Here is a 67,236-nt window from a genome sequence, read left to right on the forward strand (position 1 = left end):
ACGTAAAATAATTATCTTCAATCTCTGTCAATTGCAGGTGGGTACATGCATTCCTACGGAGGCAACCCTGCCTATCCTCCAACGGGTAGGTTTCCCCCGCCGTTTAGACCTCATCTGCCGGGGAACATTGATGGGCCACCCCCCGCGGTATTTCCTCCGAACAATCCGCCACAATATCCCGGAATGCCACCTCCGGCCAGTTAATTGTGTTATGAATGAATGCTGTAGACGTGATGAGATTTTTGCTTTAAGCTCAGTTGATACAGTAAAGATAAAACCGGTGACGAAGTCAAAGTAACTAATGGTCCCCATAGTTTGAATTAACATCAAAATTTTTCTTATGAAGATCATTTTATATTTTAATACACATCAATCATTTTTGCCCAGTGATATGGGCTCAGTGCAGTGACGAGCTTGATTTATGTTATGTATAATCGTTAAAAAAAATGTAAAAAATTTAGATAACATTGATATTTTATGTATTTTCTGAAGCTAAAATTTCTATTGAAATGATGTTTCGCAATTTTGACGACCATTTAAGTTGCATAAGTACTTCACAACATTTGATAAACGTGTTTCAATTCAGATGGTGACCGAATTTTTTTTATTCATGATGTAAAGAAGGTACATGCAATAACAAATCAAATCCTTTTGAACATTCAGAAATGATATTTTTCTTAATAACTTCTTTCCAATTATTCATTTCATCATTTAAAGTTAAGATTACATGATCAATAATCACTGTTCAGAGTTTAATTCGCATTTTTTTTAACCGTAATTAAAGTTGTCAACTTCACTAAGTCATTTCAGTGGTTTCCTATAGTAGTATTCATTTTTCCCCCATAATTTATTAATGAATCCACTAATTTTCAATTACTGGTGCAAGCTTAAAACAATAGAGTATACGATTATATCATATAATCATTGAACATTAAGGCTATCGAAGTTTTATTGCAGTCAAGTTTGATTGTCTCAGTGTGTACATGCATGATACATTATAAACTGTATTCCATGTATACCACACTGTTAGCATTACTGTAAATCACCTTTTATTTGCGATCAACTTTATTTTTAGCGTGATTACGCGAAACAATGTGCTCGCGAAAATTTCATTCTCGCGTATAATAGTAATCCTTATGATTATATGGAGCAATAACCACAATTTGTGAAAATTTTGTCCCGCTAATAAGTAGACATTGAATATCTCGCGAAAATAAGATGTCGCGAAAATTTAGCGATCTACAGTATTTGAAATAAGAGAACTTTAATTATTTTGGATAAATCTGAAAGAGACAAGGATAAGGTTGATGTGTTAAAAAGCATTTTCTTCAGTCTTTATTAAAAATGGATGACTCAAAAATCCAGTTAACACACATATATAGGCGTCGAAAGCAAATTGAAAGGGGGATGGCTAAACCAACCAACCCCCCGAGAAATGTTTGGGGTCTTAGTCCCAATTTTCAATGCCTATATATTATGTCTATCTTTGCAAAAAAGTTGGGGAGGGGGTACATGTATATATAAGTTTAGCCCCCCCTGGTTCCGACACCTATGCCACATGTAATGATACACTGAGTGATACATTAGTTACTTAGCAAGAAATTATAATATCAATACTCCCTGTCAATAAAGCAATAGGTCCTGATGTTAACAGTCTCGAGATGCTAAAACCTACTATACAGTCGGTTTCAAAACTACTACCGAGTATGTTTATTGTTTAGTACGGTAAGTCGTTGTTAGAAAATGTATTTCAAGTAACCTACGTGTATGGTTGTAATAAATACCAGGGAAGAACCATTCAGAAACCTTGTATATCTTACTAAATTAAATATTAAATTAAATATTACCGATTGTCACCTTTCCTGTGGGATAGGAATCGCAAAATTTTGTAATCAATTTAATTTTCAAACGGTACAAAAAAATAAGAAATTCTGGTAGATTAATTAAATTATTACTCCCTAACACCAGATCGCATTTATAATTATGACGTTACGCACGGTGTTGGTGACGCTTTGAATTGATTTTCCTTCTAATGAGAATATCGGCATGCATTACTCTATAATTGTGTAAATAAATAATACCTCTTGAGTACTTTGCTTCAAAATAAATTAGAAAATCTTTTGAAACTCGGAAATATGTCATTATTTTTTATTTTATCTACATTAAGATATTAATACCTTTGATATTTATGCATAGACACACATGTAGACTGGTAACGTTTGAGGCATATACTCAAAATTGTAATACATGTATGAGCGATTTATAAAATTGTAATATTGATAGTTTTTATATCAGTCGGCGGGAAAAAGCATCGTCTTTATGACATCATAAGTAATTTGACGTAAAAATCGTTAGATCTGAGTGAATACGCCCTTTAACGCATGAAGATAGAAGGTAGACTTCGGAAAAAAAAGAGGGGATAAATTCAAAGTTTGATCAGGTAAGGGAGTTTATGGAGATGTGTTGTATATTTTTAAAGTACTGGAAATTTGATTTACACAAATATCTATCAAAAACAGATGCTTACAAGAGTTCTTGAAAAATTTCAGGTTCATTTTTAAATCCTTTTCAAACGTTTTAGCATTTATTTGAAACTCATATCATATAAAACCCCTATGTCACGGTATGTTTTTTTTTAAACATTGTGATTCCATATAACCCTTACTGTTTGATTTTTTTTAGTCCGTCGTATAAATTTCAGAAAAAATATGCAATTTAATTCTGAAAGGAGTGTATCAAGGATCTGCTTAAACATTATTTTATGAATTTCAATGCATAAAAATAGCTCATGTGGAATTTCGCATGTTTTTACTTGTCCGTCACAGGAAATCTTTCACGGTTTCATGGCGTCTCATAATATAAACTATAGCTCTATTTAGTCCAAGTTTATAAGACTTATTTATATTTCAATTCCTATTATTTTACTCATGGTCTATAATCTCCTACTATGCTTTTTATTAATTGGTTCCAAAACGTTTTTTGTCTCAAAATATGATACGAAATTCTAACTGAATCTCTGTCTACTCAAATGTCCTCGACAGTGTTTCTAATGTTTTTTCTGTGATTTTAAATGCTATGGTACCGAACTCGTACTCTTTGAAAACAATTATTTCAAACACTTGATAAGTTTTCAAAAAAACTCTTTATTCTCTAAAAATTATACCCATATTAGACTTTCCTGTTCCTTTGTTTTGCAACAGAAATGATATTCAATGAATTAATGAAGAAGTTTAATTGTTCTACTAATTTGTCTATCTACAGGATTTTGACGTGATCTGCACTTATGACGTCTCGCGACAAAAAAGCGCAGATGTTCACGGTTTAGATTCACCTTAATTAAGACACATCAACACATTCATTGTTAAACCCAGAAAATTGTAAATGGAGGGGATGCACAAAATGAAAGGGGGAGGGGGGGTAGAGGGAATTCACAACCTGACTGCTTAGACAGTTTTTACAGTCTACATCCCATTTACATTTCCTTTTCCTCTTTGGGAGACATGGGAAAGTTTTAAGACTTACAATTCATCAGTACATACTAATTTTTATGAAGGCTTTTGTTCATTTCTCAAGTGTAGTTTTGTCTGCAAAAAGATGGAGGTGGTGGTGGTGGGTGGGTGGGGGGTTCTGACCACTCCTCTGGATCCGCCCTTGGAATGACGCACATGTTACGTATACAGTATGATTATAAACAGATAACGATATGGGACAAACTTTAAATTTTAAAAAATCGGAACAATACGTGGTATGCATATTTTTTTTTTATATTGCCAATTACCGTCGGCAAATTGAATTCAAATACCGAAAATTTCTGCTATCTAAATCAAATATGAATTTGATTACATTAGATATAAATGTATGTTTTTGCTGAATTGTGGCAAATGAACAGTTTATAAGGGGTTATTGTATACAGTTGTCATAGACAATATGAAGGGAGAGAATCAAAGAAATACATGTATAGCTTTCATTAAAAGGTAATCAATTTAAAACAACAATATATTATGCATACCAGCGCAATTTTTCATGTCGACAAAACTAAGGCCTATATACTAATTCTTCAGTGTGTTTTAAGAAAAAGAAATGGTGTTATCAATGTTGAATTGCTAGCAACGCTCCCGTCCCGTTCGATTCAGTACGATATACAGAGATGCAGAATCGGCTTTAAAAAGTTTAGGGAGGGGGGTAAAAAGTATCAAATTAAGACAATTTTTAGGACAGAAAAATTCGACGAGAACAAAAAATGTTTTGGAAATAAAGTATATTATTATCATTCAAAAACATGCATTAGTAAAGGGAAGAAAATAGTTTCTCTCTCTCTTTTATTCAGTCTTTTACATTAAAATATTTCGGGGTGAAGTCTCCTCAGAGACCCCATTTTAATCCGCGACAGGTGTGCCTACGGCTCTTTGGATTGGATAGCATAGATATTATACATTAAAATTAAGGATTACATTTTTTTTTTTTTAAAGAATTAAAAAAAAAAGAATAAAAAAACCCTTATTTTTTTTCTAAAAATATTTGGTAAATTTAATCTTCTTGGCTCTAAACAAAATTGATCTAAAAGTATTCCTTATTTTTCCCCTTGTTGGGGGGGGGGGTAATCTTAAATGATATTGTTTCACATGTACCTAAAAGAGGACCCCCAGCCATTATGTTGTCTATGAAACATTCAATAATAAATTCAAATTTCATTCCTTATTGGATGACATATGTATAGATATATTGTATGATAACTATTTTTATCGTTCCTTAATATATTAGTTTACATATAAATTATAAAATTTGTATCATATATTGGTACAGGTATGTCAAATTGCTCAACGATCAAAGAAAAGAGAGAGGAAATACGCAGAGAACAAAAGAGAAAATGGAAACAAAAACAAAAATTATTGAGACCAGCAAAGGAGTTGTCTCAATCTATAGCTGCTGTAAAGAAGAGGCAGCAGAGAGAGAGGCTTGCTCGGAAAAAAGAGGAAGAACGTGAAAAAAGACAACAAGCTACAGAAAGAAAGCGGAAAAGTAGGGCAGTCCTTAAGAGTAAACAGATTCAAGAGAAATTAAAGAAGGAAGAAAAACGCAAGAAAAACACAGAGAAACAAAGACGATGGCGAGAAAAGAAAAAAATACTCAAGCAACACAATCTTCCGCTCACACAAGAGGAACAACAAATATTTCAAAATAAAATGAGCAAATCCCGTGCAATAAGAAAGTTAAAGGAAGCTCTTCCTAGGACACCTCTAAAACGTATTGCAACTGTAAAGGCGTACTTGTCCTCAAAGAAATCACCCACGGTTAAGGAACTACAGCGTAGAAAGGTTGTACCATCACCGGAAGAACGCAAAGAATTGGAAATGAATGAATCGGTTATACAGGATGTGAAATCTTTCTTGAATTCGGTGAAATTTAAGAGGAGTGGTAAGTCGCGGGAAGTCGTCGACATTCTAGCTGCATCTGTATCAGGACCATTAGTTCAAAAATCTAGGGCCAAAGTTGACCTTGCGAGAAAACTCGGAATGCCAGTTAGAAGGATCTCAAAGGGTGTTCGAATCCGACAACGAGTTTTGCATTCAGAACAATCATCCTTTGAGTTTACAAAAAGGAAAACAAGGTCAGATAAACTAACTGAAGAAGTTCAAAAAACAGTATATGATTTTTGGTGTCTACCTGAAAATTCGCGGCACACTGGAAATAAAACTGATGTCAAGCGTGTCCGAATAGGTCCAAAAACTTACTGTAGCCATGCTATTCAAATTCTAGAAAAAACACAGAGTGAACTGTTCATGTCTTTTAACCAACATTATCCTGAAATTCAGATTTCACAGAGAACATTTGAAAAATGTAAGCCATATTTTGTCCGATCTGCAAGGAAAAAGGATAGAACAACATGCTGCTGCAGGTATCATCTAGAGAGCAAGTTTTTGTTCAACGCTTTCAAGGCACGTAGAAATCAGTTGGCAAACGATGGGTTGCTGGACGAAAACACATTTAAGGTTTACAAAACAATTTCGGAATTATGTGAAGATACGATGTGCCATACGGAGGATGGAAATTTACATTTGAAAGACTGTTTAGAAAGAAGCTGTGAAAAATGCGGTGTTCATTTGCTGAAATTTTGTGACGCTGAATTAGATATGTGTGACGATTCGCCAGATGTAAACTGGAAAAAATTCGAGTATGTTGACATCAAAACAAAAAATGGCACCAAGAAGAAACTGACATTGGTAGACAAAATAACAAAGTCCGGTGAGATGATAAAGTATTTTAAGAAGGTGTTGGGGTTTTTCCCAGGTCATCATTTCAGGGCCAAATGGCAAACGGATCAGCTGAAAAATCTTGCCGAAAACTTACCGGAAAACGAATGTTTAACAGTTCGTGATTTCTCGGAAAACTACCGATGTAGTGAGCAGATTGAAATCCAGTCAAACTATTTTCAATGAACTGAGGTTTCCATTCACATTTCACTGATTTATAGACATGCTATTTTAGAAGTTGACGGTGTATCGAGCATCCCCGATGACCCTTATATTATTTGTGAACATTTTTTTCTTATTTCTCCTGACGAAAAGCACGACCATCATTTTGTTAAATGTGTTCAGAAATTGATATCTGAATATTTGCAGTCCATCAATTACCCGCTCTCTACAATGCATGAGTTTTGTGACGGATGTCAAAGCCAATATAAAAGCAGGAACTGTTTGGGAAATCTCGTTCATTCCGTTGACGAGCTTGGATATCAGAAAATGATACGAAATTATTTTGAAAGTAAAGGACCACAGGATGCAGCGGGAGGTTTACTTAAGAACCAAGCTGATATGGCTGTTATCCGCGGGAAAGCTCAAATAAGATCTGCGCTTGATTTATTTAATTTTGCAGAGGCTAATCTCAGGACACCGCGATCTCATGCCTGCAAAAGAAGAATATTTCGATATATTGAAGAAATCCCGAGGTTTGAAGAGAACTTTCAGCCAATTAAAGGAATTCGAGCCGTACATCGAGCAGAAACATCTAAAGACGGGAAAATCATATTACGTAATATGTCGTGTTACTGCGACAGTTGTTTAGAAGGGGAAAAGTGTGAAAATTTACCTCAAGTTGGACTTTCCAAAGAAATGAAAATGAAGTCGAATAGCGAATCTACACATCAGGATCCTGACATTTCTGAGGAAGAATATACCGAGGCAGAAACACTCTCAGATTTTATTACTGAAGGAACAGTGTTTGCTGTTCTGTGCACAGGGGATGACGACAATGACTTTTATCTTTTACAAGCCACATCAAAGAGCAAAACTCTACGGAAAGCCAAAACAGACAAGTGGGGTGGATCGTTTGTTGCAGGGTCAACAGTCATCCACGGAAAATATTTTGCTAAAAAGGAAAACTCAATCTTGGACTATAAGCTAATAAAACGCCCAGTAGCCATGGTTCCAAGTGCATCTGTACTGTTTATATGCCAAAATGTATCTATACAAAACGAAATTCTTCACCTAACCGAAGAGGAAAATGAAGATATCCTGGAATGCGTCGATTTGTGCGTGTTAACACACTAAATTGATATTAAATGGCATCTAAATATTTTTTAGAATTGATTTCAAACCTGTATTTTTAACAAATTTAAAGAAAGTTAATTAATACGGTAAAGAACAGTTTTGCCTGTTTTTGACATGAACGTTTTTCACGCTACATAATAAACATATTCACTCATTAAACTTCCAGTTTCTTTTCATTTTATTTTATTTTATTTTTTTACTTTTAACATAGAAATGGATTTAAGGGAACTCTAAATTCTAATGAAAACGTTTTTTTTTACTTTGAGATCTTTTATATAAACGTGTAGATACTTCAATTTCAACAAGGGTACTAGTACCTAGCTACAACATTCACCAAGAAAAAATATATAAAGATGTTTAAAGAAAATGAAGTATTCGCTCATGTTTACGAACATGCAATTAATGTATTCAGGGTTTTTTTTGGTCAATATTACTTTCATTTTATTTCAAATTGTGTCATTTACTGAAGATTTCCATTTATTCCAACTTACATAAAAGGGCAGATCACTTTAAATTCATAAAACATATGGATTAGAACTCTTCAGTATGCAGTTAAACCTTTATGAAAGTTTTACTAAGTGTTTAAACAGGTAATGTTAAACATTTAAAACAAACCTGCTTGTATTTCGAAGATATTTTTCAATAATGTAGACATCGACATTGTAATTATTCAAGGTGAGAACCTCGTAAGTTGTTATTAGAACTTGTGTACGAACCTTTAGTATAATATTCATCTGATAAAATATGTTCAAATCAAGAAAAGGAGTTATCTACCTTACCCCAGCACGAGGTAAGTAATGTAAAACGTGAAGATAACGAACAGTGATTAATCTCAAAAATCCAGTAAAAAAATCGAATTGTAAAAAAGGGGCAAAAATGCTGACCCCTGAAAAGAAACAGAGGTGCCTAGGTGGAGTTAGCATCCCTGTGGACCCCTCACGCCCACTGTGAGCTTTATTTAAGAACTGCCTAATAAATTGGTATGAAATAAATATCAGTCAAAATATGACTCAGTGATAGGATATAACTAACAAGGTCATTACATGTAAAAACGACCATAGAATTTACGAAATTCTGACTTTAATCGAGGTTGTTGAAATCCCTGTAACATCAACTTATCTGTCAGTAGCCTGTCTCGATTTAAAAATTGATCGTACTCAGAGCATGCACTTGAGTGTCGAATATGTTGCGAGACATAAACACCATATGCAGGTGATAGCGGAATATGTTACTACATACATATGGAAAGCTGACGATGGAAAAGCTGATGACATCTCGTTTGTCATAGAATTTAGTTGTCAACCGGTCTTCTAACATCTAAATATGAAATACATGGCAGACTCTGTGGTTCTTTTTCCGAGTTCACTGACGACATATGAGTGGGTATAACGTCGTCGATATTTCTGAATCGAGTTGAAGACCACAGCAAACATAAAGAAGTTCTTGAATAAATCTGCTTAATAGTAATATAAAAATAGCTAATCAAAGAGCACAATTAGAGTGCATAGGAATTCCAACAGTTTGTTGGAAGACCTGGTCTCCAAATGCTACATAGAAGATGTCAATGAGGAATTCCAGCATTCTTTTTAATATCAACTTTGAAGTACAATGTACTTGTGTATAGAGTCAGAAGGATTTTTAATGAAGTAAGTTTGTTGATAACCAATCACAAAATATGGAAATTTATGAGATCCATCTTTATTAAAGTAGCAGTTATCTATCATATTAAAAAGACTAGCTTTAAATTTATCGTGATGAATGGTTGCATTAAGTGTAGAAAAGTCTTATACGTTTTGAAATTTCTGACTTTTGAAAATTTCTGTGATTTTAGATTTTGTAAAAGTTCTTCAGAGATTTTGAGAATCCACATCTGATTTATAACACTTCTAGAATATGCTGTAGCACAAAACATCTGAAGTTTTCCCTTTACAGTCGTTAATGTTATTGTGAGGGGTAAAGATAGTGCTTGGTAGAGCTCTTGCTGGACCCGGCTTTGTATCTTTCTTTGTAAGGATTTTTATGAAGTTGAAAACCCGTACAGGTTGGGTAGAATTCATCTTTGTGGAATGTTAAAATTATTAACACTGAAATATGATTTTGAAGAATTTCATCCTTAGAAAGAGAACTTTAAATAAAGGCTGGATTTTCGGATGTAGAATTAAAACCAAGTTCTTCTAAAATACAGTTAAAATAATGAGTCTTGCAAACGAAGACTATATTGTTACAAACCTTTTTATATAAATTTTATAGAAGTCTTAATCACATATATTTTTAAAACTCTTTTAAAATAGTTAACACCCCAAAATGAGAATCTTAAAATTATTTAATCAAGACACATAAAAATTGTGACACGTGTAGGCAAGTCGCATTCAGTTGCTATTCAAACAATGATAACTTTTTAGCTCTACCCGGAGTACATTGCATTAATTTTGTTGTTTAATTAATGTCAAACACAGACATTCCATGCTGTTTAGCTCCCACGAGGCTAAATTTGATTGCGATTGGAATTATCTCACCTAAATATTGACATGTGTTTTTAATAAATTGACGTGTAAATAGTTACAATGGATTCTGGTTTTCAAATAATTGCAAAAAAGGCAATATAATATCGATATGTGGCGAGAAGAGGTATTTAGTAGTCGATATTCTATTCACTAAAAAACTTTTTTTTAAAAATCATATTTGCAAGAAAATCGTGGTTATGAAGTAAATTACCGGCGTGAGTATTGAAATTGATTTCCTGCAAAAGTAACAGGGCCTATATAATTCTGACTTAAGCTAATGGAACTCGGACTATGGCCTTCCTGTCTTTTTGACTGTGTTATTAATTAAAGGAAGTGAATTCAAGGACACAGTGACATATTTTTCGAACGTTATGGAGATGTAAAGTGCTTTATTAGGAAAATTACCTATAACAGGACGTGGGGGTAATGATCAGGCAATGTCTCAATCCTCAGTGTCTTTCGTTTAACGCCGTGTGCCTAAAATTACACAATCCTTAGTATACATATGATGTTTCTGGAACAAGATTACAATCCTTGCAAAAAATGGTGGTAGCACACCCACCCATCCACCCGGATTTTCACATATGGCTATATAAAGAAGTTCTCTTAAAGTCAGATGAACAGGAAGCTGACATTATAAAGTCACGAACAATCATTAATTCGTGTATGAAATACAGTTAAATACATTCATATTACATGTATAATTGGAAGGCAGGGGAAAGGGGTTCGGAGGTGGGAGAAGATAGGAAAGAAGTGGGAGAAAGGAGGGGGAGTGGGGTACAGGGGAAAGAAAAAGGGGACACAAAAAAGAAAGGAATGTCCTTATGTCCAACTCCCGCGTGTGGGCTTCTCTGTTTTGCAGAACGGATCCCGGATTCCTGTCTGAGAGCAGAGATCGCCTTTTAAAGCTGAACACGACTCATAAATAGGCATACGCCATATTCGATTATACTCTCTACGATATCAGCACCGGGATATACTCTTCGCATTTGTTAAACCTGACTGCTTTATTGTCACGGGTATCGGTGTGGAATGGCGACACGTGTTCGTGTTGGTTATCTTGCATTACCTTTGTTTACATTTTATTGCAGTTACGTGTATTTGTGTTAATTTGTTTCTATACTGCACTGACCCGTGCATTTGTCGTAAGTTTCTTTGGTATCTTACTCTCCTGCATTAGAAGAAATACACAGTTATTTTTTGTCGCTACCGAGTGCTGTAAAACATACGTCCGTCTACACCGGGACTAAGTGAGCGGCTTTTTATAGGGACCCTCAGATATAGCGAGTGACCAATCGAATATGGCTGACAAATTCCTTTTATGAATCGTGTTCAGCTTTAAAGAAGTTAAATGACAATGGAAACCCACAATATTAAAGACAAATTTCTTTTATCTTTCCTTCTACCCCCCCCCCCCCCCGAAATTATAATCGGATAGGGTGTGGTGAAGGGGGGGGGTTGCTTCCAATAAATCACCAATCTTTTGGATTTTCATTTTCTTTTATTCTTTATCAGAACATTTTTGCTTTGAGTTATTTATGCTGAAGCACAATTAGACCAATTAATAGATTATATACACATTGTAAAACACGTCAATATACGAAACCAAGTGCATCGTTTGCAACATGCTACGGCCTTATTTAAATAAAATCGTGACTACATATTAATACATGTACAAACATTTGCAATATTTTGCATTGTTTCTATCTCTGTATACGAATAACTTTACGGTTTGTTACAAACATTTTAATTTCCAGTGAGTTAATTTATATTGCATCATTTTAATTTTTGCCTTATCATGTGCCGATAGTCGATAAATGGGTGTAAATCTGTGCACCTGCAATTTCGACCGAATTGACGTTTTGTACAAATGTTTGAATTGCATTTCACTTCCTTTAAATAGAATGTAGTGATGAAAACTTTGTGTACAAGGTCTGGGCTGTTACATATTCTTTTTATTTATTGCAGATAATCTAAGTTCTTCCACACTGAGTTTCAATGATTATTGCAGTGATTAAGGTTTACAACCATGTATATAGTTCTCTAAAGTTGAACAAATGCTGTAAGTAAAATCTTCTATAGATTGTTGCTTTTACCCTTTCCCTCTATGTGGTAATTACACAGTAGATTATAAATTCATTGTGTTCCGTTCGTGTGTATAGAAAGTTTGAATTGATATCTCAAGCCACTTACAGGGGCATTCAATGTTTACCTCTGGCCTGTTTTTAATCAGCTTAAGTAAATTCTTATTTATGTATGTAGATCACACACATACAGAGAGAGAGAGAGAGAGAGAGAGAGAGAGAGACATATGACGTTTAACAACACGGGTATACCAGCTTAGCTAAACGCTCTGAATACGATAAATATAAGCTTGTAGTGTCCATGGTGTAGTTGGGGGGGGGGGGGGGGGGGTAGTCATAAGACATTTTTTCCATTCAAACAAGATTTCCACATTTCTGATCTATAGCTAAAATTAATGTGCCTCGGGAAATAGTAGTTGCTTTTCAGAGGGACAATAAACTTAATGGTCTTGACTTACCTGGGAGAAGTCATTATGTTGTCTCCAATTTTAATTAAAATAAGTCTATCGTGTTCAAAGGCGTGTTTAGCAGGGGATGGGGATCCACCCCCCCCCCCTTCCAATTAGATTTTAGATAAATTACCACCACTACCACCCTCGAAGTATTTTTAACTGGAAGATTGGGGATGTGGTGAGTGAGTGTGAATCCTTCTCCACAAGAAAAATCCTTGATCCTCCCAAAATGTTTCTATCCATGGTTACTACCCAAACAAAAATTTACTACAGTTAACTAAAATAAATACTTTAGTAGTTTGATTTACTATGAAACTTTACCGTAGATCTTTTCTCTGAGATTTAGAGCCTTCATATCTCTTTAATTACATGCCAATGATGTGAAGTTTGGATCAAAAATGTAAATACAGAAGTATTGTTACAGTACTTTCTTCATATAAGCAAATAAAATAAAACAATTTGAAATTCATAGTAAAAATCCTTTATTTTGTATAGAAACTGGTTGACCATATTAAAAACCTTGATGCTTCAGTAAACTAGTTTTATAGTTTGTTTTTTTTAACTAGGGTAGTCTGTGCTAAAAATAACGTTACTATAGTAGATTTCAAATACATAAAAAGAAAACATTAAGTGTATTCAATAAGGACACTCTGCACGTATACTAATGAAAATTATATCGCATAAAGGTGTAAATTATGAGCCTATACCTATACTTCCTTTGATTTTCAAGTTAGGGTACAATTTATTTACACCCAGGAAAAATGTTTAAAGACAATGAAGTATATTGATGAAAAGAAAGCTATGTTGCTTCCTTAACTGGAGGACAACACATGAAAGTAAAGTGTTTGATTACTTATAATGCTTATTCTTGTTAAGAATGTTTGAATTGTTGACAAATTGCAAAATATTCTGTATATTACAATTTATTTTATTTTAAATCTAAGGGCAGATAACTCTAACTGCATAAAATGCCACAAAAATTAGAACTCTTTAGTGTGTAATGTATACAGAAGGTCCTTAATTATCTTGAGTTTATTTCTCACAAATCGGTAATAAGCCATACAATACACTTTCTTAATTTAGATACATAAGGTGATACCACGTGACTAATCGTGGAGCACGTGTGATCCCCTCTGTTCATTTCTTTCAGTCGCCACTTCTTCATTAATATCCGTGGTTTATTACTTTGATTAACTATCTCAACACCACGTTATCCCTTCTACCTGGAGATTCTTAATTAAGTTTATGCCATTCAAATTTCTCCATCAAAGTTAATCAAGTAATAGGTGATAAATTAATTAGCTATAAATCTCTGCTGAAGTAGACGTGCAATCGAGTTAATGAAAGAGCAAAACATCGACATCTTCTATTTCTTCTCAGAGTGTTGTACTCGGGGTAAATTTTCATCAGCCAAATGTCTTCAAATTAGCTAATCTCTCTCTCTCTCTCTCTCTCTCTCTCTCTCTCTCTCTCTCAGTATTGTGGATTTCTCAGTTGAAAAGCAAATCTAACGCATTTGTGTGACACTTTTAATTTTTCATGAGTGGTATTAAATGTAGGATAAACCAAATCACACTGCAAAATAAACTAACGTATTAGATTTATATTGATCTGTCCGTTTGCTGTTACATAGACAAGGGTGTCCCATTTTAAACCCTTATCACCACAAAATTATGTAAAAGATATTACACATGTAGAATTACTTCTGCTTATAAAATCTTTAACAAATATATTTTGAGAGCCCTCGTCTTTTCCCTGCCTGAATCTGTTCCCTGCTATCCTTTGTAGTTCTTCGAAAAAACGTTGCATCGTCCTTTAAATTTTTGAGTCCATACACGACCCATTAGCACACGTTTAAAATTCCAATACACAATCAATTATGAATAAGTAGTGCATTCAGATAGACAAGGCTTGTTCAAACATCAACGATTACGTCTTTTACATTCCGTGTTGAGGATTCTACCCTTGTTACTATAAGACATGGCTTTCTTTTCTTTGAGGAATAAATCAAGCATAACTGATTGTAAATCTGTTGAACATACAGATTTTGCTGTTCGAAGAGAAATAGATCAGTATGTTCATCAGGCAGTTTTTACTTTAAATCTGTAGCCTTGGAAATAGATACAGAAATACTTATACGCTTAGTAAAAAAAAGTAGCTCAAGTTTATAAAAATAGTTAAGTTTCTTTATGAAAGAAGTCATAATTTCGAAATGAATATGACTTGAATTCTGTAAAGTGTAGGTATACATAATTCTAGCCACCCACCCCGCACCAAAAACTTAATTTTATCGTCGAGGTTTATTTGTTTTTTTCCTATCGATGAAAAAGTTTGGCTTAAATATTGACAGTCTGAAGACAGGAACTTCAAACAAGGATTTATATAAATAGGCAGAGACTCGCAGCAAATCCGACAAAAATCAATCAAATTTTATTAGTTTTACTTTTCTTTTTATGGTGGTTTAAAGTCAACATTGCCGTTAAAATTTAGATTTCATCGACAGAGGCGAGGTTTAAGAGTTTAAATGGAACGTTTTTCAGCTATCGGATTTTAGATCATAGTTCACCGCTATATATGCATTCACTGCTCTCTAGTCCGCAATTAATACACGACAAATTCACTTTGTTGTTAGTAAACTATTCTTGAGAATGCGAACATTTTACATCGAATCTTTCAATGTAGAAAACTTGAGTTGATCATTAGTTGTCTGAATGAAACAGGTCTATAACTATATTAGGCACCCAAACCCGGCCGGGGTGGGGGTGGGGGTAATTATTCAAGTCAAATATATCTCTACTGAGAATTTTTTTAAGTAGTATTTCCTGAATTGTAATTTACGTACATATATTACAAACATTCAAAATCGAAATTTACTCGATGTAAATATTTACATATAGCTTAGATATATAAACTGAATGACGTATTTTCATGCAATAGTCAATATATCCTTTCTACTGACTATAGATACCAACGCCAAGTTGACAGAAGCTTTTGAATGTCTTCTTTGTATCTGTCAGGTTACCTGTTTGATACAGATTATCTATAGATCTCTACCAAAGATTTTGAAGACTTGAATTCTTAAGGATCGCCTACACACCGGACACTGAAGAGTTCTACTTTCATGGTACTTTTATGCAGTTAGAGTGATATGCCCTTTGATCTAATATTGGTCAAGCTGAATTCTACAGCTGTAATAATCAACTTTTAATCAATTCAAGTACTCTTTCCATATCAGAGCAAGATGTAGCAATTGGATATTTTGCTTGCATGTATTTTCCCTATTTAGATAAGCGACAATTATTTCTGCATATCAATACTTTGACTGTTTAAATGTTTTTGAACATTTTTCCTGTTGAAGGTACCCTACGTAAATTGAAAATGAAGTAGGTGAATTTAATATTTTCAACTATAGCTTATACTATATAGATATAATTTTCTTATAGTCCAAAAACATTTTTCATCAGTGTATAGAAAGTCCCTTTATAAATAAAAGATTTATTTTGTATATAGTTGAATTTTAATTGTTTGATTCTGGAAAATAATAACGCCCAAAGCCTGATGCCAGTACTGATGTCAAAATTTTAATTTTAATATTACCCGTCCTTGTGAATTATTGAAATCTGACAACAAAGCTATGTCTGGTATAAATATTTCGTTTTTGATAAACTGAATGCGATTACAGCAAAACTGTCAAAACAGACAGTGCATGATGAGTGATTTGGTAACCATGTCAGTGACGTGGCAGACATTTGGTGAGGGGGGTAAGTGAAGACTGGCCAACTCCACACGCCATCAAAAAATGGAATACATAGAGTCACTTTATAATTAGGAGAATTCCATCCGGAATGCATCTTATTCTTTAATTGGGGGACAGTCCCTTGCATCGACATTGTTCACCTTGTCGGTGTGTTTCTCTGTGCCTACCCCCGTTTCATATCCGGTATAAGCGTTAAATACACCATCTCCCCGTGCTTCTTGTCAACTTATTAGATAGGGGTGATAAAGATTCCGGATTTATCATTGTAGCCACTATAATAACTCTGTGGGAAGGGAAGTACTCTATTACTTTATCGATCTTAGTGGGGATTTCTTATCTGTTAGGCCTATAGCAGTGTCACTTGTACATCTGAAGATCATTTTTTTCTCAAAAATTTTATCTTAAATTTCACAGCGTTAATGTAGTGAGATATATATTACATGCATATGAATTAAATAATCTCTCTCTCTCTCTTTCTCCCTCCATGAAGTTCAATGTTACGGATTTTTTCACTTATTTCATCATTGACGGCATGCATAATAAATCGTAACTATTTCCCGGTAATATTTGATTTCAATAAATGCTGTAAAATTACCCCCCCCCCCAAAAAAAAAAGAAGAGAGAAAGAAAAGAAAGAAGACTTCATATGCATGTACATGTCATCGGCAAAGAAAGTTGTTTAAATCACAATTAACTTATTGAACTTTTGCGCGGTCTTATATATAAGCTTTTCTGTCTATACACAATGCAATTCAGCGATGAAAGCATTTCATTCCAACTCTGAAAGGGGAGCTTTTTTATTCTCTCTTTCTTTCAAAAATAAAGAGGGTTATATATTGATTACTTTCAACTAAAATAATATTTCGATCTTTTTTGCCTATCGATATCTACCTTACTTTCTTGGTAAGAATTCAGGTTAATCATGGAAAAGCAAATGATGCGGAGAACACAGAGAAAACGAAATCAATTGATACATCGTGTTATGGATTCTTTGAAGACGAACCAAATCAATGAAATCTACACGATATCAGGGTTTTGAAGGACAGTATTTGATCCCACTTAAATCAAACTATCACATAATGTTCTATCGGGGATAAATACAATCATATAGACCCAAAGCTCTTTTGTGATAGAAAAATTAGAAAATCGTTGTTTTCTACAGAAATGAGATGGGTATGATATCTGAAGTTTATCATTAAACCATATCAATGAGACTGCCTATCATATTCCACTGTGGTTATATACATCTCTGTGTGATTATGAATCTTGGGTCAATTTTAATGAAAAGCTTTACGAGTTGCTCAGGCAGTGTCTGATTTCTCGCATCAATGAAAATCTCTATTTATTATCGATTGCAATAAAATGTACCTTGCCAAAATAACCCACAAACAAATTAAAAGTCTACGGTTAATAATTTATTCATGAAGTTTCTTATTAGTCCTAATGTACCAGTTATAATTTATTCATTGTTCCACCTGCCCGCAAAATGTACCTGTCGTAAGATGGAGGCTATTGAATGCCGATATATCACCACTATTGTCCGTTTTTGTTTATTTTTGTCTGTGTGCAGTAGTATTTAGGGCGCAGAATTCATGCATTGAGTTTTACAGAATGTGCATCGACAATAAACCAATGTCTGTACCGATCAATTTAAAGTACGATCCCTCTGTACACATTTAGTTATCTTGGCAGGGGATTCGTTTAAAAGACCTAGCTATCGAATGCACAACCGGATTAAATAAAAACGAGAAAAAAAATAGTTCTATAGAAATCTTAGTCGGTATTTGTATTTAGCACTCGTGGCAAAAACTTTCGTGATATCAGCCACATCATTTTCCTTCATAATGACCACAAAACACCTGTCTCCTTGTTAACGGTGATACACAGGTAGGCAGTAGAAGTCAGGTGGAAATGAATACAGACATTAGCTGGGATATATTTGTGTTAATTAGATTTCAACGCATTCAAGTATCACCTGACGACATATACCTGTAAAGTATAGGCGTTCGTAATTCTTCATAAGCGTTCGTCGGAAGAAGACATTATGAATTTGTAACTCAGAATACAACCAACAAAGAAATGAACTTCCACATTTTTTTTTTAATTTACAAATATTCTTTTCAAGAGGTACAAAATATTTTGAAGCCGAAACTCATCCATACATTATATATATACAAGCATTCATATTAAAAATACATTCAATATAATTATACTTAAATAATTTATATTAAACTTTTGCCAATTTGGACGGATGGCACTGATAAAGGGCCCGGAAAAGTAAAAAAGCTGGTTCACTTTTTCCAGTCATGTACTCCATAATCACAATCGAAACACTTTCATCAAACTCACAAACACATGGGATAAAAAGAGTAACAAAGTATGCATACAGAGTTATGAGCTAACAGTTTGAGCAATAGCTAAATGCAGGTGCAAAAAACAAGTAAGTACTGTTTGGAAGGGGAAAAAACACAATAACGTTCTATAAGTGTTAAACAAACGATCACGTTTAGCAGACAACAGTTCATTAATTTAATACTTCCACAATTTTGCATAAGGTATTTCACAACAAGGCTTATAAAAAGATTATTTAAATGTCACCACAAATAGATGACTTTAAAAACTCACTGAAAAAAGTCAATACTGTTGAAAGAGGTCTATTTTTTCCTTTTTACAATACTGAAGAGTAGGTGGTCATTGTAATAATTAAATTAATACTTTTGTTGACAGTTTAAAAAAAACAATACTATATTATGACGTTCCTGAGTTTTATACACTGACCGAGGGGTTATCTGGAATTCCAGTGCGCGTGTAGAAAGTGTCCGCTACAATTCTGGTACGACCATAGGGAGGCTTTTTAATTTCCTCTTTCTTTATCACATCTCCAAGTCTCCATCCGTACTCCCACGAACTCAGTAAAGGGAAAGCAAATTTCTCTTCCGGTCCCTTCCTATTTCTCTCGCACAGATATTGATATCTACCCTTGCCCTCCTTCGTAAAACCGTCGTATAACTTTTCCCGGGTACCAGCGGAGGGGGGTCGCATCTCAGCAACCAGCTGCTGGAGCTTTCCTTCCGCCTTAGACATATCAGGGAAAGCATTAAAGTCCGATTTCACTTTGTTGAATTTCGGAGGAGTATAATCCTCTGGAAGCTTTTTGAAAATGTCCTCTGCGGGTTTTGGAGCATTTTGAATTTTCCTTCTCGCAACTTCGGATTGTTTGGAAGTGGCAAGTTGTCCATTGGAATCTTTAAGTTTGTAAAACCACTGCAAGCGCGTGTCTCGTTCTTTATTGTATGATTCCTCTAAAAATTTCTGAATCTGCGTGTTTGCCGGATAATTCCGAGCCATTCTCAGCAGTCAGTCAATTATCTTTGAGTGAAAATTATCGAGTAGTATCAATAAATACCTGCCTTACGATAGTCCGCTATTACCTTGACGGGACACCGCACGAGCGTATTGACATTTCCCATAGCAACTCGTGTCGTCACGATCGCACGGGATTTTACGAGAGGAAACCATTTCCGATCAAAACAAAAATGGCGCCCAACTGTCCAGAAGAAGTCGACGTTTTTACAGTGCCCCATTCTCGGATGAAGGAGCTTGTGCACAAATATTTGGCCATGGTAAATTGGAATTCCTCTAAATATCAGTATACCATTCATTTCTTGGTTAAAATATTTTGTTGTCCTTTGCGTTTATGACCAGTTTCAGTCTTTCACATTAAAACTTAAAACATGCAGTTCATTAATTCGTCAAATGTAAAACTAAAGAAGATTCAGTAATAAAGAATTAAATATAGATTGACACAAAAGGTATCAATTGATACTAAATGAATTATTGCTTATTTATATAGTACGTTTTTCGATAATTAATAAATTGAAGCGCGAAGCGGTAGTAAATTGATTATGAATAGACTGGATTAATGACACTAACAAGTTAATTTCCTGGTTTGATATTATTAGTTGTAAGTAAATCTAGTATAAAAGATTCTGCTGAAAATAATATTAATAAATAGTAGCATTAAATATCCCGGCATATATATGAGAAAATAGAGGAAATTCGCGAGGGTGCAATTCAATTTGTTTATTTACCAATTAAGGGCCCTCATGGGGCAAAAGAAAGTACATGAGCTATAGACGAATTTAAGAACATATTGCTGGAAACTTATTTTCAGTATGGTCAACAAAAGACTGAACTTGTAACTTTGTATTGAAAGTTCAGATCAATTGCATGCGATGTGTAAAATAGTTAACTTTGATCCTGATCATTATGACAAATTTTGATCACAGTGATCGGCTTAAGATCCAAGTTCACTATGAAGTCAGACACTGAGTGATTGATCAGTCAGAGTTTGGGTTTTCAGTATCAGGTAAGAAAGATGAAACAAAAGAAGACACAGGCAATAAAAAGCAAATATTAAACATTAATGGTAAACTTAGAAATATTTGTTGTAATTCGCTAATTGCCATTTTCTTTTACTTGTAAGGATAAATAACACAAAAAATGGATGCTTGAGTTGTTATATATAGTGTATTAACTGATTTTGAATAGAAATGACACAAATAATATATTCCTAGAATGTAAAAAAAAATGATAAGTATTTTTGGTGTTTAAATTTGACACTGTGTGCCATTTTCTATACAACTTTTGCACACATTTATGACATTATTACAAAATCTCTGAAATTTTCTTCAATTACTCTGGCAAACATTATTCAAATTATTAAAAATTTAAGATGAGTAAAAATTATGTTGAATAAGTATATTTTCCAACTGGACAACTAAGATAGAAATGTAAATGTAGAGCCCTGGTATGTCTGTGGGGGTAGGCACACTTTCACAATAAGCTAAAAACTCTCATATTTCAAATCACATCATTGTGAAAACTACAGAGAGAGAGATTCATCTTGGTAAGATACAAACATCAAATGGAGTTTTAATGGTCATTTTAAGATTAAAATTGTCTTTTGACAGAACAAAAATATGCTCTAAGACTTATTCAATGTTTTGGGAAAAATCTGTATTATTACTTATTTAGTTTGTTATTGACTGTGTATGGAAATACATGTACAGGTATATCAAGTTACTAGATGGAGAGGTAGAACAGTGACTGTGTATGGAAATACATGTACAGGTATATCAGGTTACTAGATGGAGAGGTAGAACAGTGACTGTCTATGGAAATACATGTACAGGTATATCAAGTTACTAGATGGAGAGGTAGAACAGTGACTGTCTATGGAAATACATGTACAGGTATATCAGGTTACTAGATGGAGAGGTAGAACAGTGACTGTCTATGGAAATACATGTACAGGTATATCAGGTTACTAGATGGAGAGGTAGAACAGTGACTGTCTATGGAAATACATGTACAGGTATATCAGGTTACTAGATGGAGAGGTAGAACAGTGACTGTGTATGGAAATACATGTACAGGTATATCAGGTTACTAGATGGAGAGGTAGAACAGTGACTGTCTATGGAAATACATGTACAGGTATATCAAGTTACTAGATGGAGAGGCAGAACAGTGATTGTCTACGGAAATACATGTACAGGTATATCAAGTTACTAGATGGAGAGGCAGAACAGTGACTGTCTACGGAAATACATGTACAGGTATATCAAGTTACTAGATGGAGAGGTAGAACAGTGACTGTGTATGGAAATACATGTACAGGAATATCAGGTTACTAGATGGAGAGGCAGAACAGTGACTGTGTATGGAAATACATGTACAGGTATATCAGGTTACTAGATGGAGAGGTAGAACAGTGACTGTCTATGGAAATACATGTACAGGTATATCAGGTTACTAGATGGAGAGGCAGAACAGTGACTGTCTATGGAAATACATGTACAGGTATATCAGGTTACTAGATGGAGAGGCAGAACAGTGACTGTGTATGGAAATACATGTACAGGTATATCAAGTTACTAGATGGAGAGGCAGAACAGTGACTGTCTATGGAAATACATGTACAGGTATATCAGGTTACTAGATGGAGAGGTAGAACAGTGACTGTCTATGGAAATACATGTACAGGTATATCAGGTTACTAGATGGAGAGGCAGAACAGTGACTGTCTATGGAAATACATGTACAGGTATATCAAGTTACTAGATGGAGAGGCAGAACAGTGACTGTGTATGGAAATACATGTACAGGTATATCAGGTTACTAGATGGAGAGGCAGAACAGTGACTGTCTATGGAAATACATGTACAGGTATATCAAGTTACTAGATGGAGAGGCACAGCAGTGACTGTCTATGGAAATACATGTACAGGTATATCAGGTTACTAGATGGAGAGGTAGAACAGTGACTGTCTATGGAAATACATGTACAGGTATATCAGGTTACTAGATGGAGAGGTAGAACAGTGACTGTCTATGGAAATACATGTACAGGTATATCAGGTTACTAGATGGAGAGGTAGAACAGTGACTGTCTATGGAAATACATGTACAGGTATATCAGGTTACTAGATGGAGAGGTAGAACAGTGACTGTCTATGGAAATACATGTACAGGTATATCAGGTTACTAGATGGAGAGGCAGAACAGTGACTGTCTATGGAAATACATGTACAGGTATATCAAGTTACTAGATGGAGAGGCAGAACAGTGACTGTGTATGGAAATACATGTACAGGTATATCAGGTTACTAGATGGAGAGGCAGAACAGTGACTGTCTATGGAAATACATGTACAGGTATATCAAGTTACTAGATGGAGAGGCACAGCAGTGACTGTCTATGGAAATACATGTACAGGTATATCAGGTTACTAGATGGAGAGGTAGAACAGTGACTGTCTATGGAAATACATGTACAGGTATATCAAGTTACTAGATGGAGAGGTAGAACAGTGACTGTCTATGGAAATACATGTACAGGTATATCAGGTTACTAGATGGAGAGGTAGAACAGTGACTGTCTATGGAAATACATGTACAGGTATATCAAGTTACTAGATGGAGAGGTAGAACAGTGACTGTCTATGGAAATACATGTACAGGTATATCAAGTTACTAGATGGAGAGGTAGAACAGTGACTGTCTATGGAAATACATGTACAGGTATATCAAGTTACTAGATGGAGAGGTAGAACAGTGACTGTGTATGGAAATACATGTACAGGTATATCAGGTTACTAGATGGAGAGGTAGAACAGTGACTGTCTATGGAAATACATGTAAAGGTATATCAAGTTACTAGATGGAGAGATAGAACAGTATTTAGTAGTTTGAAATGTATAATTTAACCAGAACTTAGGTTCTAAAAGTTGTTTGACCTTTGCATAGACTGCTGTTTTTATATTTTATTCTTTAATAAAAAGAAGGTAAGAGAGGAGTATCAGAGGTGTTAAGCTGTAATTGAAATACTCAATAGAGAAAGGAGATGCATGTGTAGCTTACATTTATTTTGAATATGATGTTTTCATTTAAAAAATTATTTTGTACATTTACAGATGACAGATACAAATTTCGCAGATGTCCACCACATGACAAACCTTCTGGAAAATCTCGTCAATGCGTTTCATGAGTTCAGAGCCCATGAACAAATTGAGAATAAATACATAATGAAAAAACTAAAAGCAAAACTAAATGCGCTTTCGATTCGGAGCTCAGCTGTGTGTAACTGTCACTCAGACAACAAATTGACGGAGATGTTAATGCTCCTCCAGGACGGCTACCACTGTCGAGAGAAGGGGGAGGTGGACAGGCAGAACTACGGGATTAAGCTGCGGTCAGCACTGGAGGATTTTACTCAGAAATTCATCCCTCACATGGAAGAAGAAGAGGAGGTACTGACACTTTATAAAAAAAATCATACAGTCAATTTTTCCTTTTAGTCAAATTTTGAATTAAATAGAGGTTATTTAAGATTAAGATAATGACTAAATTATTGTAGGTTATGTATATTTATTCTTGCACACCAGAGTAAAATCATCATAACTAATCTGAAGTGTTAAATCTTTGCCTAAAAATTCTGTTCAGATTTACCATGTTAAAAAAAAATTTCAAACATCTTTTATTTTTACATTATTTCTTGTATATTTCATCTAGATAAACATGAATGATAGAGCTGTTGAGTTATCATCGTGGATATGTTAGATTACTAAATCAATGTTTCTTTTTCCAGATTTTTCAGCCCATGCTGATGAAGTATTTTTCCTTTGAAGAGTTAAGGTCCCTGAAATCTAAAGTGATCAGAAAACATCAACAAACCATTGAGGAAGAATTTGTTGAGAATGAAGAATGTGTTTGTAAGAACAAATTTCACCAAAATTGGAGCAAAAAATATTACAGAAATGAGTGATTTCAAATAGAACCAAAATGGTCTTTGTTTTATATATGAAAAAAATGAGTAGGACCATTATTAATGAATAAAAATAAAAAAAATTGTTTGATGTACTCTGACCCATATTTTTCAAGGTGGGTAGGTAATTTTATTTTAATTATTAACAAAATAGGGTTGATTTGTATTTCCGGAAAATGAAAAAAAAAATCAATTGTGCAGAGACACACATTTCTTAATAAAAATAATAAAGATCTAATGTCATAAAAATCAGTAATGGTTTCTTCGGCATAAGTGAGGTACACAAAATATCTATCATAAAAATTGAAGTGCTGAACAAAATGATTGGGTAGGGGCAGTTGCTGGGTCAGTTCAAACTAAACATTGTTTATTGTTGGTCTGAAATTGTGGATATATATACAGTGTATAATAATGATAGAGAAAAAAATTCTTTCAAATAGAATACTAACAATTTAAGAAAAATCTGAAAAGTTGTCTAACCTTGCAAGAAAAATTTTAAAAATGCTCTATATTTAATGTAATTTTGAAAACATAAACTCTTAAAGTTTGACTACCTTCCTTTACAGTAATGTTTTCTTACATGATCAATGCTTTAATTCCAGCCTCATCTTCTGATGAAGATGAAAAATGTATATCAGAATCCCGCCGTGAGCCCCAAGGTGTTGAATGTTTACCTGATGAAGTCATGATGAACATCTTCTCCTACCTGAATCCTAAGGAGTTATGTACCTCTGCCCAGGTGTCAAAAAGATGGAACAGTCTGGCCATGGATGGATCTAACTGGAGAGTCCTTAGACCTGTTCAGTGGTTCAAGGGTAAGAAAATAAGAGGAAATGGTAATCAAATTAAAATCAAGAATATACATAAATATATATCTAACTTTAGCCTCTGTTTAAACAAATATGAAGGTTATTTTGATGATAGCTCGAAGACTTCCATGTAAGTGTTGCACAATACTAAATTTACATTAAGTAGAATGGTTTTATTTCTAAATATTAGTACCTTTTTTTGATTTTCTGCTCTGAATGTGAGGCTGGACTTGTTTCCCTTAAAGCATCCTTATAATCCTTAGTTATTTATTTTAAAGAGTGCTGCATGCAGTAATTTCAATATTGGATTACTAAGGTAAATTTTGATAATTTTATCCTCCACAAACAAAGTTTGGAAAGGGGGGGGGGGTAAATAAAAAACACCTTGTCAATCCATCCTCTGCTTAGCTGTCTGTCTGTGCAATTGTTTCCAGGCTATGTAACTCTGGAAAAACATTGGGAGCTCATACTTGGTACAAAGATTGGATTGTTCATGAGAGTGTGTTTTGACTTCATTCCAGCAAGTTGAAGGTCACTGGTAAAAAGTAATTAAAGTATCTCATCTTTTTCCACTGAAGAACTTCCTAATGAGGAAACTTGGAACTTCATACCACATACAAAGATTTGACCTAAAGCTTCAAAAAGGTCTTGGCCCAAGGTCATGTGATAAAGTTCAAGGTCACTATTAGAAAATTGTTTAATTTCTGCCCTGACCATATCTTGTACTGGAAAACATTAGCAGCTAAAACTTATCACAGATATTTCTTATGGAATGAGGATATGTATTGACCTTAACCCAAGGCCATTCTCACAAGTTCAAGGTCATTGACAGAAAAAGAGTATTTTTGTGTGTGGTCCCTAACTCTCTGATGGAGGCTAATTGGAAGTTGATTCTTGTTCATGACTTAAACCAAGGGTGTATCATCATCATAAACCAAGATCATTTTAGCAAGTTAAAGGTCACTGACAGTAAAAGTGTTAAATTTGTGTATGGTTTATAACTTTCTAAGGCAGTTGATACTTCATACAAATATTATTTATTCCTGAGGGTATGTCATAACCATGTCCCAAGGTCATTTTGGCAAGTTCAAGGTTACTGGCAGAAAAAAGTGTCCCAACTCATGTCAGGTCCATAACTTTCTACTGGAGAAACATTGGATGCCATATTTCACTCGAAGATTACTCATGACCAGGTGGAGTGTATTATTTTTTTTTAACCAAGGTCATTTTGGCAAGTTCATGGTCACATTTAGAAATTGTATATGGGCATTATAAAGATATTAAAGCGGGGGATATTATTTTGTGAGCTTGCTCACAGTAGCACTAGTTGACATAGTGAGAATTAATTTAAGTGTGTTGTTATAGGACTCTGGTCTCGTCAGGAGAAGATGGACATTGAGCTCGAAGAGAGGGATCTAGAGAGAGCAGAGTTTTATCCAGTCGATGTGAAGTATGATGAAGATGCTGATATAGATGAGTCAGAGGAAAGTGATGATCTTGATGACATGTCTCCAGAGTGGATACTGGTAAATAAAAATAACAATTAGCTGTCATTTTCAGTTTGTTAAAGCCACAGGGTTTACATATCAGCAAGAGAATTTGTGTGATAAAATATAGATCAGTTAATTAAGCAGAAGTCTCTTTGCTTTGTGAAAGTTAATGTGACTTGTCTTTTCTACACTTTTGTATCTAGTTCACTACATTTAGCATTTAGATCTATTTTTATGTGGCTGTTTGCTTTTTGATTATTCAGAGTGTTCTGTTAAATTGTTTGGTACTGTAGTAAAGTGTATGTAAATGAGATAATAATGAAAGAATTTGAATCAGGTTGAGAAAGAGTCCAGGATGTTGACTTCTATGGTGAAGCACCTTTTCCCCAGGGTGGGAGCAAGTGTGGTCGAGTTACACCTGGGCTACAGCCGGGGATTAACTAATGGAGTGGTAAGTATAAGAGGTTTACATGTAAAGTTAGACAGAGCCTTAATAATGAAGTAGTAAGTCTTAGAGGTTTACATTTATATCTAAATAGGTTTACACCTACCTGTATAACTAGACAGGGCCTAACTAACAGAGTTAAGTCTCAGAGGTTTACTTCTCTACATATATACAAGGTTTATGTCTCTACATATATAGCTAGGCATATATATATAAATAGGTCTTAGTGGTCTCACAGAAAATACTACTCCATGTGTAGATGTACATATAGATTTTATGAGGACCTAAGTATGTCTTACAGAAACTACATGTTTTGATAGAGGAGCCTAAGAAACATAGTGGTAAGTGTCAGAGAAACTATAATTATATGTATAGCTAGACAGGGCCAAACTAATAAAGTGATCCCAGAGAACTACAGCTACATGTGAAGCTAGAAAGGACCTGACAGGGTGGTAAGACGTAGAGAAACTATAAACTACATTTATAGCTAGAGGGGGCCAAACTAATAAAGTGATCCCAGAGAACTACAACTACATGTGAAGCTAGAAAGGGCCTGACAGGGTGGTAAGACGTAGAGAAACTATAAACTACATGTATAGCTAGACGGGGCCAAACTAATGAAATGGTCGCACAGATTAGATATAGTAAGACAAGGCCTAACTAACTGAATGGTCACACAGAAGCTACATCTACATGTATAGCTATACACATAGATAATATGAGGGCCTAACTAGGTCGTACAAAAGCTTTAAATTACAGGTATAGCTAAAGGGGCCTAACTAACGGGGTGGTAAGTCTTACAGAAGCTTAATTTACATGTTTATTCTTGCTATAAACCAGGTTTCAATTAAGGCATATTAGCAAGTACAGTCATTGGATATAAGTATTCATCACTGACATCAAAATGGCAGCGGTTTGTTTACATTAGCTACTCAGCAGAAAATGTCCCCCGGAATTTTTTTGTGAGATGACCCTTCATTATTATTAATTCTCGTAGCCTTTGGGGAAATGTTAAATAAAGTTTCCGAATATAATTTATATTTACGTTTTTCCAAAAAATGTTCACAGTCAAGTTGAGATGGTATTTTTGACAGACTGTAGATGTTTTTTTTAATCGTAACTAAATGTTTTCTATCATATTTATATCTGTTTACTGTACTGACCACATATGTAATTATAATACATATATGTAATATTTTCTTCCATAAAGACACCAAGTAAGAGGGATCAATGTATGGGGAAATCCTGTCATTCTGAAAAATGTAATTTCATTCATAAAAATATCCAGCAATAACAGGCCACAAATTGTTTTCTACATGTCAAGTTTTACGGCCATTGGTGTATTTTTAGCTCACCTGAGCCGAAGGCTCAAGTGAGCTTTTCTGATCACATTTTGTCTGTAGTCCGTCTGTCCGTCTGTCTGTCCGTCTGTAAACTTTTCACATTTTCGACTTCTTCTCAAGAACCACTGGGCCAATTTCAATCAAACTTGCCACAAAGTATCCTTGGGTAAAGGGGATTCAAGTTTGTTCAAATGAAGGGCCACGCCCTCTTCCAAGGGGAGATAATTAAGAATTCGTGAAAAATTAATGGCATCATTAAAAAATCTTCTTCTCAAGAACCACTGTGCTTGAAAACATGAAACTTATGTGGAAGCATCCTCAGGTAGTGTAGATTCAAGTTTGTTCAAATCATGACCCCCGGGGGTAGGGTGGGGCCACAATGGGCGATCAAAGTTTTACATAGGAAATATACAGGAAAAATCTTTAAAAATCTTCTTCTCAAGAACAGCAAAGCCATACTTGGTCATATTTATATGGTAGCATCCTCAGATAGTGTACATTCAAGTTTGTTCAAATCATGACCCCCGGGGGTCGGGTGGGGCCACAATGGGTGATCAAAGTTTTACATAGGAATATATAGGAAAAATCTTCAAAAATCTTCTTCTCAAGAACAGCAAAGCCATGATTGGTCATATTTACTTGGAAGCATCCTCAGGTAGTGTAGATTCAAGTTTGTTCAAATCATGACCCCCGGTGGTAGGGTGGGGCCACAATGGGCAATCAAAGTTTTACATAGGAATATATAGGAAAAATCTTTAAAAATCTTCTTCTCAAGAACAACAAAGCCATCATTGGTCATATTTATATGGTAGCATCCTCAGGTAGTGTAGATTCAAGTTTGTTCAAATCATGACCCCCGGGGGTCGGGTGGGACCACAATGGGCGATCAAAGTTTTACATAGGAATATATAGGAAAAATCTTTAAAAATCTTCTTCTCAAGAACAGCAAAGCCATGATTGCTCATATTTACATGGAAGCATCCTCAGGTAGTGTACATTCAAATTTATTCAACTCATGACCCCCGGGGGTCGGGTGGGGCCACAATGGGCGATCAAAGTTTTACATAGGAACACATAGTAAAAATCTTCTTCTCAAGAACAGCAAAGCCATGATTGGTCATATTTATATGGTAGCATCCTCAGATAGTGTACATTCAAATTTGTTCAAATCATGACCCCCGGGGGTCGGGTGGGGCCACAATGGGCGATCAAAGTTTTACATAGGAACACATAGTAAAAATTCTAAAAAAAAAAAAACAATTTATTAAGAATAGCAAAGCCATGATTGGTCATATTTATATGGTAGCATCCTCAGATAGTGTACATACAAATGTGCTCGAATCATGACCCCCGGGAGTCGGGTGGGGCCACAATGGGCCATCAAAGTTTTACATTGGAACACATAGGAAAAATCTTTAAATAAAACTATTTGTTAAGAATAGCAAAGCCATGATTGGTCATATTTATATGGAAGCATTCTTAGATAGTGTACATTCAAGTTTGTTCAAACATGACCCCTGTGGGTCGGGTGGGGCCACAATGGGTGATCAAAGTTTTACATAGGAATACATAGGTTAAATCTTTAAAAATCTTCTACTCAAGAACAGCAAAGCCATGATTGGTCATATTTAAATGGAAGCATCCTCAGATAATGTAGATTCAAATTTGTTCAATTCCTGACACCCCCCCCCCCCCCCCCCCCCAACCACTTTTATATTTAAACTTTTCAACCTTTCAAGATTGAAGTGATTTCTGCTTTTTCCTAGCCATAGTGCTCAGGTGAGCGATGTGGCCCCTGGGCCTCTTGTTGCTTTCACTGACATACTTTTGTCCAGGGACAGTAAATGAATTGTATACTTGTAGATTTTCAAAATCAAAAACATTGTTTTTGTCAAGCAATTGATGTTATGGAGTTATGTCCCTTTGACCTTATTTATTTGATATCAGATACTCCATGTTTATTCAGGAGCTATAAGATTTTATTGATTATGACATTTTGTTCTTAATAGCTATACAGAATGTTGAGCTGTTGTGCCAATATTGAAGTGCTAGACCTCACACAGACGAGGGTATCAGACATCGGATTTAAGAGGTAGGCACACAGACGAGGGTATCAGACATCAGATTTAAGAGGTAGGCACACAGACAAGGGTATCAGACATCGGATTTAAGAGGTAGGTACACAGACGACAGTATCAGACATCGGATTTAAGAGGTAGGCACACAGGTGGGACGAGGGTATTAGACATCGGATTTAAGAGGTAGGTACACAGGTGAGAAAGTGTCAGTAGGGGCTGAGATGAATCACTTTTATTTCCTCAACTGAGCTGAAATCATTGGCGAGTTTTTCCTATTAAAGTTTTTCTGTCATCTGTTTAGTGTCTTTTTTTCATTAACTTTTTTAGGTCACCTGAGTCACTCAGGTGACCTATTGCTATCTGTTTTCATCTGGCGTCGTGCGTCGTCCTTCGTGCATTAACTTTTGAACATTTTCAACTTCATCTCCAAAACCGCTTAACCAATTTCAACCAATTTTGGCATATAGCATTTATGGGTGAAGGGGAACAAAAATTTTGAATTTCATGGTCCCTGCCCCCCTGGGGCCCAAGGGGTGGGGCTGAAACCACCAAAATTGATGCAGTCTTTAAAAATCTTCTTTACTCCTGGACACCAACCAGTCAAACTGTTGACATGATTGTAATAAGCATTGGGCCCTCTACCAAAATTATGAAATTCATGGCCCCAGGGTCAGGGGTTCTGGTGCTAGGACGGGGCTATATAGATCATATAGTGAAAATGCATTATTTCTTTGAAAGTCTTCTTCTCTTCTCCAGGGTATTATTTAAACAAACTAAGTGTATGGTTATGATGAGCAATGATGCCTTTTCCTAAATTGTGAATTTCATGGCCCCTAGGTCAGGGGTTCTGGTGTTAGGATGGGGCTCTATTGATTATATAGTGAAAATGTATTAATTCTTTGAAAATCTTCTTCTCTGCTCCTGGGTATTATTTAAACAAACTAAGTGCATGATTATGATAAGAATGATGCCTTTTCAAAAATTGTGAAATTCATGGCCCCAGGGTTGGGGGAGGGGGGTATATTGATATTATAGTGAAAAAGCATAATTTCTTTGATAAAATATTGAAAATGCATTATTTCTGTTAAATAATCCTGTCTGTCACCTTTTGTTGAGCAGATAAACAAAGTGCATAGTTATGATGAACAATTGTGCTTCTTAATTTTTTTTTGAAAAACTTGTGGTCCAAGGTTTTGGTTTTTCACGGGAGGGGGTGGGGGTATATTGATAATATAGTGAAAATATGTTAATTCTTTGAAAATCTTCAACTAAGTGCATAGTTATAATGATGAAGGTACCTCTACCAAATCTGTAAATTTCATGGGTTTTAGTGTTAGGATAGGGCTGTGTTGATTCTGCAGTGATAATGCATTATTTCTTTGAAAATCTTCTCTGCTCCTTGGCAAATCGAAGGCAAACAGAATAAATGTTTTAAGAAGCAAAGATATTTTTACCAGATTTTTGAACATCAGCCCCATTTGGTCAAGTGTTCTGGTCCTGGCCAGTGCTCTATTAATTTGTATTCTATTGAGAAAAGTTATTTCCCTTTGCCATTCACTTTTGATAATTAATCACTGTAAATAATGTACATGTATTTGAAAGTCAATAGACTAAGAGAATTATGCAAAATATGTTATTGTATAATACTAAAAGTACTTTCATAGTTTTAATGATCAGGTAGCCTTGTAAATAATAAACAAATCAAAACGAGACAAATTTAACTTATTAAATGTTCTTCAAAAACCAAGAGAGTCCAATGTGAGAGGTCAAAATATGGGGTTAAAACTAGTACGGAAGAACTAATGCTAGTTTGTTAATTGTCTGCATTGCGATAGTGCTAAATGGGGGATAGATTAGAATTTAATGTATGAGTTGTTACTGAATACTAGACTAACTATGTCGTTGATCCTGATCATCCTATTTCTCTTGCTTTTGGGCAACAAAGCTTCATCTATCAGTTTATTTTATATCAATGGATCCTCTAAATTGTTGTATTATACTCAGGTGACCATTAAGGCCCTTGGGCCTCTTGTATGTTTTTAACTTTCTTTCAAGTAGCACTGAACGAATTTTAACAAAAATTGCTACAAAGCAGTTTTAAGTAGTGGGGATTCAGGTTCAAATGAAGGACAGTACCAATTTTTGAAGATGAAATAGAAAATCAGTTTGTGTTTATTTGAAAAAAAATTCTGATGAAGAACCACTGAAGTAAAAAGACAAAACTTCGCAAAAGCTTCCTTGTTAAGTGAAGATTTGAGTTTGTCAAAATCATGGCTAGAGTGGAACCCCAATAGGGGGTCAGAGTTTCACATTGGATTGCAGTGTCCTGATTGAAACTGTCCCAATAAGTAAAGCATCCATAATCTCTTTTTAGCTCACCTCGATGAAGTCGAGATGAGCTTATGCTATACCGTCGGCGTCGGTGTCGGCGTTAGCGTCGGCGTCCCAGGTTAAAGTTTTAGGCGCAAGTCTCATTCCCAAGTAACTATAAGCCCTACCTGGACCAAACTTGCAGGGATGATGCATCTAGGGATGGACAGTACAAAAATTGCTTCGGATGCTGGTTCTGACCTAGATTTTCCAGATGAGTGACCAGGTTAAAGTTTTAGGAGCAGGTCCATTCCTAAGTAACTATAAGCCCTAACTGGATCAAACTTGCATGGATGATGCATCTAGGGATGGACACTACCACACTTGCTTCGGATGCTGGATCTGACCTAGATTTTCCGGATGAGTGACCAGGTTAAAGTTTTAGGAGCAGGTCCATTCCCAAGTAACTGTAAGCCCTACCTTGACCAAACTTGCATGGATGATGCATCTAGGGATGGACACTACCACACTTACTTCGGATGCTGGATCTGACCTAGATTTTCCAGATGAGTGGCCAGGTTAAAGTTTTAGGAGCAGGTCCATTCCCAAGAAACTATAAGCCCTATCTTGACCAAACTTGCATGGATGATGCATCTAAGGATGGACACTACCACACTTGCTTCGGATGCTGGATCTGACCTAGATTTTCCGGATGAGTGACCAGGTTTAAGTTTGAGGAGCAGGTCCATTCCCAAGTAACTATAAGCCCTACCTGGACCAAACTTTCATGGATGATGCATCTAGGGATGGACACGACCAAGCTTGCTTCAGATGCTGGATCTGACCTAGATTTTCCAGATGAGTGACCAGGTTAAAGTTTGAGGAGCAGGTCCATTCCCAAGTAACTATAAGCCCTACCCGGACCAAACTTGCATGGATGATGCATCCAGGGATGGACACTACCACACTTGCTTCGGATGCTGGATCTGACCTAGATTTTCCACATGTGAGACCAGGTTTAGATTTAGGAGTAGTCTTGTTCCCAAGTAACTATAAGCCCTACCCAGACCAAACTTTCATGGATGATGCATCTAGGGATGTACACTAACCAACCTGCTTCGAATGCTGGATCTGACCTAGATTTTCCACATGAGTGAATTTTAGCCATATTTTAACCAAATTAGCATGGATGATATATCTAGGGATGGACACTTCCAGACTTGCCTTGGATTCTGAATCTGACGTACATTTTCCAGATGTGTGACCAGGGTAATTTTTTTGGAGTAGCTATATAATATTATGGCCTGTTATGATTAAACTTGCATAGATGGTGCATCTAAGGATGAAAACTTCTAGACTTGCTTTGGATGTTGGAAGTGACCAAAATTTTCTTGATTACTAAACAGGTCAAAAGTTTTTTGAGCAGGTCTATAATTAAATCAAACTTGCATGGATATTGATCTTGGGATGTACCCTAACTAGAAAAAAATATGTGAAATTTGCCTTACATGTAGATAACATTTGTCGAGGTGAGCTTCGTAATCTTTGATTACCTATGTTTTAACTATATATGTACATGTATACAAACATCCTATTAAATTCTTATTCAACAAAGCAATTGATGTATATTGTCTTGTAATGTTATTGTGATATAAAATACTCTGGTAAAATATACAATAAAATGAAGTTTGCCCCCATATGTACCAAGAACAGAGGCAATTTACTTTAACTTTTACTCTTTGAGATATGATGCTCGATTAAAAGTTCTATATTGAAATATATATATTTTATTCATGAACATCTAAGCTCAGCTTCAGAGTCTCGAAGCAATTAAAATTGCTGAAATCGTTTGAACTTTAAAAAGTTAATGGCTACAGTATGGGAGTTATTTATCTAATATTTGTCGTCAGAAAGGTTAGATGACTCAGGTGAGTGTTGAGAACCTATTACTAACATCTTCACAACGTTAAAGATGAATCAGCTATAGTTTTAAATTAGTGTATATATATATATATATATATATATATATATATATATATATATATATATATATATATATATATATATATGTATATATATATATATATGCAATGACAATGGCTTTTTGAGTGAATTTGATTAAAAGAAATTTGGTGGATTTACATACATAAAACAGCGTAAAACATGAAATAATGATGTGTAAAATGTGATTAATGTGTAAAACGTAATTAAAAGAATCTCCCATTGTTTGTGGTTGAATATGAATTTTTTATGCAATGTGTGTGTTTTTATCCCCTCACGAAGGCTCGAGGATGAAAACACACGACTTGTTGAATAAAAATAATATTCAGTCACAAACCATGGGAGATCCTATATATATTTCAAAAACACAGAAGCTGACATTTTTTACTTGTTGGTAGAGTATAATGTTTTTTTATTTTGTATTTATAAAATCTTGAGTAGATTCTAACTAAGAAATTTTTTTTCCAGTTTGGGCAAAAACAGAAGTGGCAGAAAACTGAAGCACATAAACTTATCCGGCTGTGTAAACATTACCGATGTGACCCTACAGAAAATATCCACAGCACTGGGATGTAAGGAAGACCCCAGAACAGAGAGAGGAAGTGAAAATTTGAGTACCTGTCACTTCAGAGGAAGGACATGCTGTCGTGAAAGAGAGGCTCATGGTAGACAACAAGAGGACTTGGGACTTGATTTTGATTCGGTGGATGCGGCATTGCGTAATGCTTGTGATTTTGTAGAGCGTGAGGCAATGGCTAGACATTTGATTGATTTTCTGGAGGGAGAGAATATGTTTTCTTCCTTCATACACCAGTCATTTCTGCCACCCTTACTAAGGGATCAACAAAGAACATTTGAGTTGAATAGTTGCATAAAAAACAGTTCTGGCTTGGGCACCAAGAAAAAAAGTTATCGAGCAATGAATGATTGGAATTCCTCGTTTACAGAAAATCAGGAGTTATTCCCCATATATCATACCAACACAAACATTTTGTCTGAGAATTCCTCACACAGGATTAACCCCAATGTAGAGAGGAATGTAGGGGATACCCAACAAAGGACTAGTTCCTCCCCAGAGAGGATTTGTGGGAATTCCCCATACAGGACTAGCGCCTCCTCAGGGGGTAATGGTGGGGCTTGTTATGTCTGTGATAATAGTGACAGTGACACTCCCCAGAGGGCGCTGCAGTTCCTCTCTCTCTCCGGTTGCTCTTTGGTGACAGATGAAGGAATAAGGTATAAGAAGAGCTGCAAACTTAATGTTTAAATCTTTAAATTCTAAACATGTCCTCGCAATTTTGATTTTGTTTATTTCCAAGTTGTTGCCCAATTATAGTACAGTGTGTATGGCACTATTACATAAACATTCAGTTATTATCTACACAAAGTTTCATTAATCAGTAAGGTAACTCCTTTACACAAACATGTTTTTAGATAAAAAAATAAATTCAGCAGTTGAATCATAACATTGCAATGGAGTCTCTGTTAAGTTACAGATGAGGTTTTATTGGTTGGGGTATATTCATACATTTGATCTGTTCATTCAATTTATACATTTTTAATACCTGCATATTCAATTTCAACTGCATTCACACAGAGAATTGGTTTAGTTTAAGTTAATTTAATGTGCTTCTTTTTGTGCTTATTACTTCGCTATAACTCCGTTTGAACGCTAAGTGAAGCATATTCAAATTAAATTCAAACTTGTGCTTAGTAGCAAGATTTTGTCACATGCAACATGTGGGATGTAAGATATAACTACTTTTGCTATTTCTGAGTGAAAATCAAAGAAAACGTATTAATCGCTAAAAAATTTGTACATACATTATTTCCGATTATCTGTATACTGTAATCCTGGAAATTTTTATGGGGTAAAATTTTGCAGTTTCCATGGAACAAAGCATATTCATGGGGGTTATTTTGCAGAAGTTAAAGAATGTACAGAATGTGTTGGTTTGTTGTTTAGTATGGTACCTTATATAAACCTTTTCACTTGGTGCTTAATTTTGCAAAACTTTACTTATCACAGAATTTGCAAAAATTACCCCCGCCCCCCAAACATTTCCATGTTTACCATGTGCATCTTAACAACAAGTTAATTTTGAATTACGAATTTGATGCACTTGAGATTGCATGAAATGTCTTGTGAACACTATTGGCATTAATTAAATTTAGATTATTGCTCCCCCCCCCCCCCCCTTTCACTAATAGCAGGAATTTTGAAGGACCCAAGAACCAAACTGTTAACAGATGGGTCGATAAAACACATTCTGCTCAAGAACACAGTCAATAAATGTTTTGTTACTTTTTGTGTCGCCTGCAGAGCAGAGCAACAGTTAGAGATCACTTTAACTGGCATCTGTTTGTGTGTCTGTCTGTCATAATTTATATCTTGAGAACTGAAAGAGCCTGATCAATATGGATTTGATATTTTGCACATATATATATATATTATATTGCTTGCCACTATGGCTTTTGTAAATTATCATGGTTACTAACCTCATGACCTTTGAACTTGACTTTTGACCTATTTTTCAAAATAGTTTCTAGTGCCAATAGACAGCATATATTTGACATTTTAGAAGTAAGTTTATGATATTTAACATGTGCACAGTTTGTCATAAAAGATTTTGAAAAATACTAGCATTATGGATGACTTGCCCTTCACCTCTGACCTCAATTGCAAAAAATACTCTGGATGGTTAATTACATGTTTTGAAGTTTTAGAGGTAGTGTTTTGATTATGAGCTTATGAATCTGTACTTTGAAACTATGATATACAGTTACCACACAAAGTAAAATTTAAATATTATGAGAATAAATTGGGATCGGTTTTCCAAAATCGTTAGTTGTGGTCTAGTCTCGTTACTAGACACTCTTCTGTCTCCGACTCTAACAAGCAGAGAGTCTAGTAAAGAGTCGCAATAGGATTTATAACAGACAGAGGACGTTACCTTGTTTTCATTTTTAGGACCCCTTTGAAAATGAATTATATTTATGTTACTTTCTGTTGGATTGTGATTTTATATTAATAAACTGATTCTTCATTACGGATACCAAAGGAGAAATAACAGTACTTAACAATCGACGAAATGTATACTACACCAGCAGGGTACAGTACTTTCACTTTTGCTTCCAACAATAATTTTGACAAGACAGTGTAGAACAAACTTACTCATAACTGGGAGACAATATCACAAACAATTTTTTTAAATTACAAAAATTGGCTACTAGGCCAGAGACTAGAGGCAGTAACAAAGTTACTAGTCTGAGGTCATCAGTTACTAGTCCATACTGATCACATGATACATTTCATTTCCATGTAACAAAAAGCCTAAAAATGTAATCAAGATAAATATGCAAAATAAAGGTCAGTTTTACATATTTTATTATACATTAATTTGTTTTGCAGCTTCTGGTCACCCATTTCACCTTCTGTAACCTTTTTTGAGTGTTCATTATAACCAGCTACATGTCCGCCGTCTGTCACTGAACATTATGTTGCTAGCATTGCACAATGCATGTACATGAAAATGGACCGAGGATCTTGATTTGGCAACATAATAATGTGTTTACTTTCATGCTAACAAAGCATTCAATGATTTTTACTTGCTCGACCTTTAAAATTGGTAGCCCTAAGCATTGGGTGATGGTAACTGCACACCCTGATATTGTTGATATAGTTGTTAAATATCAAACCACCAAACATGGGAACAACTGAATCTAACCACACCATTCAATTTTATATCACAAGACCTTTATACAACTCCATTTTATTGTATTTTACAGCTTTTTAGCCAAGGATGGTGGATTGCCTCGTCTGGAGTACCTGGATTTATCCGGCTGTATGCAGATAACAGCAGCTGGATTGTCAGAGCTGGTCAGTACCTGTCCTCGGCTGGACCACGCCCAGCTGTTTTACTGTGATAATATGCTGGATGATCCGTATGCCACGACAGCTAGTGGGTGTCAGAACCTGGAGGTTCCCACTAGGAGGTGCTGTCGGTCTGGATATTAACAGGTAAACAGAATTCCGTATATCCAGGAACTTGTAGGTTACCCTCCACATTTAAAATGGAGCAGATAACAGGTAACCAGTTAGAATTCTGGATATCCAACCATGCAGACTATGTTCCATGTCTAATCTGGAGCACAGTGAACCAGAGGATGCAGTTTTTTAAGCATCTTTAAATTTCTGTGGTGACTCAGGCCAACACTAAAAAATGATTCATTTGATGTACTCGGGCTGATGCATCTAAATTTTCCCTATCTGTTCATTTTTTTAAAGTACTTTAAATTTAATTTTTTGTTTTAAGGGAAATACAGATTGCCCTTATTATTTTTAAAGTTAAGGTTTATCATTTCTCAACGCTTTTTAGATTGAAATCTATTGCAGCAAAAAATATTAAAAGTGTCTGGCTGTCCCGTGTATAATGGCACATAACTCAAAATTCCTTGCATGCACCATGTGCACATACACCTAAAAAGTTAATAAGTTTACTCCATCAAAAATCCTGATATTTTCAACATAATTGCACTCTTCTATTGTTTTTCTTACAAGAAACAGATGCAAACCTCTATAAAATTAACTTTATAAGGAAGTGTTCGTAAACCAGTATTGCTGCACATGAGACAAATTTCTTTCCTTTTCATCCACCAAATAAAAGATTGAATCCTCCTAAGGAATAGGAGAAATATTTATAATTGATGCATTGTTTTTGAAACCTTATGCTGACCTTACACTCCTACTTATTTCCGTGAAAGCATATTTGTCATGTCATAAAATGACTGAATATGATAAGGAAATCTGAGGCCATCATTAAAATTTTATTTGTTTCATGTACACTGACCCACATTTTTCAAGATGGGTAGTACGGTACATAATTTTTTAAAAATAAAATCATAGATTTTCAGTGTTTATTAATGTTTTCATTACAATTTATTTGTGAGGTTTAGAGGGTTATATTCAAATTGAATGTATAAAATTTATTACATGTAAACAAAAAAAATCAGTGGATACTAATTAATGTTCATATTTTTGTGTTGTAAGATGAAACATCTTTATCACCAACTAAAAATTGATTCAATAATATTTTATAATTACTTCTCATAGTGTTTTTTAAAAGTGTTTTCTAATAACTTGAACTGGACAATTTTCCCTAAATAGAATATGTTATTGACTAAAGATCAAACAGTAATAGCTTAAGCCATCCTCTATGAAAACATTTTAAAAGTGTGAAATTAAATTTTAATGCTGCTTTCACTGCTCCAGATTTCCAGCCAATTTTACATTTATCCAATGAATAATTAATTAAAAGCCTTCGTATACCTTTTGTGTTGTACTGCGGGTGATGAATTTTACATGTCTATTTTGGATCGAGTATTAAAATATTGATAAGTGTTGCTTGTTGTCTCAATTCTAGGATATTAATGTATTATTTTGACTGGCATCTATCTGTCACTTGATCTTTGGAAGAAAACAGGTTCATAGTAGTATCCTCTTTCTATGAAACATTTTAGAGGGTAACTGGAAGATATTGATGTGTTTCAAATTTAATCCTATACTACCCACTATAGTAATCCCAGTATCGTTATGGAGTAGTGTATGGAGTAGCTGCTGCTTATATATGTCCATGAATTCACTATTGGGCGAAAAAAAAGGTCATGTGCAATTTTTTTTTTTCAATTAAGATAAATCATATATTTAGCTCACATGAGCCAAAGTTTTCTGATCATTGTCAATTGTCTGTGGTGTTTTTGAAATGTTGGCCGAATCTCCAGAACCCCTTGGCCAGTTTTTGTCAAATTTGCCACAGGTTATCCTTGGCTCAAGGGCTTTTGTTTATATTAAAAAGAGGGATGTGACCTTTAAACAAGAGAAGATAATTAGGAAAAAAAAAAAAACAAAAGTAGTGGTTGCTAAAAAAACCTTCTCTTCCCCTGGGTATTTGGCAGATATACTAAGCACATGGTGAGCAAGGGTGCCTCTTCAAAAATTGTGAATTTCACAGCCCCTGGGTCAGGGGTTCTGATGTTAAGGTGGGGATCTATTTATTATAAAGTGAAAATGCATCATTCCTTTGAAAACCCTCTTCTATGCCCCTGAGTATTTGGCAAACATACTAAGCACATGTTTATGATGTGCATGGTTGCCTCCTCCAAAAGTGTGAATTAATGGCCCTGAGTCAGGGGTTCTTGTTTTATGTTTGGGTTCTATTAATTATATAGTGAATATGCATTTTTTTTTTTTTTTGGAAATCTTCTTCTCTGCCCCTGCTAATTTAGCAAACAAATGCATGGTTATGGTAAGCAAGGGTGCCTCTTCCTAAATTGCAAAATTCATGGCCCCTTGGTCAGGGGTTTAGGTGCTAGGGCAGGGCTATAGAGTATATAGTGAAAATCTTTGCTTCTGGGTATTAAGCAGATAAACTAGGGTGCCTCTTCCAAACTATGACATTCATGGTCCCTGGTTTAGCGGTTCTGATGTTAGGGTGAGAGTCTGTTGATTATATAGTGAAAGATGCATTATCATGATTATTTCTATGAAAATATAGGGGGCAAACAGAGCACAAAGTTGTAATGAGCAAGGGTGATTTTACCAGATTTGTGAAATTCTGGATCACTGGGTCAAGTGTTCTGTTGCTGGGCAGGGCTCCATTGATCTTGTAGAGAAATTAGTACTCTAATATAGGTAGCCTGCTTAATATAAAGTACTTAAAGTACTTTCAAGTTTGAAATGGTCGGGTAAACTGGTATTTAATAGATAAATAAAATGAGATAATAATCTTTGTACATTAAGTGTTCTTCAAAGACCAAGAGAGGCTAATCTGAGAGGATATAAGATGAGTTGATGTGCTCAAGCACTATTGTTTTGTTTAGTCTACATAGTGATAGTGACAAATGGGAGTGTATTAGCACTGGCAAGTACAAGCAAGTAACTGGGTGTACTTTATGATTTGTTACTGAGTACTTGACTATTTTGTTGATCCCGGATCATCCTATTTCTCTTGCTTGTGGGCAGTATATATCATAGTCTATCAGTTTATTATGTTTACTGGGTTTTCTGTAAGAAAAATCAGTGGATCTTTTCACAAAAAATCTTACGACATATTTTTATCTTAAGTGAAAACTTATGATAAAAATCGTTTTCACAAAAATTCTTAAGAAAGTCGTAAGTGCAAAATCTGTCGTAACTTTACAAGAGCCCCAAGCCTCTCTTAAGTATTTTAAAAGCGATTTTATTGCAAAAATATAACTGCAAAAACCAAAATACACGTTAAATTGAACTTTTTAAAGCAACTTCCAATAATATTTTAAATTTTTTTCACAATCATTATCGAAAAATTAAATGAAATACACTACAAAATATTTACGATGTAAGTTTCACTTAAGATTTTCGTATGACCTACTTTTACGTCAGACTTGTGATTGTGACGTGAGATTTTAAACTTCCTTGCCTCACAAACGATTGCATTTGATATTTGTTGTCAATAATATTTGTTATGCTGACAAATGTTGAAAACTAAGTTTTATTTTTATTTTCACCCACTTATTTAAGGATTATACAGCATATTGAAGTCGCTGCTAGGGATGAAGTCTGTCGTAAGTAAAATCTTAAGTTCAATCTGCTACGAATGCGTTCCTGAAACGCACTTAAGATTTGTTGTAAGAGATTCTTAAGTTAAAATCTTACACAAAAAATTAAGATTTTTTATGAAAAAGGCTACAGGTTATTGAAATGATGAAAATGGCGAGCAGTAGGGCATTTAGTTGCCAAAAGGGTTCATCATTTGACTGGACAATTCCTTCTACAGTTTTCAAGATAGGAAGTTCATATTTTTACAAATTAATTGTACATATATCAGAGATATGCATAGTTCTTTGATTTTGATTTTTGATAATCTTATGAAAAAATACAAGTTGTTGAACTTAGTCATTTTAATGCAAAATATGTTCATAGGGTACATTGATTTGTTGGGATGTCACCTCCTACAGTAATATCATTACCATAAGAAAACCCGGTTTGCTGTCACATAGACAGCTTTTTCCTTGTTTTATTAATACCTCTATGGATTATTTGTATTATACTCAAGTGAAAGTTAAGGCCCTTTGGCCTGTTGTGTAGTTTAATAGTTCATTTATCATTCAGGTACTTGTATCATAGCAGCCCATAGGAAGTAATTTCCGTTTGGGGGGGGGGGGGGGGAGGGGCACATTCAAACATTTTCAGTTTGGTGGGGCTCTACAGAAATTCAAAAATTCCTTGACAAGCAAAAAAAAGTGTTATTTTTGAGGAGGCACCAAACATATAGTAGCTGTGTTTTCTATTGTATTCTATTTATCGGAAAATTTATTGGGCCTCTGTGCCATGCAATCCCCCCACCCCCTCCGGGTTCCTACAGCCATCTATAGTAAGTGTATTATGGGTCATATATTGTACTGTGAGGTATGTTATAATTATTCCACCCAATTCCACACCCTGCTAACTCACCAAGTTGACAACCATTGTCTGATTCTGTAGTATGATACAATTGTTCCAATTGTTATAATTTTTTCATTATTTGCAATACAGCCAACTACTTGACAAGTCAATAATATATTACAGAAAGCAATCAAGACTTGAGTTCAAACCATTTATCAGGTTACTATTTTATTTTCTAGCTTGACTTGAAAGTGTTTTGCCTATAGTTGTAAATTTATAGCATATTTAACAGCTATCATGATGTAGGAAGTAATTTTGTAATTTATTGTAATTCCTATGTTCTTCCTCTGTGTTTTAAATTAACAGAATATAGTGTCATTACTTTCTAGGTTGCTCCCAGCTTCAATCCTATTAACGATTTGTCGTTGAAAGCCTTACTTCGTTTAGCTGTGTTGGAATAATCAATTCATATGTTCTGTATACAATCCAAATATTTATTGTGCCATTATCTAACTAGGCATGTTATGATCAGCTATAATGCATATTGGTATACTGTTAATGCTCTGGTAATGATGTGTCAATCAATTGCAGTATTTGAGGGTATGAGAGGGAGGGTTTATTGTTCAAGCTCTGCGGTTTTATCAACATTAATTCAAGCTTACTGAGTAATGGTGTATTTCTCACGGGGGAATGTCTCTCAATCATTTTCTTCTATGTATTTAGCAAATGAAGTAAACTTTTCATTGCCGTTTTATTGATATGATGAATATGATATTCATTTTGTAAATAAAAGATATGGTTGTAGGGGGAATTCATTATTGTCTGCCTGGTGGCTGTGGAGGTGTTATTGCGGTGCTTTGGTGGTCATCAGTTAGTAGTGATAATACCTGAGAAGAATTGAGTAGAAAAATCATTCCAGTACAAAATTACTGTAAACCACAATGACAGCATACAGGAAATGTGTGAATGGAGGAACTAGAACCTGGTGAAACAGTCAAAATGTCAGAAAAAATTGAAATTAGGAAAAAGTAATGCACTGTTAGGCAACTTATTGCTTTTTGCAAAACATTCAGCTTGCATAAACACATGAGAAAAGCATGGTTGGGCTAAATACTTGCAATCCGTAAGAATAAAAAATATCAAATTTGGTTTGCCGTTTGCTTCAGTAGAAGAAAGGTCCGGGGTATTCTGTCAATGCTCTGACATCAGAGGAATTGTGTGGTTAATTTTATAAGATTCTTGAGATAGAATCCAGAGCTCTGTGGTGCAGGTCTGATATAAATTCTTCTATTAAGCCAGTAGTATCTTCATTACATTCTTTTATTAAGACAAACCAGTTGTATTTTTACATCTCGAAACTACTCAATTGCCAATGTATCAATGAATACTATAGTTACACTATTAAAATTTAGAACTAGTAATTGGAAATTACCAATCAAGACTGGCCGATGAAACAACATACCTTTAAATCAAACACTCTATACTTAATATTTGAAAATGATGCTGAAATTAAATACCACTCTGTACCATTTGATACCATTATATTAAACCATGTCCTGCTTTGAAACAAATGTAGAAAATTGTATCTATCATCAACATATATAAGACAAGAGCTTTTAAGTTTTTTTTAATTCATATAAAAAGGTATCTGTCATCTATAGCCTTAGTAAATTCATTAACGTAATTAATAAGAGAATTACCATTCCACATTAAAATGGTTAATGTAAATTGTACACTCTTGCCACATGTAATTTGTTTGATTTTGTTCTTGACGTATTTTCTCTAGACAAGTATGTTATTTCACATTATGTGAGAATAAATTGAATTGACATAAGAAAGATTTATTCCAATGATTAGGGCACCCTGAAATTATAATAGAGTATTTTATCCTTATTCCAACCCAATTAGAGTCTTTGACCTCTTTTTTTGGTTTGGTTTACATGGCCTGTAACTGAGAGTGACATTTGTAGGGCAGCCATGAAATTGAGGAGTGCCTACTATTTTAGACTGTTTTCTATGTATTGACTGAAAATCAGGGCAATTCACAGTTGTGCTTTAAACATGGTAACTCTCTGCAGAAAAACAATTTCATGACTACCAGCTTATTACATATTTTTATATCTACAAGAGGAATTTGAAACTTAATCTTCTTTGTTTCTTTTTATTAATATTAAGTAGTGGAAATCTTATCACAATATGTATTTATTTTGTAAACCTCAGGTCGATTGATTGAGGATGTGCATTTTATGTGTGAAGGCCGCCATCAAATGTTCCAATTCATTTAATAATTTAATAAAAAAGGTCTTTGGGGAGTTGGGAAATATGATGTTTATTAACTATTTATTGAATGGTTGTGTCATACATAACAGATTGACAAATATATCTGATGATATGGTCTGGTTAAAGATAATATCCAGACTTTAAACAAGGACTTTACAGATGTGTGTTGCCATTATGTTTTAAATATAGACAATCTGAGTTCCTGGAGACGGAATGTTTAAAAGACAAAAAGCAGTCCCAAATATAGCACCACGCTGAGAAATCAATGTTATAAAACACGGAACGGTAAACAAGAAAACTGACTGACTGTTTATTTTAGTTAATGGCCCATGTACTTTTAATGAATGAGTGCAATGAAAGGTGATTTTTTTTATTGTTTCTTTTTTTTAAATGCATGCACAGTATTCTTGAAAGGCATATTTTAATACATATTCTTTTTTCTTTTATAATTATGTGAAAGTATGATTTTGATATTTTCTTTTAAAATATAGAAAAATTTGAAATTAATGTATATTTTATTTTCCTTTTTTTTTTTTTTTTTTTAAAAAAAAAAAACGTGCCCCAGAATCATGAAGTTTAAAGCTTCAGTCTAAATTTGAACATTGTCTAAAAGTATAGAAAACAAACTAAATTTAAAATGGTTTTAAAACATCTTCCATTTCATGTTAATGATTTTAATTTTCAAGTGTCTATTTAAAATAAATATTTTATAAATTGCAGAAATTATGACTCAAGTCTAAGACTGCTTTATGTTCCTGGGGCCAGATGAATGAAATCATTTTTGAAAATTGTTAAACCACCCCCTGCTGCATTAAAACTGATCATCTTTCTGAAAAGTCAACTTCATGAGGTTTGAAACACCATGCATTGGCAGTTATCTCCCTTATTTCAGAATATATCCCCTCGCAACAAAGTTGAAGGGGAGATAGTAACACACTTGTGAGTGTGTGGGTGAGTGAGTGAGTGCATGTGTAACACAAGTAATAATTTACATTGGGATCAATGTGCTCTTTTTTAAGGGGATGCTCCACTTTGTGTTTCCTTGTTGATTTTGCATCTCTGGAAAAAAGATCTTTCTGCAGACCTGTATGATTTAGCATGTTTAGCAACCTTAGAGTTTAAATAAGTTTAATTTATGGCTCAGCTAGTAAAGCACATTACTTTCTTCAATATTGTCTTGCTGTTTCAATTATACAATTCTTGGATCTTCATAGAGATGTTTTCTTGTAATGTTGAACAACTTTCAGTTGCATATTTTCCATAATGTTGGAGTCCATTAGTCTTCATTTTATATTCGTGTCAACTCAGTGATCACCATAATTTTCCTGCCTTTTATGTTGATGAAACTCCAATATTTATACTGAAAACACATTCAAAATCTAGTTTGATTAAGCAGTGCCCATGCAGTAATTACCCTTTTACTTGGATATAATTAATATGAAAGAGAAAGGGAGCATGTTTTTATCAATATGACTCTACTAATGGCCTACACATTTTATGTTTTGATAATGCTAGGACTTGAAAATAAGCCAGTCTTTTAAAGTTACATAATGAGGCAAAATCATGTGTTTCTTTTAAGATATTTGTATCATAAAGCGAAAGATTTATGGAAATTATGAGTATAGCAAAGATATGACAACTAGACTGCACTGTAAAGCAAGAAAAGACTGCACAATAAAAGTGCTGGAAAACAAAGGTTGTATCTACCGTTTCGTTGTTATCCTACATGTCAAGGTCACGCCACTTTTATTTTTAGTGTAAACTTGTAAACAACATTCAATTGGAGCATGCAAAGGTGAGAAATATGTTCTATAATCTTTTTGAAAATTGTATCAAAATTCCTTGTCTACCGACATTCATTTTTTGGTACTTGAGACCATGGTTACTTCTTCAACTTTTCTGCACACATGTACAACAGGGAGGAAGAAGTAAAGCAATATTTTCGTCTTGGACCATACTAAAATTATTTTTCTCTCCATAAAAGTAGATTTTTTAGGTTCCGAAACCTGTAATTTTCTGAAACCAAATACTTTCAGGAATTGAACAAAATTTGCACAGGGTCATGCAAAAATTCTATGTTTGTCAATTTCCTGTTTGTGCGTCACGGTGTCGCTTTAAAAAGCCCCTTCTTACCAAAACTTAAAATAAGATTCAGCTTATTTCAAGGTTTCAGGGTATGTATCAGCTGATTGCAATTATCCGGTTGATTGAGGATTTTAAGTTGTAATATACTTTTAAAAAACCACATGCTTTTAAGGTTCTTATTGCCTTTTAATCTGAAGTTTTAAAGACCTTTAAGTTGATGCATTTTAATTGCATATTGTCAGTTATAAAACTAGCTATGCAGAGATCTTTGCTTTTGGTGCAGACCATTAAGAATTAATCTACTAATGCAATGGTGTATATAGGTTCCCTCTGTTTACATTAGCGACCACCAATCAACCTTGAAAAAGTATCACAACAAGTACAAATGCCTTAATCTGGTAAAATAATCCCACTCTAATCCAGTCATTACCTTGCTGTGCCAATCAGATCTTGGCCTGAGATTCCTGTTACCTTCTAAGGCCTTGTTTTTGGGGCATTATTCTGAGATTTAATTAAACACGAGGTGCTACTGTGCACTGACGGAGAAAGTCCCAGGTTGAAAAAGTGCAGTGTGCACATGATCATGAAGTCCACCTTTCCTCTGCACAACATTGACATCATAATCTTCTAAAGCTGGCAATAACCTTCTAATTTTCAAATCTTATCAAAGAATAAGACCAGAATTTGGAATTTGACTTAACCAGCAAATCAGCTGTTTCCATTTCAGTTTGGGAAAAAAAGTGTTGAAAGAAGATCCAGTGAGAAATGTTTTTTTCCCCTAAAATCTTGTGACTGATGACTTTTCAGTGAAAGAACTCGGGTTTAAGTCTTCATTTATAATTATTAAAAACTACTGAACTGCTAAGCAGTACATTATACTACAGTCAGGATAATACTTTCTGAAATGTAATCAAATACATGTGCATTTAGCTTAATAGTGCTGTAAAATTCTGAGGTTTCATTAAAATAATCTTGAACAAAGTTTAAAATTAGAATATAATTTTAGTACGTGTAGTTTATTTGACCTCAGACTAGTTGTTTATGTTCTAGTGAATTCGCTGGATATTTGTGTACAGCAGTCAATCAGATTTCTGATTACAGAGTCTGATCTATTCTAATCAGTGGTTTACACTGTTTCCTGTGAACTTAAACATTGATTTTCAAAATCTTTAAACAGAAAAAAATAGATGAATAATTGTCTCATGGGTGGTCTTCCATTAGAACAAAAAAATTGATTTCCTGACTCAAAAGCTCCCGACCTCCAGTCTTACTGAGACCATAGCTTTAAAATGATTTTAACGGCACCTCTTTATTTTATATAGTTGGACTTTTTAACTAGTAAGAATGAGATGATTTATTTAATAATGAGAAGTATGTGAATTTACTGTATCTTGGGATTTTTCTATTCAATAATAGCAATACCGGTAGGGTTAAAACGGTGTCGGTGTAATGCTTGGTCAATATTGTGTAAAGGTTACTTAGTTTCTAATCAGAAAATATTTACCCAGTATTAAAAAAACTCTGTTTTATATTTGGTAGATTTTGCATTAATATTGTTAGGGTTTACATTCCTAGAAAGATTGAATGTAATTGATCTTTTCATTATGCAGAGAGTGAGGGAGAGAGAGGGACATTGATTATGATCATTGAAAAGGTCTACACAAAAGATAAAAACATTGTCCTGTTAAAAAAAAAAAGGAATATATAATTATATAGCAGCATTATGAATCAATGATGCAAAGTCGATAGAAAACTCTGTCTTAGAAATCAATTAAATTTTTAATGAAAAAAAATCAAACAATATTAAAAACACTCTCATTTGTGGTTTTGATGTCTCCCAAATCTATTAAGATACTGACTTAAGACATCCTGTGTATATATATCAGGAGGGAAAACAGTGCAATGATAAGATTCCTTGATTGTAAAGTACTTCATCACTAGGGATAACTGAATGCTTTAACTATATGTACCAAGAATGTCTACACTAAATAATAGAAGAATTAAGTAGTGTAAAATAATTCTGTGTACAATGTATTTATCCCCCACCTTAGGGAGGGGGTCATTTGGTCTTGGCACACCTGTCTAGATGCAGTGTATAAACTCTAAGTCAGTACTGTTACAAAATTGAGTCTCTGGAGGAATAGTTGGTTTGAATGGTTTGAGACTTAAGATATTGCTGATGACCCCATGGATGTGCCAAGATCTTGATTCAAGGTCTTATCTTAAAGGTCAGTGGTGTTTGGGCAATAACTCTGGAATCCTTGATTGGAACAAATTCAAAGTATACTATTGCTGATGACCTACATTTAGTCTGAGGTCATGATGTGGCCATAGGTAAACAGTTTTACATGCAAAAGAATAAATTCCTAAAAAGAACAGGACTATCATTTGATAGCTGAATATCATGTATTAAAATACCAAAAATTTAATTCAAAAGTATATTGAAACTAATGGCTTTGATGTTAGAGGCACCAGGTGCCATTGATAAGTGACTTTAACCTGAACCTTCAGTAGTAAGAGAAATGTTAGGTGAGCACAGCGGCCCATAGACCTCTTGTGTTTGGACTGGTCATAAATGTTAAACCAAAACATTATTTCAAGGATTAATAGAAAACTTAGAGATTTTGTAATTGGGTCATATGCCAAGTATTTAATATAATTTGCTTCAGTGAAAAACTTTGATATCTGATTGTAATAAGCCAAATTGACTGAGGAAAAATTATCTTAAAAGATTTTATTTTTTCATAGTTTTATATACTTTCTAGTTGATAAACAAATTTTTCTGACTTTTTTTTCATTAGGAAAAAAAGTTTCTGACCAACACACCAGGAATCTAATTGTGGAATTGAAATTCGGCCATGTTGCTCTTTAAAAATAAAAAGGAGGAGTTAAAGAAACAAGGCAATTAAAAAGCATGTCAAATTTACTAATCATATTAAAATTGTTTACAAAAGATTACAGTACTTTCTGAGTAAGTGGGTGTTTGATTTGAAGCATTTTTTTTAAAGACCCAGGTTCCACTTAAAAGTGCAAAATGATCAACTTAGAAAATTTCCATCAGGGCATTAAGTAGAATGGACAAAATGACTCAATATTCCATTTAAATGTATGGGATTCCAACATCAGGAACTGTGATACACATCCGAGTTTTATTGATTTAACCAATGTAGACTGCAGGAGAAAGACAATTAGGGATTTTTAAAGGTTCTAGAACTTGGAATGATGTAGTCCTTTTGAATTATGTAGCTTTTTGTTCTTCAGGCTAGTATTAATTTAGATTAAGAGTTTCATATCGATACTTAGAGCATATCCTTCACATTAGATAATGTTACGTCATCTTGTTGCTTAAATTGCAGCATACCCAGAGAGTACAGTCCAAACTGTGGTCCAAATTTATAGTACAGAATAAAGAATTAGACAACTATTTAGCCTTATAATTTACAACCACATCATTAATTATCTTTGATGTTATTTGATAAAAAAAAAAGAAGGATAGTTTTTCAGATAGTTAGTTGTTGTCATTTTCTTTTTAAATAGATTTACACTCCTGTAATTTGTTTGTCAGCCCATAAGAAAAAGGCAAAGATAATGAACAGTGATCAATCTTTTTAAAAAAGTAAAAAACACTACAGATAATACAGATCTGTGAACAGAGCATAAAACACCGAACCCCAGAAATTCCAGAGGTGAGATCTGTGCCCGGGGCCATGAAACTTAGACGAGCTCACTTTTGATCTCGGTCTCACTTTTCCACTATTAATTCCTTGGTAAAAGTGAGACTGAGATCAAAAGTGAGCTCGTCTAAGTTTTATGGCCCCGGAGCCAGGTGCCTAGGAGGAGTAAGCATCTCCTGTCCACCGGGGACTGCTCTGTAGTGCAGCTGAAATCTGGGATAGGTGGTTGATTAGCTAGGAATACTTATTTTACATTGTTCATTCTTTTTGCGTGAATTTTTGTTTCACAATGATAGCGTCAGTCGAGAGGATAGTCTTCTGTCATGAACAGAAAGGTTCTGTCTTCTCCTCAGTCAATAGGATCATCTCCTGGTGAACTTTCTAGGTGAATTTAAAAATAGCCCCGTCTGTTTGATTTTATAATCTGATGACAGCAGCTTCTCCAGATATTGTAGTGGTTGATTGATTTCAAGACCTCTTCATTTCAACATTATACCTACCTTGCAATTGTCTATCAGTTGTCACCAAAGACCATAAAATTTTAAAACCTGAAGTACTGAAATCCACTCTAAATCTTTTGATAATTTTGTTTGTTGGGCTTTTTAAAGAGAATTTTATAGAACTGTTTCATGTTTAAATTTTATACCTCATTGATCAGACATCTGCTTGGTTTTGAGTACTGGTATGTCTATGTATACCTCAGAGATCAGACATCTCCTTGGTTTTGAGTGCTTACATGGTCTTTCTGCATATACCTCTGTGTGGTTATGAGTGCTGTCTGTAAAAATTTAAGGATCTGGCAGTTCATAAATTTAACTTTATGCAGAGCTTTTTTGACGGAACCAAATTATTGAAGTGTACATTTTGCAGTTTTTTGATAAAGTTAATATATTTTTAGCTCACCTGAGCCCAAAGTTCAAGTGACTGTTTTTGATCAGAATTTGTCTGTTTTTGTCATTGTTGTTGTTGTAAACTTTTTACATTTTCATCTTCTTCTCCAAAACCGCTGGGCCAGTTTCAATCAAACTTGTCACAGAGCATCCTTGGGAGAAAGGGATTCAAGATTTTTCAAATGAAGGGCCACACTCTCTTTCAAGGGGAGATAATTATTAAGAATAAGTAAAAATTTAATGGCATCTTTCTGAGTCTTTTTCTGGAGAACCACTGGGCCAGAAAAGATGAAACTTATGTAAAAGCTTCATTACATAATGTAGATTCAAGTTTGTTCAAATCGTAACCCCTGGAGGGGTAGGGTCACAGGTAACACAATGGGTGATCAAAGTTAATTTACATTGGAATGCATACTAGGAAAAAAGTTTTTACAATCGACTACTGTAGATTCCTTATTTTACGCGAGTACTTAATATCGTGAAATGGCCCAATGACGTCAAATTGCGAGGACAATAATTCGCAAATGGGTGATTTATCTAGAGATTTGACATACATTAAAGTACCATAAAAATAAAAGCGAGTAATTTAATTTCATAATAGGTGCTTCTCGGGTAATTACGCGATAATTTATTCCTCGCGTATATTTAGGAATCTACAGTACTCAAGATCAAAAAAGCCTTTATATGGAAGCAATCTCAGGTAGTGTAGATTTAAGTTTATTCAAATCATGATCCCTGTAGTAGGGTTGGATCACAATTATCTTCGCTAGCCAAAGGTTTCTGATCTGCTACTCTCCTCACAAACCCTTGGCCTATTGTGCTAGCAAAATTCGCAATTGTTTACAACTTGTGATTCGAACCTTACCTCATATGCACAACTTGCTTCATAATTGACAGAATTAAAGTGCATTTTTAAAAATTTAAATATTGAAAGAAAATTAACAACAGGTATGGAGCAATATTAAATTTGTTATTTAGGGTGCAAATCTTCATCTGCAATATACAGGTAACTCTCGATACCTCGAAGTCCGCGGGACCGAGGAAAAACTTCGAGAGATCAAGAGTTCGAGTTTTCAAGAGTCCGGAATTTTCCGGGTTTGTAGACTGGTTTTAAAATTAGTCTTACCGGATGTAATGATTTTCATGCAGTCTCAACCTTTTACATGTGGCTTTTATAAAACAACTATATTTTTTCGTAATTTAGATGAATATTTCATTAAACTGAGTAAAGCAAAAATGTATATCGTCATTTCATGTATATTTATTTATTCTTTGTAATACAGACATCATACTACGCATTTGTTACATGAAAACGACATTTTACAGCGTCGTACACGTATAAAGCATGGACTATTCCAAACATGATCACTGAACGCAGTATTTTAAGTATTTGTCCAATAATAGTCGCCATATTGACATTGCAGCTGTTTCTGCTTTTTCATATTTCGTTTAACTTTGACACTGACTTGAAATAAAAATTAAATTAGTGTTTCGTCTTTTAATCAATTACTACTTTTCACTGACACTGCGTCTCTCAATTATCGTAAGACAGTCGATGATAATTATTTTAATAGCATATAGGCAAATTATGATTCATTATAAATCAATTATCACCTTGCAGCATAAGTGTCACCTGAATAAACATCCCGCTCCTCGAGACCCGCGTCTTCTGCCTTGGGCCATTTAAATGTCCAGGTATAGGTGCTAATTATATAACCTTGTATACACATAGCCACTTCGAGGTATCGAGGGTAAATTCTAATAGAATATGCATAGCGGGACTGCATTTTGACTTCGAGGGATCAAGGGTTTCGAGAGATCAAGAGTTCGAGAAATCAAGAGTAAATTTGCTTAGTTATATAGGGGGAAAAATCGGGACCGGAGACTCACTTCGAGCGATCAAGAACTTCGAGAGATCGAAGTTCGAGCCATCAAGAGTTACCTGTACATTATTATGATATAGATTCCATATTACATTATATGTCAACTTAAAGTTGGATGACACCATAGTTATTGAATGAATGTTATCTTATGGATCATAGTTAACCTTTGTTTTTCATTCCCAAGACTGTAAAGTCAAGAGACATGCCAGACGGAGATATCCTCATTTACAAAAGCAATCGCTGATTAGTCAAACAATATCCATTAAGTTCAATCACAACGAGAAAGAAATCCCACTTTTGATAGCACAATAGGTCAAGGAATTGTGAGGAATGTAGCGGATCAGAAGCCCTTGGCTAGCAAAAATAGGCCACAATAGGAGATCACAGAATATATAGGGGGAAAGAACAGCAGGGCCACAGTTTATCAGGTGATTGTTGTGGTCCATGGGCCTCTTGTATTTTCATGCTCTGAGATTTTAGGATTGGGATGTTGCTTCAACTGTTTGCCATATCGCATTAATGGAATTTGACCCATAAAGGTCAAGGCTGTAATGTGAGGTCAAGAAATTCTTAAGTTAGAGGTCAACTTGCAAATTGCTTGTACATAAATTTTTAAGGACTTAAGTGACAGTCTTATATGAGAAATGATTTAAGGAGGATAAACAAGAAGATTTTATGCAGACATTAAAATAGGTCATTAGATAAGACCACTGCAAAGGAGGCATGGACAAAACATATCATTGGGCTGTATAAGGAAATCAGGTTTTATCCGTTTGATAACTGTTAAATATCTCAAGAAGGTCAGTGTATGCATGAACCTTCAGCTATAAAGTTTTAAATTGCCTCTAATCGGTGGGTTTGTTATTTGAATTGTTATGATTCTACACTAGAGAGCTCCCCTAAAGGGCTTATTTCTCCATGTGGGGTAAAAAAGTTCTTCCAACCTAGCAGGTCCTTGCTAGATCCATGTTTAAATGTTGCACAAATGTTGATTTGATTTATCTGAACCATATCAAATCTTGACACCTCTTAAGGACTAGAATTTTGAATTCCATGCAGTTGAAACGTTAGTTGTGGTGATAAGGTTCAATATTATCTTAAACTTACAGGTATTCAAACTTTTAAGGGAGACATAGAAAGAATATTTGTAGCACCTACATTGTTTTCATAAATTAAGAAAACACCATTCAAAGGACTACTCCAAAAGCTACTCTTAATATGTATTCAAGTGTTGAGAGAGAGAGATGTTTTTGCATATGCATCACAGAATTACTGTGGTTGATATGCCCTTTTGATGTTGACCTTCTTTTAATTCACAATTTTGATAATAAACATCCTGACTTGTAACTGCAAGCTCTGCACACCAGTTAACATGTAACTACACCTACACAATCTCTGGCCACCAGTTAATGTGTAACTACACTGACACAATCTCTGTCCATCAGTTAACATGTAACTACACCTACACAATCTCTGTCCACCAGTTAACACGTAACTACTCCTACACAAGCTCTGCACACCAGTTAACATGTAACTACACCTACACAATCTCTGTCCACCAGTTAATGTGTAACTACACTGACACAATCTCTGTCCATCAGTTAACATGTAACTACACCTACACAATCTCTGTCCACCAGTTAACACGTAACTACACTGACACAATCTCTGTCCATCAGTTAACATGTAACTACACCTACACAATCTCTGTCCACCAGTTAACGTAACTACACCTACACAATCTCTGTCCACCAGTTAATGTGTAACTACACTGACACAATCTCTGTCCACCATTTAACATGTAACTACACTGACACAATCTCTGTCCACCAGTTAATGTGTAACTACACTGACACAATCTCTATCCACCAGTTAACATGTAACTACACCTACACAATCTCTGTCCACCAGTTAACATGTAACTACACCTACACAAGCTCCGTCCACCAGTTAACATGTAACTACACCTACACAATCTCTGTCCACCAGTTAAAGTGTAACTACACTGACACAATCTCTGTCCACCAGTTAACATGTAACTACCCCTACACAAGCTCTGTCCACCAGTTAACATGTAACTACCCCTACACAAGCTCCGTCCACCAGTTAACATGTAATTACCCCTACACAAGCTCCGTCCATCAGTTAACATGTAACTATACGTACACAAGCTCCGTCCACCAGTTAACATGTAACTACCCCTACACAAGCTCCGTCCACCAGTTAACATGTAACTACACCTACACAAGCTCTGTCCATCAGTTAACATGTAACTACACGTACACAAGCTCTGTCCACCAGTTAACATGTAACTACCCCTACACAAGCTCTGTCCACCACTTGACATGTAACTGCACCTTTGCAAGCTCAGTCAGTTGAAAACTCGTCATTTCTGATCACCTTATTTCTGCAAGCAGTTGTTTACGCCCTGAATACCCAAACATTTCTAGGCTAAAAGGATCTTGGTTTTTTTTTTTTAATTTTGTGAAAGTAAGATTTTCTTGACAAAATGGTATGTCATCTATAATGCTTGTTATTTGCTAAAATGATACTTGTTTCTTGGGCCTTGCTTTAGACATGTGCTTAAGGCACTAATTTTTCATCAAGACTTAAGTTAATACCCCTCTAAAACCAAGGACTAGTTTGTTCTGAATCTTTTGTATAGTTTTATGAGTAACCACTAGTATACAGTAAATAATGGAAGGAAGGAAAATTCTAAGAATATTGTAAATTTTGCATGAAATCTGCATTCATATTTGCATATACAATAAAGATGTTCAAATTCTATTTCCAGGTCTCAGTTACCATGGATAGATATCATCTTGGATACAGCTTTGACCTTTTACATCTCCTGGACTCAGACCGTTTGAAGTGCTCCATCTACAATGTCGTAAATCACCGTGATTGCTGATTTCTGTACAGATGTTGAGAGGTTCCTTTTATAGGTCCCTCAGCTGTTTGGAGTTAACCTTATTGTTCTACTCAGTTGACTGAGAGTTTTGATTACTTTTCCTAGTGAATTAATCATTCATCTACAATTTTTAGTCCCACTGGAAACTCTGAATTTACAAATATACCTGATCTCGATCCATTGTCTTGCTTCCTGATTGTAAAGGGCTTTATTGTATATAGCTATAACTTGTGAGCTAATTTGGAACCCATCTTTCTCCCAGGAATACTAGAAATGCAATGCACATATTCATTATAATTTTGCAATCATTTGAAACATTTATTTCTAAGCATTATATCCAATATTCTTAAATCATCATTACAAGAATAGTACATGATGTACACAAATGGGTAATATTCCTAGGCTTTTGAATGTACATATATATATGCATAGAAAGTTCGTGATGCAGATGTTTGGTGCAATGGAATTGGTCGGAATTTTTTTTATACATATTAAATTTCAAATATAAAAATGTTTGAAGATCAAACACTTCTCAGTAGTATGATTTTTCCAATTTTGTTTTCAAACAAAATCTCAGCACTGGTATCAAGATTTTTTTTTAAAAACTAACTTAGAGAAGTTTTCTAAATTTCTACAGTCTCTGAAATGTTCTACCATTGCTTTTTCAGGTCTGCTTAAGTTCATCATTTGCTCTCTGTGGTTAAATTGTGAACTGAAATAAATGTGACAACAAAATAAGTACAGGTATTTTAAACCCTGATGTACTATGTGAATACATAAGACAACATAAATGAAATTTGGAAAGCTAATAAGAATACAAGGAAGGAACTGGTATTTTACATTTTTCCTGTTCAACGATCATTCAATATGTGTTCAACGTTCAATTGTATTCACACTCGATGTTTACTCCCTGTTCATCATTTACTCTTCATTGCTCCTAGCTTCATTCCGCCTGGTTAGGGGTACTAGAACATTTCAGGGACCTGATTTGAACGCATTTTTTATAAAACATAAATGGATTAGATAGCAGGCATTGCCTATATAAGCCCTCTACAGAGGTAAAAGGTTCATTTAAATCATATAATATGTACTAAATATAGTTAACAGGTACATAACATCAGTAAGTTGTATTTTAAACTGATTGAGAATGAAACGGGGGATAAAGATTTAAATGCATGATTACCAGTTTTATGAGGGGAAAAAAAAGGGGGAAAAGTTAGTAAGTGGGATGTACCGCAGAAATAAAATACAAAGTGTCATTCATTAGATTACATGAGTTTACAGGGACTCAGCATCGTAACAGCTTATAGTGATAATAAACTGTGAACTGTCATTTATAGACAACTGTCTCATTTGTCAATGTAAATACTGCTTTAAAGAACCCTAAAAATTTTATTTTCATAAAATACTTCGTGTGAAAATACAGAGGTAAAGAGAAAATTTGGTAAGAGTGTGTTGATGCACATTGTCAGAAGGAAAAAGGAGAACGTTTATGATCCAGTGTGATTGTACACTAGGATATAATGTATTGTGGTCATGTTTTTGTTACTCAGTATAATATATACATGTACTGTGGTCAAGTTTTGTTAATTTGTTGGATGTGACAAGAATAACATTTTTTCATGGTGCCAAAGTATGATTGTTGAGAACTTTTATTTATGAAATGTAGATCAATTGTAGAATATGCAGATTGGTTTTTGATTCTTTTTTTGCCTATCCTAGAGTTATCCATGTAAAACACATGATAAATAATTGATTACATTTTATCTAATTTTATTATCTTGTGCTCTCAAAATTCTTGCAAAGAAAGCAAAATTTGGATTATTGCTTAAAGGGTCAAAGCTATGAATTTTCCTCTTTTCACATTCAATTTAATCATCAGACATTTTGATTCTGATCTAAAGACAAATTCTTTTATCAATACCAGCAACTTATCTGTTTATCTTGAATCGAGACCTTTTCCAATGGTCCACGTTTGTATAGTTTGTAAAAGACGATTTTATTTAGAGTCCAAACTCTGAATGTTTTTCAGAAATTTTGTTATTGTTTTGATTTGATATTTGTTTTATTTTGACCAAACTCAAGCTATGGCCAGAAAGCCAGGTGACAAATGACTTCAAAATATTAACTTTCTTCCAATAATCAAGGTTATGTAAATATGTATTTCAAAACTTAAATGTTGTAAAGACAGTCATTTTTGTAGGGGAGACTCAGACATGTTTTGGTGGATAAAAAGGGAACATTCTTTTTGGTTTTTTGTAATGGCTATGTTGCACATGATTTCTTCAATTGTTTGCTATGAACGCTACTAATAAAAAGGCACAGTCTTCGTTAAGGTTTTTATTTTGTTTTGGAGGTGACAGACCTGTCAAAAATTGTTGCATAATCCAGGATACCGAGTCTTTCACACCATGCAGTAACCCCCCATATATTACACAGTCCAGAGCAAGTCAATGAGATTATTGCACAGACAGGTCCAGATGAAAACAACGGTACTGTGCAGCGTTCAGCTTGTATCTTTCATTAATTATTTACTTGTATTTTTAGTTCTGAAAAACAAGGGAGATCTTTTTTCCTGAACAATTCACTTGTTAATTAAATTCATGCTCATGGTTTAAAGATCAGATTTTCAAACTGTGTGACATTTCATTAAAGTCGAACCTTTACCAAAATGAGCAAAGTAAACACTGTATAACACGTAGAATTGCACACCATGCTAATCCATTTGTTAAATAGTTTCAGTATGGAATAAGCACGCGTTGAACGTGGGTAATTTGAAGTGTTATAGTCCTTTTATCGGATAAGCTTAGAATTATGCATTGTGTGGTTTTGAATGATAGGCGGATTCAAGAAGTGTGCAAAATTTCCGATTTTGTTGCTCACACACGTTTATATTTTTCTTTCCTATAGCAAATATAATTTTAAAAACTTTTCGTTTGTACATGTATACCATTAAGAATATTTAAAACTGTTTAATGAATTATGTGAATATAAATACAGTTGACTTGATCTTTACTAAAAGCTTTTCTCTGTTGTTACATCATTGCGCCTTGACTTCCTGAAAGAAGAAAGTCCGATTCTCAATGAATTAATGATGAAAAGAAAAACGCTAGCTCATGGGGAAATACACAAATACTAGCATTTCTACTGTCGGGCATGTTATAGGAAAGATCAATAATCGATCAGGAAAAGGGCTATTGTAGAATTTACAGTCAATGTCTTGTTTAAGGATAGAGAATTACTAATGTAAGTCAAACAAAAATAAAAAGAAAACATGCCACTGTAAAAGTCGGTATTTTCATACCGGGTATATATGCTGAAAAATTCGTTATTCTTGCCCGCGGTTTAGTCTTTGTTCTTTTTTTTCTTCAAGGAAGTGCATATATCAGAAATGCATGTTTCACAGAAAGATTGACTTTCAGTATACGTGATCAAAATAAAGTATCCGTAAAAATGCACTTGGATTGTAAGTGGATAATTGTTCTGTTTTGTTTTTTTAATTAATTAACCTATATACATGCATGTAACATTTATTCATTAAGATATTTCATTGGTTGCCTGGTTTTTGTTTTCGCCCTTTCATGCTAAACTTATTAGATGTTCTGAGTTTATTATTTTAATACAAATTCTTAAATTGGACCAATAGTCCAACAAGTTGATGCTGTGCCGGAATACATGTAGTCCTTTCGAAACTGCGAACTCTAATTGATAATTTTGATAAGCTGATCTTCTTTATTAATAATTACATGTATCCGCTGACCTTTGTTTTAAATTTCAGGTGCTGCGTTAGTCATATTTTTACTTAATGTGACATTGTTTTATTCAAGAGAAATATTTTTAGGTCACATGAGTCACTTTGGTGACCAATCGCTGTTCCCTTCTATTCGTCGTCCGTTGTTCATATAAGCAATGGGTGCGTTTTCCGTGAAATGGCTTAAAACCCTCAGGACCAATTTTAGTCTTTTCTATAGCTTTTCTACAGCTGAAAAGACGTAAGAAAGTTATATTACAGTTCCCTTCCACCCACCCGGGGCCCGATTTAAAAGTCCCAAGGTCACAGAAATTCATAAATTTTCAAATTTTTTTACTCCTGGACATCTTTATCAATATTCCGTCGACACGGTGCAACTATAAGTCATTTACATATGGCCCCTCTCTTTTGCATTAAATACCTTAATTGTTAGACCATTATTTACACTTTGAATTGTCTACGGATTTTTCCGTTTGTCTCATCATGACAAGGAGAACACGATGAGTGTGACCGATGGAGAGGGGATGCTTACTCCTCCATGGCACTTGATCCCACCTCTGATGCTTTTAGGGGTCCGTGTTTGCTCTGCTCCCAATTTGTATTGTTTCAATGGACTTCTGAGCTTGAATACTGTTCTTTTCTTCATGTTTCCTTTCAATATCCCCCCCCCCTCTCTTTTCGAAGGAAATGTTCCCAGCTTAATGAAAATGGCCCAATAGTTTAAGCGAGGAAACTGGAGAACTGTTTAATTAAAATGAACTTCATGCAAAGAGGACCTGTAAAGAAGTTTGTGTCAACATATCAGATGTTTATGTCGACTTGTCAGATAATAATAATCATCATTAAAATGTGCTAATGCGACTCGCTGAAATTTTCTTGTCATCATAATAACTGACAAGTCGAAATATGTGCATGTCTAACTAGCAAATATAATTACCTGACAAATCTATAATTTTCTGATAAATCGATTTCTGACAAGCCAACATAATTGTATGACAATGTGACATATTATCTGACAACTCGATATAATTTCTGACAAGTCAAAATTATCTAACAAGTCAACATAATAATTTGAAGTCGACTTGTCAAATATGTGGACTTGTCAGATGATGATGTCGTCTTGTAAGATTTATATGTCAACCTGTCAGACATTTATATGGACGTCAGTTGTTATGGTGTGACCGGTCAACAGGGGATGCTTACTCCTCCTAGGCACCTGATCCCACCTCTGGAATTTCCAGCGGTCCGTGTTAAATGCCCTTTTCACATATTTGTATTGTTTGTGGATTTTTTTGAGATCGATCACTGTTCGCTGTCTTTACCTTTTACATAAACATCTGACATCTAAAGATAATAATGGTAACTCTCATGCATACTTTTATTTGCATGAAATTATTTGCATTTTTAAACGTTGACATGGTTTCTTAGTTCAGTTTACACTTTTCTGTAGAAATGACGCGTTCCAGTGTTGTACCGGATTATGGTAACATGGATTATACATTTTGTATTTTACTGATTTAATTTGTCAATAATAAATAATCAGCATTATCCCTCTGTATATAACATGTCAGGAATCCGATAGTGCTTACCCGACATTTCCTTCCTATAATAACATTGAAGTATAGCACCATGATCTTTTATCGGGGTTGAAAAATGGAAGAGTTTTTATGATAACGTAAAGTATTTCTTTTATCCAGATCGATGTAAAGCAAATTATAAAACCCCAACATGCGTGGTCATTGGATTGCCGTAAAACACATATCTGTACCATTTTCACCAATACTCCATTAGAGAAATTCGTATCCGATTATTAAACTTGTTTATGGTTCGATCTCCATACCATTTGAACCAACAAATAGAGAGATCAAGGTCAAAGAACGTTGAAAGCTGTATTATTATTATTATTATTATTTATTTTTTTTTAATAACTTTAATTTAGAATATATAGTCTCGCATGCAATGGATTCAATGCAAAATACCTAAGAGATTTTTTGGACATCTATTGAACTGCATGTACTTATCCTTTGAGAAAAAATGGAGGAAATATACCTTTTTGTGCATAAACATTCAATAAAGATGATTGGTGAAACATTCTGATTGAATATACCGACAAAGAAATTTTAAATTACAGTGAACCTGTCTAATCCGACATCCAATGGGAAACAAATTTTGTGTCGGAATAAACAGGAGTCGGATTCCAGTGTAAAAAACGTGGAAAATAGTAAATTAGGAATGAAAATCGTGGTCGGGATTCACAGTGGAACGGATTGCACAGGTGTCGGTTTAGACAGTTTTCACTGTATATTTTTCGAAAGCAGATCAAAGAATTACCAAAGATCTGCTGCGTTTCTATAACGGGGTTTATCGATCAGAACTGAGTTATATGAGGACTGGTTACATCAAGAAATACTTAGAGTTTCATTTTCTGATACTGACCAAAAGTGTTAAATCTAAACAAAATTCACAAAGTGTATTTCAATTCGTAAAAAAAAGTGTCCAGAACCTAAGCTGAATTCTCCGCTTTTGATAAAATACAAATAAAGTGGCAAAACCTAATTGTCATTCAGCTTTACAGGCGGGACTTTGATATACATTTTTTTAAATGAAGACATTAAACCTTTCTTTTTTAATTCTCTATCTGCACCGATAATTCTTTTTTGGAATGTTCGATTGCCATAGTTTGATATACCCACTGATCTGAAACGTTTTCTTGCTATTTGACTTTCTTAATCTACAAAACTTACGTATAAAACACCAATTTAACTCCTTCAGACCTCAACTAATCCTTGTCTATCAGTCAGCATTTAATGCTGAAATCTGATACCTTGCTTTTGGGGTAGACAGGAACATAGATACATGTATATAGTTACGCTCAACAGTAAGCCTGGTATCGTTACAATAGTTAAAGACCAAGCCAGTGGACTTACACTGACTGTTAATGTAATATCGAGCTAGATACCCGATTTTTACCTTAGAATGTGATGCCTTGAAAAAAAATCAGATAAAGACGTGTGAACTAAAGTTCTGTCTAAATATATTTTAACTAAGAGTGGAAGGAAGTTATCAATGCCCAATCATATTATTGGGTTCCAATCTTTAACATTTTTAAAATGATAAAGTAGCAAGATGATGTCAAATTAGCAATTATGCCACGATTGCTAATGATTGAAATAAACATAACTTAATTTGGGACTACATGTATTTTCAACTTGACCAACCGCAACGATCATGGCAGAAGCTTAAAGAATTGTTAACAGGTCATATATAAGGCTTTATAGCATACAGTAGTGAGTAGTGTTTGAAGATATTGGAGAAGGATAAAGGGTGTTGTTTCAGATTTTCTAAAAAATTGGCCCAGAAATTGCCTAGGATCTGACATCAAACACTGTCAATTAACATATTAGACCTCAGTGCTTTATGACATAAAAGTAGGTCACAATGACCTCATTTAGGAATTCTGCAGGTAAAAGTACAAAATCAAATTGTCTTAGACCACGTACATGTACCTTGCAGTGACAAAGTATCGGAGAATGTATGGCCTCGAATTTTTCAAATGGTGTTTCTTGGAAATAGATGTATTTACTTGGACTAAAGAGTACTGATAGACACCATGTTATGAAACTCGGTATTCTAAGATTTTGGTTAAAATTCCATATGATGCATGTGAAACTAAGCTTTAATGGCAGAAAATCCATCAAAATGAAAAAAATCTGTTTTTTTTTTTTTTTAAACTAGAATTAGCTGTTTTTCTGATCGAAATTTGTCCATTGCCTATCAACATCGTCCATGTCGTAAACTTTTCACATTTTCGTCTTCTTCTCCAGAACTACTTGGCCAATTTCAACCAAACTTGGCATATAGTACCCTTAGGTAAAGTGGATTCAAATTTATTCAAATGAAGGGTTATATCCTCTTTCAAGGGGGAGATAATTAAGAAATAGTGAAAATTGGGCGGTTCATTTAAAAATCTTCTCAAGAACCACTGGGCCAGAAAATATGAAACTTATTTGAAAGCTTCCTGACATAGAGTAGATTCAAGTTTGTTCAAATAATGCCCCCATTCTGGGAGGGGGGGGGGGCTCAATAGACAATCCAAGTGTTACTTTAAATTAAATCAGTGAAAAATAAACACAATAATATTGGCACAAAGTTCACATCTGCAACACCATGTTGGTTATCAAAAAAAAAAAACATCTTACAAAGTACACATAGATTAAATTATTATTTGGGGGTGGGGGGATAAAATCACATTTTAAGGAGGGTGCTCTATTCTATGGTCCATGTTTTGCTTTCCATCTTTTGATCAATTTTTTGTTGTTGCAAATCTTGTGAATGATTTAGGCAAATTTTGCTAGGCACCATAATCATCCTCACCACTTAATTTGCTCAGAAGCCAGAAGTAAATGGGTCTACAAACCTATACGCTCTATGACTAGCTTACATTAGATGGCACGACTAAAGTATTGCTAAAAGCACCACACCTCCAGAAAATCAATTAAGTCATCACTAAACTTATAACAAGCAGGGTTTCTCTTTCATGACCATCTGATTTAAGACTACTTCCTACAGTTACCATCACAACCAATTAATGCAGATTTTCTCAATCACAATTCTGTTAAAATTATAAGTAACAGATAAACCACAAAGTCCACATTTCTTTCCATTCTGGTGAGGACATAAAATAGCAATAATTCCTATCAGGACAATAGGTTCCAATTTGTTGTATGGTCCACTGAGAGAAAACAGCACTCTTAATATCTTAAACACCCATACACACTATCGACATCTGATCATAGTTTCAACCATTTGGTAACAAAACAACTTAATTTCTTTGAACCTGCCAATATTCCTTGCCCCATTAAATGAACCTGAAGCATTTTAAATCCAGTCTTTGATTACACGGTCCTTAATAATCACATTATTCATGAATAAGAAATCAGTTTTCTGTCCATTTAAATAATCCTTGGAATAACTCAAGGATATAGCAGGCAAGTACTTATCCCCCAAAACTCAAATTGCAGCGTTGGGGAAGCATGGAATTATAACATAGTCTTCCGAGTAATTAAAAAAAATATTACTATCACCTTTGATGCATTTTTACCAAGTACATTTACCAATATATTTGTAATCATCAAAAATCACAATTCAACACCTTGATAAGATTTCCTGTGTGTTTTAATATACATAATTGTCAAGTACAGTTTTAAAAAGACATTTCAATAGAAGTGAGGAGATTTTTGAATTAAGAACAAACAAAGGGGCATATTATGCATTTTTCAAACACAAATACACCACTTTCTTAGAGGAGTGAAGAACCAAATTCCCTTGCATTGTAAGGGAACAAAATTGCTAAGTTTTATGAAGTTTTGCTTGGTACTAACTACAGACAGACAAACAGACACTCCACAGTGATTTAAAAATAAAAAAATGAAATCAAAGAAGTTGTAGAAAACCAGCAACACAAGATTTGGACTGTTTGAGGGTATGATAATTATAATGTTAGTTTGTTCTATATATATAAATATATATATATATATATACAGCATTGTATGGACAAACAGAAAAAAATCTCAGACCAATCGTTGGTCAATTATTCCACTATTTACAAAATTCATAAAAATGATGTAAAACTATATATAAACAGTGGAAATATATATAAAACACATTTTAAATAAAACAGTTTTGGGATATTTTAACAGATCACACTTCAAAATAAAAAAGAAATATAATTTTACTATGCACAAAAAATATGAAATTTTTGTTTAAACAAATTTAAAAATAACATTTTTCTTCCAATCACAACTTCCTTATAAACACACAACATGCATCAATCATGAAAATGTAAAAACCTTCAGATGTAATCTGTATGACGATTCTTAACAAGAGTAGGATATGGCAGTAAAAAGATAAACATTATGTTCACACGGTACATGTAAATAAACAGGATGGGGTTCCATACAGTACATATTTACGTTATTCTGAGAGGCTTGGCTAATTTGGCACTTTGGCTCTGATCTGACACCTTGCATTATTTTAAAAATATCTGCTGTTAAATATTCATGGCATTTTTTTTTGTTAAAATAAACTATAAAGGAAACTCATTTTACCACTGAAAAGTGAAAATACGCTATTTATTTTAAAAATATCAAGTATATGTCATTTGTGGTTGAGAAAATTAAAAAAAAAAAGTAT

The 67,236-nt window shown here is 34.4% G+C and overlaps 4 protein-coding genes across 4 annotated transcripts in view; 2 read left to right on the plus strand and 2 right to left on the minus strand.

The window, feature by feature from the left end:
* The window catches only part of LOC133203499 (cysteine and tyrosine-rich protein 1-like), a 5,343-nt gene extending 5,139 nt beyond the window's left edge, over positions 1–204 (plus strand). The window contains exon 4 of the mRNA XM_061339274.1: positions 38–204. Within this exon, the coding sequence (XP_061195258.1) occupies positions 38–204 (167 nt within the window). The remainder of the gene's footprint in view (positions 1–37) is intronic.
* Positions 205–18,424: 18,220 nt separating this feature from the next.
* LOC133203690 (protein SPMIP1-like) lies at positions 18,425–19,805 on the minus strand. The gene has a single exon (XM_061339461.1). It carries the CDS (start codon positions 19,690–19,692, stop codon positions 19,111–19,113), a length of 582 nt encoding a protein of 193 aa, XP_061195445.1. The 5' UTR covers positions 19,693–19,805; the 3' UTR covers positions 18,425–19,110.
* Positions 19,806–19,825: 20 nt separating this feature from the next.
* Positions 19,826–59,628, plus strand: LOC133203687 (F-box/LRR-repeat protein 5-like). The gene is made up of 10 exons (XM_061339459.1): positions 19,826–19,967; positions 23,822–24,157; positions 24,496–24,619; positions 25,275–25,487; positions 26,847–27,007; positions 27,309–27,422; positions 30,769–30,851; positions 35,617–36,384; positions 38,938–39,169; positions 57,177–59,628. The coding sequence occupies exons 1-9, from the start codon at positions 19,881–19,883 to the stop codon at positions 39,164–39,166; spliced, it is 2,115 nt and encodes a 704-aa protein (XP_061195443.1). The 5' UTR covers positions 19,826–19,880; the 3' UTR covers positions 39,167–39,169; positions 57,177–59,628.
* A 6,573-nt stretch (positions 59,629–66,201) lies between these two features.
* The window catches only part of LOC133203781 (dual specificity tyrosine-phosphorylation-regulated kinase 2-like), a 4,001-nt gene continuing 2,966 nt past the window's right edge, over positions 66,202–67,236 (minus strand). The window contains exon 1 of the mRNA XM_061339566.1: positions 66,202–67,236. This exon is cut by the window's right edge and continues 2,966 nt beyond it. The gene's annotated coding sequence lies outside the window, so the exon portion shown is untranslated.

Source organism: Saccostrea echinata, unplaced genomic scaffold (assembly GCF_033153115.1).
Source record: "Saccostrea echinata isolate AGI-Se365-2 ecotype Australia unplaced genomic scaffold, CSIRO_AGI_Sech_v1 ptg000051l, whole genome shotgun sequence".
Classification (NCBI taxonomy): Eukaryota; Metazoa; Mollusca; class Bivalvia; order Ostreida; family Ostreidae; genus Saccostrea; species Saccostrea echinata.

Excerpts from the sequence above, each read along its gene's own strand:
- LOC133203690 (XM_061339461.1), bottom strand. The coding sequence starts at position 19,692 with ATGGCTCGGAATTATCCGGCAAACACGCAGATTCAGAAATTTTTAGAG.
- LOC133203687 (XM_061339459.1), top strand. The coding sequence starts at position 19,881 with ATGGCGCCCAACTGTCCAGAAGAAGTCGACGTTTTTACAGTGCCCCAT. Across the intron at positions 24,620-25,274 it reads TGAGAATGAAGAATGTGTTT|CCTCATCTTCTGATGAAGAT; the intron begins GTAAGAACAAAT and ends CTTTAATTCCAG. Across the intron at positions 30,852-35,616 it reads TCAGACATCGGATTTAAGAG|TTTGGGCAAAAACAGAAGTG; the intron begins GTAGGCACACAG and ends TTTTTTTTCCAG.